Source organism: Mustela putorius, unplaced genomic scaffold (assembly GCF_011764305.1).
Source record: "Mustela putorius furo isolate JIRA1106 unplaced genomic scaffold, ASM1176430v1.1 tig00004035_pilon_pilon_pilon, whole genome shotgun sequence".
NCBI lineage: Eukaryota > Metazoa > Chordata > Mammalia > Carnivora > Mustelidae > Mustela > Mustela putorius.
Genome location: NW_025422171.1, coordinates 1,611,416 through 1,683,504, shown reverse-complemented (window position 1 = coordinate 1,683,504; position 72,089 = coordinate 1,611,416). Strand labels below are relative to the sequence as shown.

At 41.9% G+C, this 72,089-nt stretch overlaps 2 protein-coding genes across 3 annotated transcripts in view; both read left to right on the top strand.

The window, feature by feature from the left end:
- The window catches only part of GJB2 (gap junction protein beta 2), a 5,779-nt gene extending 2,131 nt beyond the window's left edge, over positions 1-3,648 (top strand). The window contains exon 2 of the mRNA XM_004778250.3: positions 1,524-3,648. Within this exon, the coding sequence (XP_004778307.1) occupies positions 1,546-2,226 (681 nt within the window). The 5' untranslated portion in view covers positions 1,524-1,545 and the 3' untranslated portion in view covers positions 2,227-3,648. The remainder of the gene's footprint in view (positions 1-1,523) is intronic.
- Positions 3,649-35,694: 32,046 nt separating this feature from the next.
- On the top strand, positions 35,695-56,301 carry GJA3 (gap junction protein alpha 3). 2 transcript variants are annotated; one of them, XM_004778248.3, is made up of 2 exons: positions 35,695-36,153; positions 52,942-56,301. In XM_004778248.3, the coding sequence occupies exon 2, from the start codon at positions 52,959-52,961 to the stop codon at positions 54,294-54,296; it is 1,338 nt and encodes a 445-aa protein (XP_004778305.1). In that variant the 5' UTR covers positions 35,695-36,153; positions 52,942-52,958; the 3' UTR covers positions 54,297-56,301. The 2 variants fall into 2 exon arrangements, with proteins under 2 accessions (XP_004778305.1, XP_044928339.1); XM_045072404.1 differs by lacking the exon at positions 35,695-36,153 and adding an exon at positions 36,474-36,689.
- Positions 56,302-72,089: the final 15,788 nt, after the last annotated feature.

Here is a 72,089-nt window from a genome sequence, read left to right as displayed (position 1 = left end):
GGTCACTTTGGACGGCTTCAGCCAGACCTTGATACCCCACTAGGAAACAGGACCTAACTTGCTCAAAATGAGGAGAGCATTTAACATAAGAGAAGAAGGAGGATTTACTATCAGCTTAGAAGGTGTGGAAAACAGATCACTCACCAGAATTGTAGAGCGGTGGAATCCTGTTTACAAAAGGGGTTGATTGAGACAGACAAGGTGTAACTATGAATAAACGAAGACACCTCCTATTCTGGGCTGAAGAGAAAGCCTCTGTCTCATGAAACATTGATCCACAGGCTTCTCCAAATCCCTTTTCAATGAGTAATACATTACCCCCCCCACCCCCCGCTGGCTTTGGTTCTACACTTCAATACAGTGACTCACCCTGTAGGGCCAGTGATGGGGGGGAATCACTGAGTTAAATATTCTGTCACTTTTCTTAATGTGCCTCTTTAGAAACACTTCTAAATTAAAACCAAAACCCACAAAAAATATATATATACGATTACAACAATTACCAAACAGATATCCCTCAGTACTGACCAAGCAATCAGTCCCAGCACAGCAGTGAGGACCACCAATCCATAAAAATGTTTGCCAAAATCCATGCAGAGTAACTTTGCTCCATAGATAGACTGATTCTAACCTGTTCCTTTCCATGTAGAAAAAGGAAGTGAAGCCTTTCGTGAAATTTTAACTTGGGAGTGCCTTAAATATAAACTTTACCATTGGTACCAGTCCTTTCACTACTGCACCCCAAGTCCATGAAAGTGAACTGAAATATTTTTAAGAAAAGTAGCACAAGGGCTCCTGGGTGGCTCAGTGGGTTAATCATCTGCCTTCGGCTCAGATCATGATCCCAGGGTCCTGGGATGGAGCTCCCTATCGAGCTCCCTGGAGAGCCTGCTTCCTTTTCTCCCTCTGCCTATTTGTGCTCTCTCTGTCAGATAAATAAATAAAATCTAAAACGAACAAAGAGAGAGAGGAAAGAAGAGAGAGTGGGAGGGAGGGAGAGAGGAAAGAACTCTGCAGGAAGACGTCCCACTGGCCTTTAAGGAAAGGCTGGCCTCAGCTAGTATCAGTCCCCATGGTACCATCCAAAACTTGGGACTAGCAGGCAGATGGAACAGCTAAGTACTGATGGAGTGCTGAGTAACTCAAGCAGAGTCTGCAGAGAGTTGGGTCAGCACTAATTAGTACCTTTAAGTTAGTGAATACTTTTGCTTGTGGTGCTTGCTCCTCCCCCAACCCCCAAATCTTTATTATGTGCTAAACATCTGGTGAATTATTCAGGTGAATAAGCTACTCTTTATTAGAGAACGCATACAAACATGTTTCAGGTGATTTGAGAACTACACATCTAATCCTACAGCAAACTAGGTTGGTTTTGTTTTGACCTTTTTTGGTGAGGTTGTGTAAGAGTTGGTGTTTGCTCAAGAAGAGATTTAAGACTGGTGCCTTACCTGGGACCCAGAGAAGTCTCCCAAATTCTGTCCTGACTAGTCACTCCTATATTGTGTTCACTTTGTCTTTTCCAGTGCAGACCACCCGGAGGAGAAGATGGATTGGAGCACACTACAGACTATTCTGGGGGGTGTCAATAAACACTCCACCAGTATTGGGAAGATCTGGCTCACAGTCCTCTTCATTTTTCGCATTATGATCTTGGTAGTAGCCGCAAAGGAAGTGTGGGGAGATGAGCAAGCCGATTTTATCTGCAACACTCTCCAACCTGGGTGCAAAAATGTGTGCTATGATCACTATTTCCCCATCTCTCACATCCGACTCTGGGCCCTTCAGCTGATCTTCGTGTCCACACCAGCTCTCTTGGTGGCCATGCACGTTGCCTACCGGAGACATGAGAAGAAAAGGAAGTTCATTAAGGGAGAGATAAAGAGTGAATTTAAAGACCTTGAAGAGATCAAAACCCAGAAGGTCCGCATCGAAGGGTCACTGTGGTGGACCTACACTAGCAGCATCTTCTTCCGGGTCATCTTTGAAGCAGTCTTCATGTATGTCTTCTATATTATGTATGACGGGTTCTCCATGCAGCGTTTGGTGAAATGCAACGCATGGCCTTGTCCCAATACAGTGGACTGCTTTGTTTCCAGGCCCACAGAAAAGACTGTCTTCACGGTTTTTATGATTGCAGTGTCTGGAATTTGCATACTGTTAAATGTCACTGAATTGTGTTATTTGCTAATTAGATATTGTTCCGGAAAGTCAAAAAAACCAGTTTAACACATTACCCAGCCAGTGGATAAAAGATAGGGAGAAAAGGATGAGGCACAGGTGCTTTGCTGTCCAGGCACGGTCACCAGCATTTCCCAAGATCAAGATTCTTATCTTAAACGCAACCATTTGAAACTGCTCTAGATCTCAGTGAAACTCCAGATGCCTCCAGCAGAGCTTTACTCTCCTGAAGCTTGAAAACAAAGGCATAATTCTATGCCTATACTGATTTGTACTACAATTAATTCTAGTAAAACCCCATGCTGGAAGGGGTTGTGGGTGTAGGTACTTTCAAATTTTAAATAAAGGACATCAGCATTTGTTTCTCTTTCTTTGAGGAAAGGAGAGAAACTCTGAGTTCTAAAGAGGAGGCTGAGAAGTTTGGGTTTCTTCCCTTAGGGCTCCCTTTGCCACATTCCCTGAATTAAAGGTGAACATAGAGATCCTTGATTCTTTTATTCGCTTGGAAAGTTTTAGTCTCTAACAATGGGCAGGGTTATCTAATGCTTCAAACTCTGTCATGCTTTTTTTTTTTTAAGTGAAAACTTTAAAATGGGTATGTTCTTTTGATCTGTCATTAGATGTTCCTCATATTTCAAAGGCTCAGATTATGATATGTGTGCAACTAGACACTATCACTGAATTTAAAATATGGCCTTTCGGTTTTGAAAAATTTGCAGTGCCTGAGAAGTTGTTTGCTCTTTTAATTGTGATATGTAGCACATGGAAGCATTTCAGCCTCTCACACGTGAAACCACCTAGAAGTACTTAGTGATGGCTTATAACAGCAAAAGGCCTCATTTCCAAAATTTAGGTGTAATTCTGCATGAGAAATGTGGACTGGAAGGACCACCAACCACCCTCAACTACAGTCTGGCACGAGACACCTTCTTTCCTTTACAGTGTTTGCCTTTTCCATTACTGTGGTAAATGGTAGGAACACTGATTTAAAGAGGTTGCTTGGGAATATTTTATTGCCACTGTACAATTTAATGGTGCAGAGCAAAATGGAGCTCCAGAGGAGTAGTTACTATATTTTAAAGAACAGATGAAAAGACTAGACTCTAAATTCTGATGACTAAAAATGAGTTTCGTCTACTTCAAAAGTTTGCTTCCCATTTCAGCATCCAGCTTTCTTAAGTGAAAATAGAACTGATAGACCTTTGTTTTTAAATAGAAACTAGAGTTTAGAAAAATATTTAGCAGTTCTATAGGACAAATTGAACCCTAAAATTATCATTGTGCTTGACATGGTTTCCAAAAAATGGTACTCGACATATTTTAATGAGGGTAAACATTTTTCTGTTGCCAAGAATAGCATAGTAAAAACATTTTGTAATAATAAATAGCTTTAATTACATGCTTGTAACTAAAATAATTTTGTAATATCTCAAATGTCACTTAAAATATTAAAATATAATTAATTCATAATAGCTATTTAAAATCAATTATAGTTTTTAATAGAAGAGCAAATTTTAGTGTTATCTATAGCCTGTTTTGTATGTTAATATTTTCTATTTTGTAACCCCAAATGGTTAAGTTACCAGGGTATCTGTCTACCGTTCTGGGATTCTTCTACCCACTTACAGAAAAGTCTCTGTTATAGAAAGCTTGACAGGGGAGGGAGAAGGAGAGATTATTTTTGCCCAACCACATGCTGCCCTCAAACAGGTTTCTGACAAACACATGCAGTTTGATGTGTGGACTGGCTTTCTAAACTGGAGAATGCCAAGATGGGTTTATGTGACCTGTTTTGCTCCTAGAAGAATCATGAAAGCTGATGCTTAAAAATGTGATTTATGGTAAAGTATGGCCGAGGCATGAGAAAAATTCTATAAGGTGTCTTTTCTAAGGGATTTGATTTCTGTATATTTATATGTAATCAAGCTGGTCTTGCGAAACTGCTTTTCCTTCCTTAGTGCCCTCTTCTATGGGAAATAGGCCCAACAGATCAGCCTGTCCCTGTGTGTGTGTGTGTGAGTGCCTGCTGAAAGGCCTGCCTGGCCCTCAAGTGTTCTCCCCTGTCAGCCAACAATGGTTCCATCCTTTCAGTAGAATGAAACTTCAGCCCAAGGACCTCAAAGTGTTTTACACATTAATACTTAAGAATATTTTTATGGAGAACCACACACACCATATACTTTTTTAATGGATTTAAGAGGACAAAAAAACAGGGGTGCCTAGGTGGCTCAGTCAGTTGGGCAGCCAACTCTTGATTTTGGCTCAGGTCACAGTCTTGGGTCATGGGATGGAGCCCCGCATCTGGCTCTGTGCTCAGCAGCGAGGTCTGATTGAGATTCTCTCCCTCTCCCTTTCCCCTATATGCTCCCCTCACCACTATCTCTCTTTCTCTCTCTTTAAAATAAATAAATCTTTAAAAAAAAAAAAAGGCAGACAAAAAACAGCCAACTTTCATCCTAGTAATAGAAAGGGGATAAAAAATGCCCCTGGCCATCTTCCACAGTGCTCAGCATGCAGCCTGTTAAAACAGCACATGATTTTTTAAATAGATATGTTCACTCTTGAAAGCTATGAAGATTATTACTCTCAAGGTTTTAAAAGACTGGGTCAAAGTAATTACAGATTACTGCTGACCACTTTTAAGAACTTATAGAGCAGTCTGGCCACATGCCTGAAAATTAGAGCTTGAACTCTGAACTTGAATTTAATCCTCAATATACATCTCAAATTCATCATTCGTGCTAGGTAAGAGAAAACTTTGCTTGTTGGTTGATTGGTTGGTTTTTAAAGATTCTGCCAAAGGATCTTGTGTCTGGTTAGCTACATCAAGGCCACAGCCTCACTGGCCTCCTACAAGCCAGCCTCCAGGAGGGCCCCGGCACCTGCAGAACATCAAGGTATGTGACCTTGGGAGCTTATGAAGCCCCAGGTGCAGTCCAGATGCTACTTCTACCTGCAGTAAACTGGCACTGGTGGTCTCAACTCTTCTGTAAATATACAACTGTCAAAGGTGAATTGCAATTAGTATGAGTGAATCAGGGCCAACTTCGGAGGACAAAGTTACTGTTCTCCAGGGCAGTCTGGCCTGAGCTGCCCAGCACTGCTACCACTGACCTCAGCGGTCAAATAGACAGCAACAGGCAACATGCTGAAAAGGGTTTATGGTGAGTAGGCTGGAGCTCACTTATTTTCTCTGGACCTCAGGTTTCTCATCTAAAAATGGGCTTACTGAATACTTCCCAAGTTGACTGGCAACCAAATACGATAATAGATTTAAAAGCTTGCTATGTCGTAAAATGCTAGGTAAAATACTGCCATCTCTTTTCCGTAAGATAGATCCCAAGCTGGGAAGATGATTGGTGGTATTTTAGATAGAAAGGACTCCAGCAAAGCTTGATAAACTGGCCACTGGAAAAAAATGCATATTTACACAAAGCCTGAACTAAGCACAATAGAGAGGGAGAAGAGAGAGGAGGGTCTGGGTGCGAATGTCATAGCACAAAAGGGGTGCTAACAGCAATGCTGCTCTACTGAGAGAAAAGTCCACAGGGCCATAAGGTTCCATTCATCTAGTTAGAGTCTCTATCACCAAATGTTTTATGCATATGATCTCATTTTGCCAGCTGCTCTGGCAAAAACAGTCTTTCATTCTTTTGAATGGACAGGGACAGCGCCCCTCTGGGAGGTAACATCCTACTCAAAGGCCAATAGCAGACAGTCCTATCACACAAAGGGTGTGGTGGGTTGAACTACTCGAATTCTCCCAATGCACTTAATTCCGGAAGCTAGTTGCTGAAACCATAGAGACTCCCCATCTTCCCCCCGTATTGATAGGGTTAAGAAGGAGTCCTGAAGTCTTGAGGCACTCCATTCCATTCCTGTGCATCTTGAATTATTCACTTACTCAGCCAATATTTACAGAGTACCAACTGAGTGCCAGGAACTACTGGGCACCGGGACGGCAAACAAAAGAAAATCTCTGCCTTCATGTTGAAGGAGGCAGTCTACAAACAAATCCCTGTTGATTATATATGCTGCAGATAAGTGCAACAGAGAAAAACAAAAGTGCATAACGGAAATAGGAAGGGCCAGAGACAATGAGAATCGCTATTCAGGACAGGGTGGTCAGGGAATGCCTCTCTGCTAAGAGCCTAGAATAAATGGAGAAGCAAGTCAAACTGGTATCTCAGGGAAGAGTCATCCAGGGAGAGAGAAAGGCCTGGACACCAGAGTCAGAGACAGAATGGGAAGAGATGAGGCCAAATAAGGCAGGGGCAGGGAGGGGGGGGGCGGGTTGCAGATAGTACAGACCGCCTGGGGCTGGAGGTCATCAGAAGAATTCCTCATTGTGCTCAAATCTGCCTGTTTAGAACACCAGCTCACCAGCATCTGTTCTGCCCTCTGGTGGACCCAAAGTAAGTCTATTTTCCACTTAATAACCTTAAATAGCTGAGAACAGATCCCAGTTCAATCCCAACTTTATTTTCCAGCTCCACATTTCCCTGTTGGTCATACATTCGTTCATCAGTATTAAGCAACTACTGTGTACCAACCTACTAGTTACCAGTAAATAAGAAAGAAAAAAACAGGGGCACCTGGGTAGTTCAGCTGGTAAAGCATCTGCCTTCAGCTCAGGTCATGATCTCAGAGTCTTAGGGTTGAACCCTGCATCGGGCTCCCTGCTCAATGGGAGTCGGCTTCTCCCTCTTCCTCTTCCTCTCCCCTCCACTCGTGCTCTGTCTCTCACTTTCTCTCTCTTAAATAAATAAAACATGTTCTCTGACCTCTGGCAGTCAAGCAGTGGTAACAGTACCAGGAGTTTGCAGGCTCCTCCTCAGGACAGGGGGCTTCAGTACACGAGTGTCTTCCAGAAGGGAGATGCAGCCCTCTAGCATGGCCCAGCACTGGGGTAACTCTTTTAGACACATTGACTCAAGGGAGCTTTTTGAACGCTCATCACCTTTCCTCACCTTCAGTTACAAGACCACCAAGGTGATTTATATAATTACAGAATATATAAATATATTTGCACTGAAAATTAAATAAAGAAGTAAATAAAGTCAAGTAAATAAAGTAAATAAAGTCACATGTGAAGGTCTCATTTCACAGCGCTGCTTAGAAGTCCTAACTTCTCCATGTAAAGGCATCCAGTCTTTTCTCTATGCAATTGCAGTTACTTCTATACATATACACACACACATACATAACCACTTTGCATTTCCTACATATTTTTTTCTGTGATAGCTTCTCACCTGGTAATATGCTTTGGAAATCTTTCCAGGTCACTATGTATAAATCTAACTTGTTCTTTTTAACAGATATGCAGTATTCTGTAGAATGACTGGGTCATAAATTGTTGAACCATAGCCTTGTTCATGAACAGTTGCACTGGTTCCGAGTTTTCAGACTTCTCCCTCTCCCCTTTCCTTCCACTGCCCTGCCCCCACCCCCTACCAAACTTTGTATACAAACATTTTTCCAACCTAAACGCAGGCCTCTACATTTTCCCTGTTGAATTTCATTTTGCTGACTTGGGCTCATCCCTCCAGTCCATCCGATCTTTTGAGCCCTGGATTCAGATTATTGGCAATTCCTTCCAGCTTTATGTCATCTGTCAGTTTAATTAGCCTGCTTTATCTATAGTTATTTAAGCCAATAACAATGTTGAGTATGGAACAACCACCCAATATTTCCTTCCAGCTCAATGTCAGTTCATCTTATCAGTATGACTTGAGTTTGGAGTTTTAAGGATAAATGTACTTAGCTGCATCTAATTCACAAGTTTTTATCTTAATAGTAAGGATATTATGACAAACTTGGAGTATCTTACATAAATATTTAAGAATATTTATCATTTCACTATCCATTTTAAAAACACATCTATTAGTTCCTCCTATGTGCAGAGCATTGTTCTAAGCCCCTGGCGAGTGCAAAGATCATTTTGAAGGCTCACAATGCAGAGGGAAGATGTGTATGACATGGTTACTTTACAAAACAGTATGGTGTGGAACTAGCACGATGTGACGGGCACACCAAAGCACCACAGAAAGAGTTCAGGGTGTGAAATAGTTTCTTTTGGGGACCCGCATAAACAAAAAGCTAAATCATGAAAGATGACAGACTTTTGCCATGAAAAGACCTGAGACTAGTTAGTTAGTTAGTAGTAGTTAGTTTGGCTGTTTCCATTTCTTTGAGAAGCTAAATAACTTACCAAAGACTTTTTCTACCACTCCATGTTTCTCAGAAGCCTAGAATAGAACCCCCCAGAGATGTGGAAAGCCTCTCTCTGCTGCCATCTGCCGTCAACCAGGGTAACTACAGGGCACCGCTTCCCTCTGCGGGGGCGGGGGCGGGGCGGTGGTGTGTCTTCTTTGGAGGAGTGTCTATTCATGTCTTCTGCCCATTTTTTGACATGATTATCTGTTTTTTGAGTGTTAAGTTTGAGGATTTCTTTATAGATCTTGGGTTCATCATCATTAGCCATCAGGGAGATTCAAATCAAAACCACACTGAGTTACCACCTTACACCAGTTAGTATGGCCAAAATTAGCAAGACGGGAAACAACATGTGTTGGAGAGGATGTGGAGAAAGGGGAATCCTCTTCCACTGTTGTGGGAATGCAAGTTGGTACAGCCACTCTGGAAAACAGGACGGAGGTTCCTTAAGAAATTAAAAATATTTTATTGTGTGGTGTAAGAGAATGGTCAAGTTTCAATCCTTTATACATAGCTGCCAATTTTCCCAGCACCGTTTATTGAAGAGAATGTCTTTTTTCCACTGTATATTTTTTCCTGCTTTGTCAAAGATTATTTGACCATAGAGTTGAGGGTCCATATCTGGGCTCTCTATTCTGTTCCACTGGTCTATGTGTCTGTTTTTGTGCCAGTACCATGCTGTCTTAGTGATCATAGCTTTGTAGTAAAGCTTGAAATCAGGCAAATGATGCCCCCCAGTTTTGTTTTTCTTTTTCAACATTTCCTTAGCAATTCAGGGTCTCTTCTGGTTCCATACAAATTTTAGGATTGTTTGTTCCAGCTCTTTAAAAAATGCCAGTGGAATTTTGATCGGGATGGCATTGAAAGTATAGATTTCTCTAGGCACTATAGACATTTTAATAATGTTTATGAATAAAAGACCTCAACGTGAGGCAGGAATCCATCAAAATGCTAGAGGAGAACATACGCAGTAACCTCTTCAACATCAGCTACAGCAACTTCTTTCAAGATATGTCCCCAGAGGCAAAGGAAACAAAAGTGATAATGAACTTTGGGGACTTCATCAAGATCAAAAGTTTTTGCACAGCAAAGGAAACAGTCAACAAAACTAAGAGGCAACCCACAGAATGGGAAAAGATATTCACAAATGACACTATAGGCAAAGGGCTGATATCCAAGATCTATAAAGAATTCCTCAAACTCAACACACACAAAACAGATAACCACATAAAAAAAATTAAATTAAAAAAATAAAATATAAAAACCCCTACACCTAAACAGCCACATTTACCCTTCATAAAAGCCTCATTGCTTCCATTGCTCTGAGTTTTTATTTCCAATTTGTATATATTCGGCTGTTGTTGTTTTGTTAGGGTAACCATAAAAAATTCATACATAAACATATACTATTTCCTCTCCTAGATACTATAATAAGCAATATTAGCAAACTTCTATAACCTCGTGGTTATAGTCAGTGGCTTTTCTCAAGTTTCTTATTTAGATTTTCCCTCAGGTTTCTCGAAGTATTTCGTCACTTGGATTTTGAAATCTTATTTTTTTTTTTAAGATTTTATTTATTTGTCAGAGAGAGAGAGCACGAGCAGGTAGAGGCAGAGAGAGAATTGCAGGCTCCCCACTGAGCAAGGAGCCCGATGTGGCACTTGATCCCAGGACCTGGGGATCATGACCTGAGCTAAAGGCAGCCTCTTAGCCGACTGAGCTACCCAGGTGTCCCTGGATTTTGAAATCTTACCATCTAGGAGCATAAATGCCATGGTGAGATTATTTCTTACTTAACACTCATCTATGTGAGTGTTATCTCTTATTTACATTTTTTTAATTCATCATCTAATATTAATGCAGCAAATCTTTAAAGATTCAGGGTTACTTGGTCTTCCTTCCTTATGTTGTAAGGAAGTATATACTCTAATTTTTCAGGTTTTAATTTTTTAGACTTTCGGGTTCCTTATTCATCATGATATCTACTTTTCAAAACCTGAAAAAAATGGATTTAAGGCAATTTTGAGTCCCAATAACGCGAAAAAGCATGACTGTTTCCCATTTGCCCTGCCTTTTCCAAAAGAAAGAGATCTCAATTTCAATAGATATTTGAATACCTATGTTCATAGGAGTATTACTCACAATAGTCAATAGGTGGGACCAACTCCAAGTGTCCATTAGCAGAGAGAAGAATAAACAAAAGGTGGCACATACATACAATGAGATATTATTTGACCTAAAAAGGAAGGAAATTCTGACACTGGCTACAACATAGATAAAACTTGAGGATGTTAAACTAAGTGAAATAAGCCACGAAAAAGCAAACTCTGGGGGCGCCTGGGTGGCTCAGTGGGTTAAGCCGCTGCCTTCGGCTCAGGTCATGATCTCAGGGTCCTGGGATCGAGTCCCGCATCGGGCTCTCTGCTCAGCAGGGAGCCTGTTTCCTCCTCTCTCTCTCTCTGCCTGCCTCTCTGCCTACTTGTGATCTCTCTCTGTCAAATAAATAAATAAAATCTTTAAAAAAAAAAAAAAAAAAAAAAAAAAAAAAAAAAAAAAAAAAAAAAAAAAAAAAGAAAAAGCAAACTCTGTATGATTCCACTTTTGTGAGATACCTAGAACAGTCAAATCCATAGAGACAAACAGGAAGGTGGTTTCCAGGGGTGGGGGCCAGAGGGGAACGGGGAGTAATTGTTCAATAGGTTCGGTCTGGGATGATGAAAAATTCTGGAGATGGGTGGTGGTGTTGATTTTTTTTTTAATATTTTATTTATTTATTTGACAGACAGAGATCACAAGTAGGCAGAGAGGCAGGCAGAGAGAGAAGTGGAAGCAGGCTCCCTGCTGAGCAGAGAGCCCGATGTGGGGCTCGATCCCAGGACCCTGGGATCATGACCAGAGCCGAAAGCAGAGGCTTTAACCCACTGAGCCACCCAGGCACCCCGGTGGTGTTGATTGAACAATAATGTGAATGTGCTTGAAAATGTGCACTTAAAAATGGTTAATATGGTAAATTTTTATATATTTTTATAATTTTATTATTTTATATATTTATTTATTTATATTATTTTATATATTTATTATTATATTTTATTATTTTTATATTTTACCATAACTTTTGAAAGTGAAAAAAGAAAGATCTCTTTCTCAACACAAGAGACAATGGATGGTAGCCATTGAAAAACACCAATTGTGATCACAGTGTGTTTAGAAGTATTTTGAACTCAGATACACATCAAACACTGCTCATGTCTTTATGCTATTTTATTAGTGCTATAATGCCCCAGAATAAATTCCTAAGCCTATATATATTAACCATAAACATTAATAGGACAAGTCTGAACACACAGCTGAGTCCTTCCCTGCCCTATGAAAAACAATTGTGTTCAAGTCTGATCAAGTCATTTAGGAAAGAAGTACCAGAAAATTACTCTGCCTCAAATTCAAGTGACATGTAGAAGTGAATTTTCCCAGTCTCAAAAATATGTAGAGTGCTCTCTGTAGATAATATTATGAATATTCTCTCTGTAGAGAATATTATGAATAAAAATTATTATCAGGAATAGTGATAAAAATGGTTGGGGTGAGGGGAACCTTCCATGGTCAGCTCTTAAAGACTCAACTTTCTCTAAGTTCCTCTGTTGTTGTTACTTCTCCTAGCAACATATTTCCTTAAGCTGGTATGAATTAGAACTCATTATATTAATCTGGTCTAGTTTTCATTTCTATCCCAAACAGAAGCAGAAATTTTAATAGTAAACATATCCTCTATATCCACAAGCATATGGGAAATTGGAAGAATTTGCTTCCAATAGCCAGCAAACTTCCAGCTGTATAAATGGTACAACAAATTTAATTTTTTTTCATAGGATTTTCATTCTTAAGAGTCTTTTCCCACCTCTGAGGGGCACCTGTTGGGTTAAGTGTCCAACCCTTGATTTCAGCTAATGTCATGATCTCATGGTTGTGAGATCGAGCCTGGAGTTAGGGCCTGCACTGGGCATAGAGCCTGCTTAAGATTCTCTCTCTACCTCTCTCTCTCTGCCCCTCCCCCAACTCCCTCTCTCCAAAAAAAAAAAAAAAAAAAAAAAAAAAAAAGGCTTTTACTACCTTTGGGTTTCCAAAAACATACTCCAGTGCTGTAGGAAGTAGCAAAGTCGACGTCTTTATAAAACACAGGGAATGAACACCTGTTGTTGTTGTCTGTTTGTTTTTAATGATTTCCTTTGGGCTCCTTCTGCTTTGTAATGAATGTTTTGTTTATTGGCCTGGAAGATCATCAAGGGTTTAGCTAAACTACTGCAGGGTACTGCTGCCTCGGCGTCTACTTGGTCTGGCCAAGTGGCCTGTGAGAGCCTTAAGCTGACCCTAGCCCCTCACGCAAGCCCATGCTCTCAACAGCAGCTGCAGAGTCACAGGTAAATCTAAGTTCCCGACATGACCTTCCCAGCCTTGTGATAAAGAGTCTCCCTCCTCCCAGGGCCTTCCCCTTTTGTGTGCCCTACATCGGAGGGCACATAGAGTTTACCAAAACCTGGCTCTTTTCGGTTTGAATTGACAAATCCGAACTTAGCCCAGGATTCCCAAAACACTCTACTCATGGAACCTAATAAAGGCATGTGCCCCGGGTCCTACCTCTCTCTCTGCCTGTACCTCGCCTCGACTTTCCCGCATTGCTCCTCAAGGTATGCTGTGTACAGGCCTCACAATCTGTGGGTAATAAGCTTCTCTCTCTCAATTTTTCTTGTGGTCTGTGGTTGAATTGCAGCTCACCCTCTGGCACAGTGTGCTCAATTTAACAAGTGTTAATTTAACAAAGTCAGAGCAGAGTTAAGATGTGGTACTGTCAAAAGAGGGGGAATGGACTAGAATTGGCAAATGGCCAGCACTTTTGATTTTATGAGTCACTTATGCATGTGCATAGTACAGGAAAGCTCCACAGGCTCATGAGAAAACCCAGTTCACTCCAAGGATGAACTAAATGAAAGAACACCAAATACTTCTAGATTCAAACTCAGTCACAGCAAGGTTCTGCAGGAGTTTTAAAAGACCTGTAAAACTCAGTCCTGGGCTGTGAGACCTTGCAGAGGACGATGAGAGCAAAAGAAGCGGAATAGTCACATTCCCTGTGAGGTGGGATGAGATGGAAATAGGGGGAACACATTTCACGTAGAGGAAGGACATGAGCAAATGTGCAAAGGGGAAAGAAAAAAGCTTGGGTGTGTAGTGGAGGGTGCTGGAGGAGGATTGGAAGGTGTCCGGGACTGCGGTGGAACCGGTAAACAAAGAAGTAAAGAGGGCGGAGTTTGTTCTACAGACAGTGGGAAACCCCTGAACGTTGCTGAGCTGAGGAAGCACGCAATCCAAGCAGGACTCCAGAAACATAACTGACTCCACGATGGTTGTAGAAGAAAGACCGAAGGGAGACAGGCACATTGTTTAGAAAGATACTGGAATAGTCAGATATAATAATATGTGGCCAAATTAATTTAGTGAAAGAACGGCAGAAATATATATTAAATAAGGAACACCTGGGTGGCTCAGTAGGTTAAGTATCTGCCTTCAGCTCAGGTCATGGGCCCCAAGGTGCTGGAATCGAGCCCCACATCAAGATCCTTGCTCAGCCGGAAGCCTGCTTCTCCCTCTCCCTCTATCCCTTCCCCTCGCTCATGCTCTCCTTCTCTCAAATAACAAAATCTTAAAAATAAAAAAGAAATATATATTAAATAGTCTATTAATAATCATGACTTGTCAACAGATGAATTTGGAGAGTGAGAGAGTAAGACCCAACATGACTAACTGTCATGCCTGAACAGCAGAAATTAGAAGTAAGAAAGTGGGCAGAGACTCTGATACCCTCTAGGTAGGAATGTACAATTTCTTGAGCTGACTTCATGTGATACAAATGATTCACTGTAGAACAAAGTACCAGAATGGCTACCTTAGTTTCTTTCATGACCATTAGGATTCTTAAGTTAAAAGATCTCAAAGCATGTGTCATTCTGAAAACAAAACACAAAAACCATGAAAAACTCTCCTGCTTATTTTCAGAGAAAAAGAGTTCCACCTCCAAAGTTTGGGATGGCAGCTCCAGGGGCTGACCAGCAGTGTTTGTTTGGGCTCTGAGCTCCTTTTAAAACTGATAAGTGTGATCTAATCAGAAGGTGTATTTAAAGTCTGGGTTAGATAAAAGGATACATAGCTATTCTGCCACACTGTCATTGACTACACCACCACCCAGATTGGAAAGATATACCCCTTTAGGAAGACTACCAAAGCCACTCGCAAGCAGCTTTTTAATGGTTTATCATCAACATCAATAATACTAGCTAATACATACAAGCTGCTTTATAAGTTTTAACTAACACCTTTACTTCTATAAATTCATTTGAGTCTTACACACCCTTTGAGTTTGGTGGTATTATTCTGGATTCATAGGTAAAGAAATTAAGTTCAGAGAGATTAACAGACTTCTCCCACAGTTATACAACTTATAATAATTACCAACATTTGCATTGACTTTTTAAATATTCAGACTAATTTTTTTTTTTAAATATCAGTATGAGAAAGCTCTTGGCAAGGTAGCTGGCACATAGTAGATCTCCATAGAGCTAGTTTCTCCTTCTCCATGCCTGCATTTTTCTTCTACGCTGCTATTAACTCAGGAGGAGCCCACATTACAGATGAGCAAACTATGCTTCAAAGTAAGAGCCAGCAAGGGGCCACATTGGGATGGGAAAGACTTTAGCCTTTTGTGACCTTCAAAGGTATAAAATTCACTTGGAATATATGCCCAGGAAAGCTTTTATGTAACAGATGAATTATTTTAAGCTTCCCTAGTATTTCAACAACTGACACTCAACGTTAAGTACATTACCTGTTTTTTAAAATGGAGTAACACCAATGACTAAAACAGGTTTGGGAGGGAAATAAGCTTTTCCAAAAACCCCACCTTTACAAGGTCAAGAGTATGTGTGTTTGAATTCTGAAATATTTATGCCCAGACAAATAGAAGGAAGCTGATCTTATATCAATGCATACACTCTCACTTCCTCCTGTCTGGAGGAAGCAGCCACACCGGCAGGAGGATGGCAGGAAGGGCCTGTGCTCTGGAGCCCCAATAAAGTGCAGACCAAGTTGTGCTTATTAACTAACTCGTTACACCTGGGGCGCACCCTAATTTCAGATCTCAGGCTGGAATGATTCAACATGGGGAAGGGAGGCCTTAATTAATGAAAATGCTGGGCTGCTATAGGAAGTGCTGGTGATTCAGCAAGTGTTTTTACTTCTGAGTCAGTCCCAATCATAGGCAAGACTGGGTTAGGATGGTTTTTTTTAAAAGGGTGTAAGGCTTCTTCTTCAACAACCAATGAAGAAGCAACAAAGTCCTCCATGAGGAAAGAATAATAATAGGTTGGTGCCTTTAACTAGGTGTAAAAGTGACAGGGGAAGCCGCAGTAATGGTGTCCAGGCCCACAAGCCCTACGCACCATCCAGATGACAAGCATGCATTAACAAATACTTGCCAGTGTGTGTTGTGGTAGACCAGCTAGCAGGCACTGAGCCTAGAGGGTCAATGAGACAACCAAGGTCCAGGCCACCGAGAACATGGTCAGCAATAGACCTGACAAGGAGGCCAGGGCGAATTCTCTGGGATATCAGCAAATGATGTCAACCATGCTACTGCTGTGCCCTAAGGATGCAGCAGAGCTCCTTAGGTGCTTCACCCCAAGCCCAAGCAACTGGAGAATATGAGATCCAGGAGTTCCCAACCTAAATTCTGGAAAGAGGTGTTCCTCTCTCCTTCCCAGTCCACTTACTCAAATGATACTTACAAAGAATTAACATGTGTTGATTCTCCTCTTAAATGCTGAAGTGCAAAGGTGAATAAGGCAGCCTGTACTGCTGGCAAGTCTTCCACTGAAATTGAAAAATAAAACCCAGAAAGACAACTATTACACTTGGAGCATGTGGGACTCCATCCCAGCACTCCTGTCTCCATGAGGGTGCTCCTGACTGAACAGCATCACAAGTGTTCTCTCCCTCTCTCGTCTATCATCCATGTCTCTCCACAAGAGGAAAGACTTAACTCAGTGCCCTCTGGCCACTCCAGTTTGGTCTCTGTAGGCCAAGGGGTGCATTCTGGCCTGCTCTGTGCTGTGGGGTAAGCTGGCCTCCAGACTGTGTCCCTGCTGAAGCATCCAGGTCCATGAGTCAGTAGCTAATTCTATCCATTTTGGAAAGAAGAAAGAAGTTTCAAAAGCCATCTTATCCTGCCTTTATAAAGCTGACATTTTTATTTCCTCTGTTTATTCTGTGCATTATTTCTCATCTGGTTCTGAACATGGGAGGGGTGCTCAAGGGGTTTCCCTCACCAAACCCTAACGTAGATCTAGGAGTAAGCAAAACTTCATGAAAACCAACCTCTCCCTTCCATTCAGCGTCAAGTATCTGTTGAATCTATATCCACAGGACAAAGAAAGAGGGCTTCTTTCTCCCTCGAATGCCTGGGGATGCTTGATAGTGGCATGCTTTGAAAAAAGCCTGGAAGAGAGATGGGTGAGGAAGAACAGTGTGCCCAGTAAATGCCAACCCCAGGACTTCCTTCAGAGACCCGCTCACTTCCTATACCATTGCCCAGAACCAGTGTCAGCATTCCATAACTGGAATCCACAGTCACCCTCCTCTGATACCCCTTATGGCCACTAAAAAACCCTCTCAATTTCTCCCATTGCCTTTTTTTCCCCAACTTCAAGTTCTGCCATTTCTGGAAGACTCGGAGACTTCCTGTCCATCACTTTAGGAAATTCTGGTGTAACTGAATGATGTGCCAACACCCTGATGTCACACAGAGTAGATGTCTACTCTAAAGATCTCCACCCACTTTTTTGGGTCATGGTCACATGACATGGAGCATCCTTCAATACCTCTGAGAGGTTCCTCTCTGCCCAGAACTTACTTTGTTTGGGGGAATTCCTGGCCAAAGAGATACAGAGACACACTTCTTTCTTCCAACCCTCAAAGTAAAAAATAAGTTAGTCATTGAGAAAAAACTCTTATTTCTAAGAGACAAAAAGAAGCAGAGAGCTTTTAAGTGAGTTCTTTATTTTCTAACTCAGAAGTCATAAAGAAACACTCACATGAGGAGCACCTGGCTGGCTCAGTCAATCAGTTAAGTGTTGGACTTCTGGTTTCAGCTCAGGTCATGATCTCAGGGTCGTGAGATGAGCCCCACATAGGCTCCACATTTGGCATGAAGTCTGCTTGAGATTCTCTCCCTCTTCCTCTGCCCCTCCCCCCACCCTACCATCTTTCAGTAAACAGATAACTAAAATCCTTAAAAAAAAGAGAGAGAGAGAGAGAGAGAGAGAAAGAAAGAAAGAGTCACGTGAGGCACCTAGAATAGCAAATTCACAGAGACAGAACTTGTAATTGTGGTTGTCACGGGTTGGAAAGGGAGAATGAGAAGATGATTCTCCTGGTTTTTCAGCTCTCTGATGGCCAGGTTTCAACCCTTGACTGTCAACAATGTCAAAGGGCTGAGGGGACTGTAGGACCCCCACAGCTTCCTCCTCAACCCACTAAGGAGGCCAAGTGCTATGGATACCATTCAGTCAGTGGTGTGTCCCCCTCCTCCAGCTCATCACTGAAAACGTTAACATTCAGTTACCATGTCCCACGTCTGTGGGCTTGAAGAGGTGAGCATTCTTTACCCTCTTAGCAAGATATTCCAAGTGTGAGATTTGCAACCTTTCTCAGCACAGGAGGTAAAGTATTAGCTGAAAGAACACTCCAACCTGTTCTGTTCCCTTGTTGTAACCGACACAGAGTATTCTCTGAGAATTGAATGGTCTAATCCATACCATTTCAGCCTTTCCTAATAGCATACCATGTTCAACATCCCATGGCAGATGCCCATAAAAGCCCAAGAGTTGGCACACTCAGCTTCCACAGCTGCCATTCCCTTAGATCTTTTCCTCAAGAGCCTCCCAGTCCTCCCTGCCTACCACCCTTCCCAGCTTTGTACCTCACCACACAGACCCTATCACTAAGACCACATCCCCTCGACTCACTGACCTGAAGACACACTCAGCATGGTGATCCCCAGCAATGAAGTGACTCACCAAGCATTCTCTCTGCAAACCTGTTCCAGCTGAGGAAAATTGCACAACTGCACTTGTTACCTTCAGACCAATCTGGCACTGCCAGTCTCTGTATGATCTGGTTTTGTATAGCTGTCCATTTACTCATCCCCAGCCGGTCTCACTCTTGTGAATGACCAGTCTCTTGGTCCTGGCTCTTTCTGGGAAGATATATTAATTCCATCTCTTCACCTCGGGATCCACACGCATGGGTGAGGAGTAGGGGAGGATCCTCCCAGGATTTCCGGATTTCCTGTTGCTTGAAAGATAAAGTCCTGCCTTACAGGTTTGTCATCCAAGGGCCTTTTGCATCTGATGCCAGTCTATGCTTCCAAACTCGTCTTTTCTTCCTTCCTTCATGAAGTCCTTCACGCCAGCCCAAATGATCTCTTCTTGGACCTGTGGACATGCTCCATTATCTTTTTTTATCAATTGTATTAAGATACACACAACATATGATTTACTATTTTTAAGTAAAAATTTAAGTATTTTTAAGCATATAGTTCAGTGACATTGAATACATTCATATTGCTGTGCAGCCATCAGCACCATTAATCTCCAGAACTCTTTTCATCTTACAAAACTGAAACGTCCCTAGTAAACAGCTTTCCATCTGCTTCCCTCAACCCCTGGCAACCACTATTCTGTTTTCTGTCTCTATGAATTTAATCATTTGAGGTACCTCATATAACTGAGATCATACAGTATTTGTCTTTTTGTGGTTGGCTTATTTCTTAATATAACTTACTATAACTCCCTCAGAGTTCATCCATGTTGTAGCATATTGCAGAATTTCCTTCCTTTTTAAGGTGAGTTCATTATAGTTCATTGTATGTATATACCACAGTTTGCCTAACCATTCGTCTGTCAGTGGATGCTCAGCTGCTTCCATGTGTCATCTATTGTGACTAATGCTGCTAGTACACGGGAGTACAAATATCTCTTTGAGACCCTTATTTTAATTCTTTTGGATATGTACCCAGAAGTGGAATTGTTGGATCATCTGATAATTCCATTTTTTTTTAATTTGATAGATAGACATATCACAAGCAGGCAGAGAGGCAGGCAGAGAGAGAGAGAGAGAGAAGCAGACTCCCTGCTGAGCAGAGAGCCCAATCCCAGGACTCCTAGATCATGACCTGAGCCACAGGCAGAGACTTAACCCACTGAGCCACCCAGGCGCCCCGGTAATTCCATTTTTAATTTATTTCCACGATGGCTATATCCTTTCACATTCCCACAATAGTGCACAAGGATTCCAATTTCTCCACATCTTTGCCAGCACTTTTTATTTCCTGGCGTTTCTGTTGTTGTTGTAGTTTTTATTAGTCATCCTAATGGGTGGGAGGTAGTATCTCATTTCTGCTTTTGAATTTCCCTGTTAGGTGATATTGAACATCTTTCTATGCTTGTTGACCATTTGTACGTCTTCATGGAGAAATATCTGTTCATTTCTCATGTCATGGTCAAATCCATTTTGCTTTTCATTTTGAGTTTTAAGAGTTCTCTCTATATTCTGGTTATTAATCCCTTATCAGATACATGACACACAAATCTTTTCTCCCATTTGTGGGTTTCCTTTTCACTCTGTTGGTCATGTCCTTTAATGAACAAAGTTTTTAATTATCATGAACTCCATTTGTCTTTTTTTTTTTCTTGTGTTTCCCGTGCCTTTGGTGTCATAGACAGGAAATCACTATCAAATCCAATGTCATGAAGCCCTATGTTTTGTTCTAAAAGTAACAGTTTTAGTGTCATATCTTTGATGCATTTTGAGTTAATTTTTGTATATGATATTAGGTAAGGATATTAACTTCATCCTTTTCATGTAGGTATCCAGTTTTCCAAGCACTATTTGTTAAAGAAACTGTCCTTTCCTTAATGAATTGTCTTGACACTCATCAAAAATGATTTGGCCATATTCGCAAGGATTTATTTCTGGGCTCTCTAATCTATTCCTTTGGTATATATATGCCAATATCATGTTGTTTTGACTACTTTAAGTTTCCTGTAAGTGTTGAAATCAGGAAATATGAGTCCTCCGACTTTGTCCTTCCCTTTCAAATTTGTTTTTTTTTTAGTTCCTTGAGATTCCATATGAATTTTAGGATGGATATTTTTACTTAATATCTTTTGCTCTTTGCCTTTGCTAATTTTGTGTCCTTTGTCTTGGCCTTCCTTTCCATCTGCCATTGAAATCATTCAAAATGCAGCTCAACTCCTACCCGACTATTCCCACTCAAATTGATTTGTCTCTCCTCTGCACTCCTACTTTACTCATTTCCTGTATCACCCATTCAAGACAGCATCTCAAACTTCTCACAATCCCTTATCCCTTGATTCTCAACTTAACTGTCATCCAATCTAAAATAGGCCTTTCTTAATAGAAACTCTATGTGGTTTTATTCCTTTTGAAAGCACTCATCATGATTAACAGTTAATTAATTTCTAAGTTAATTCCCATACACGCAGAGCCTAAGACTAATAGTTCTTTCAATTTTAGCATCTCTGAAATAGAGCTTTGTGTCTTGTAACAGATGACATCTTACCATTATAATCATAGCTTTTATTTTGGTAGAGGTAAGTAATGGTATGTTTTATAATCAATGGTACTTTCGATTTGATGAAACACAGGATATGTCTGCTTGTGTATTTACCTGTTTAATGATTATTTCATTAGACTGCAATAATTCCAAGAAAAAGTTACCTGGTGGTCCAGTCAGTTAAATGTCTAACTCTTGATTTCAGCTCAGGTCATGATCCTACATCGGGTTCTGGACTCAACAGGGAGTCTACTTGAGATTCTCTCTCTCCATCTCTCTCTACCCCTCCCAAATCTCTCTCTCTATCTATCTCTAAAATAAATAAATAAATAAATAAATCTTAAGAAAAGGAAAAAGTTCCAAGAAAGCAGTGGTCAGCTCCACTCACCACGGCACCCCTAGACCTTGCTCAGTCTCTTTGACCCAGCTGTTTGGTAAATTGACAAACTGTAAGTTCTTCGAGGCACCTAGTAAATACATTAGCTTCCCCAGAAGTCCCACAACAGCACTACCTGTACTCAGACAATTGCTAAGTGAACAATTTTCAAGCTAGAGAGCATCTGCTTTACTGGTCTGTGCTGTCTGACAGAAATAAAAGGATTAAACACACCTCATTCTTTTAGAGGAAAAAGCAAGGTAAGACCTGTCAACAGAACTCAATGGTTTATGCTTTCTTTTCCTTGGTTAACACCTGACCTGGCCTTGGTAAGCAGAATGCTGTGTCTGAAATTTCTGCACACACATAACCTTTCATTTTGCCTTTGTGGCAACACACTTTTCCTTGGGGACGTTACAAGTCAATCATTTAAAAGTAATATTTTTTTTTTCCTCAAGAGGGTTAATGATATTATCCATTAAGAAAATGAAACACACATCTATACTCTTGGTAGCTGTTAACTATTTATAAATACATTGTCCATTCATAGCAAATAAACAAAATCCTGAATAAGCAGGAATGCAGGAAATTACCTTTGTCCTCTTGTGAGGGGTCAGTGAATCCTGGTCTGGGTTCATCAAGTGTGAATACAGAGAGGCGGAGTTTGGGTCAGAGAAGCACAGACAAATCCTCCAACAACTGCCCTATTAACAAAAGGGAACTTAAAGAAGGGCAAAAGGAAGAGAGAAACAGAGATTCCTTTAACAGAAGCAAGGCTTTTTCATTTCCACCTGTTTATTCTCTGCCCAAAGTGAAATATGAGGATATGTTTTACAGCTGATTCTTTCCACACTTGAAGAATTCACTAATTATGTAAACACCTCTATTCAGAGTAAGCAGCTTTTGCAAAGAGGAAATAATGACATCTAAACAAGTGCTTCTCAAACTATCTGTAGTGAAAGGTTATTTTTTCCCTAATCTCTTGAAGACTGATAGTTTCATAGATTTTAATATAAATGTCACAGCAATGACAAATTGCTACAAAAGTTTCCAAGAAATAATAATGAATGTCATTTTTTGAGAACCATCTTCAAAACAATCCTATGTGGATAATCTCCAATTTGTACCAATTTGGGCATATGGAGCTTGCCCAGTGCTAGAGAGCTGATGAGGGGCAGACCAGTGATTTGAACTCAGACATTCTCTTAGTTATTCTGAAAAATATATTTGTGTGATAACTGCCATGATGGCAGGGAATTTGTCAGCAGGGATTAACTGGAAAAGTTTTCCCAGTACCATCTCTGCTCATTCCCGACACAGTTGGCAAGGGGTCAGGGACCAGGTCTCAAAGTGAAGGTAGGGGCAGAAGACTAATCAGTGATGAGCAACTAGGTGAGGAAACTAGGACTAGGTGAGGGAAAGAAGAAATTACACATTAGGCAAAAGGAAAATTAAAATGAGAGGATTGCAAAAGGGCAAGTGAGAAGAAAATGTAGCCAGTAGAGACCAAAAAGAAAAAGACTAGAAAAGGAATAAAAAAGGTAATCTGTGAACAAAACACATTTATGCTACACCATGAAGAGCAGCACCTCCAAACTTCAGTTCCAGAAGTTTTATGGTGCTATCATGCTCTGTCCTTCCTCTAAGAGCTAAGGTTACTTTAAGGAGATGGATCAGGAAGTTCAGGCGCACCCATTCCTCTTCCGTCTCAGTCTCACTCAGTGCCTGCTGGGCAGAGTCAAGTCTCAGGAACCTCAGGCCTCCCAGGGGATGACTCAAAGGCACACCCTTCTCCTCCTCCAGCACCTTACGCAAGAAGGTTCAGGCGTTCTTTTGACGAATTTCCAAAATCAACTGGGTCAGCAAATGGGTTTTATTTAATGCTTTGACACACTGTGCTAAGACAGTCTTTATTAGATCTGAATTCATCCCTTCCTTCCAGGAGGCTATCTTCCACCAGCCTTGCACAGATGCATTCCCTGACCAGGTTTTCAAAGGCATAGCCCCCACTCAAACACTCCAACTACCTCTACCACCTTACCCTGCTGGGTTTCCAGCAGCACGGACCATCACATCCTGAGGTCAGCCACTTCCTGGGAATGCCAGCAGGGCATCTGTAATGGATTGAAACAAAAGCCATTCTCCAGTAACTTGTCCTAGGTCATAGTTGTCCCTTTGGAGGGCACACAAAACAAGCCTAAACTTTCTGGGACACACACACACACACATACTACTGTTTAAGAGCAAAGGCTTGAGAGCCAGCAGACTCATATTAATATCTTTGCTTTGCCACTTATCTGTGTGACTTTGGGCAAGTTAATTAACCCTTCTGAGCCTCCATTTCTTCACTGGAAAGCTGGGGACCCTGTGAACCTCACTGGGTTCCTGTGAGGATTTCTTTTATTGGGGTATAATAGACATTACGTTATATTAGTTTCAGGTATACAATGTAATGATTCAATATTTGTATATCTTGCAAAATGATCACCACTATAAATCCAGTTAACATCCATTGCTCTACGTAGTTACAAAATTGTTTCTGTTGTCTTTCTCCGCTTGACTTATTTCGCTAAGCATGATCTCCCTGATATGAGGAAGTGGTGATGCAACATGGGGGCTTAAGGGGGTAGGAGAAGAATAAATGAAACAAGATGGGATTGGGAGGGAGACAAACCATAAGTGGCTCTTAATCTCACAAAACAAACTGAGGGTTGCTGGGGGGAGGGGGGTTGGGAGAAGGGGGGTGGGGTTATGGACATTGGGGAGGGTATGTGCTTTGGTGAGTGCTGTGAAGTGTGTAAACCGGGCGATTCACAGACCTGTACCCCTGGGGATAAAAATATATTATATGTTTCTAAAAAATAAAAAATTAAAGAATTTAAAATTAAAAAAAAATTGTTTCTGTTGTGATAAGCACTTTCAAGATCCATTCTTCTAGCTACTTTCAAATATGCTATACAGTACTATTAACTATAGTCACCGTGCTGTACATTATCTTCCCATGGCTTAATTCATTCTATAGCTAGAAATTTGCATCTTTGGACCTCCTTCACGCATTTTGCCCACCCTTTACCCTCTACCTCAGCATTAACTGTGTTGGTGGGGGTGGGGAAGGTTTTACGTGTCTTTTCTCTTTTTAGATTCCACACATAAATGAGATCATGTAGAATTTATCTTTTTCTGTCTGATTTATTTCACTTAGCACAATGCCTCAAGGTTCATCCATATTGTCATAAATGGCAAGATAATTTATTCCTTTTATGGCTTAATAATATTCCTCTGCGTGTGTATGCACGTGCCATATTTTCTTTTTCATTCATCCATTCCATGGACATACTGTGAGGATTAAATAAGCTAATATAAGGGGCATCGGGTGGCTCAGTCTATTAACCTTTGATTCTTGATTTCAGTTCAGGTCATGATCTCAGGGTCATGAGTTCAAGCCCCATGTTGGGCTAAGCATAGAGCCTGCTTAAGACTCTCTCTCTCTCCCTCTCCCTCTGTCTCCCATCCCCCTGCTTGTGCATGTGCTCTCTCTCTCTTAAGAAAATGAGCTCATATATGTAAACTTCTTAGCCCTGTCCCTGGCACATAGCAAGTACTCATCAAATGCACTAAGAATCTCCTCTGAGTCCTTTCTCTTAGCAAAATACCCTCGTCCCTTCAACCATTCCTCATACTTTGTGGTTTTCAGTCCCTGGTGCATCTTTTTAAATGAGTCAGCCACTTTTTAAATGGACAATGTCCCATTTAAACAACACTTCGATTGGACTGTGTCCAAAACTAACTACACTCCTTGAAATATGGTCCCAATAGCAGAGGGTAGAAAGACCACACCTCCTTGTTCTGGATACTGGTTTTTAGTAAGGCTACCTCTGTTGGCACAAGATGTTTTCCAGCAATACCATCCTATTAACACAATGGACTGGTGCTGCTATTTGCCTTGATTCATTATCTATGAAAAAAATTTTTATAACATAAAAGAGGAACTTACACTTATACCTCCTAAAGGCATCTTTCTTTGTGCTTCAATGACCATCCTAAATGGAAGGAAATCTGAGCCACCTCAGAGGACATCAGGAATTGGGATAGAGTGAAAGATTTCAGACAAGTAACCAGGCAGGAACGTTGATGTGGGCTCCAACACTTGAGACCCATGGGTGTGGGAAAAGGAGTGGCTGCCCCTTCTTAACTCAGCTGCAACCTATGCCCCAGGAGACTGGGTTTCATAGAGGCAAGTAGCTAGGAAGGCCTTATGTACAGTGGGTTACAGAACACTCAGGAAGGGGCTTGTTACAGGTGTGGTCAGTGGGGGAAGGGGAAATGCTAGCAGGGAGGTAGTGTAGCTCTATGTGCAGGTGAAAATGAATGATCCTTGGGCTTTTCCAAAAGGGTCTCAGCTACAAAGCTGTAGCCTCAACTGTGAAAATTCCATTTTCAAGGTGTCCAAGGGAGAAGTGACTGGCTGGCACGAAATGCCTTTTGATGATACCCGCAGTGGTTCCCAGTAGTTTGGAGGGGACAGACCACTTTCCAATTATAACTTTGAAAACCCCTCATGCTAAACTCAGTCCTGAGGGAGCTAGGCTAAGAAGGCTTGACTAGGGCAGCCCATTTGCCAGAAACTATCCAGGTTCACGTGTAATGAAGCTATTTTGGCATACCAAATGCAGCAATGCCTGAGCAAACTACATGAAATACCCCCACATGCTATAACCAGAAAGGGCAGAGGAACCAAAGCAAAAAATAACTCCATAACAATAAATCTCTTCTGAGGCAAATTCCAAGGTTTTCACCTTCATTGTACAGATTGCTGTCCTATTTCTTCTGTCTTTAAGACTTCGATCTGAGACATATAACCCATTTTCCACTGAAGAATTTTGTCCTTTTGAAAAGTCATTTATCCTTTCTCTGTCTTGGATTCCCTAATTTTCAAACAGGCAAAAATCATCCTAGAACCACAATCTGGCAACTTAACAGTGCTAATAGTTCTAAATGTTACCAAGACTCTTCCTAATTTATAAATGACTAAATTCATTCTTAGCCAATCTCAGAAGTCTCACAAATGTTAAATACTAGATTTAGGATCCAAAGATGTGGGCTCATAAACTACTTACCAGCAGTGGAAAATGTTTGCAAGCCATTTCAGCTCCAAAGCTCCATTTCTTCCTCTGTAAAATGGGAAATGATCTCTATGCTTCTTTCCTCACACTTCTCTTGCGAAGCTCAAGGAAGATTAAGCACCTTGAGAACAAAGCAACAAGGAGATGTAAATGGCTATATTTTTATGTCCAGAAATAAGCCCATTCTCAACCAAGAGCAACTTTATTTCTGAAGGGCATCAAGCACCAATGCTTCCTGATTAACCCAGCAGGCAAGACCTCCTACACACTTGCCTGTCTACAGTTTATCAACCTTTTTCCCACTTGCTTTAGAAATCATGCTCTCTTCAACCTGAAAAGATGAAACTCAGTCCCTGTCCAAGCTCCCTGTCATAAATGCTCCCCCCGCCCAGTAACCATTCCATTCACAGTTTTGGGGGTCATATATAAAGTGTGGGGGTCTTTTTCACTTTTTAAAAATACGCAACACATAAAATGTACTGTTGTGAAACCATTTCCAGGTATACAGTTCAGGGTCATTAAGCACATTCACACCGTTGTGCAATCATCACCATTATTGACCCACAGAATTCTTCTCATCTTGCAAAACTGAAACTCTGTTCCCATTAAACACTAACTTCCGATTCTCCCCTGGCCACCCCCTTCCACTTTCTGTGTCTATGAGTTTGATATTCTAGGTACTTCATATAAGTGGGATCATACAGTATTTGCCCTTCTGACTGGTTTATTTCCCTTAGCATTAATCCCTCAGAGTTCATCCATGTTGTAGCATATTGCAGAATTTCCTTCCTTTTTAAGGTGAGTTCACTGTAGTTCATTGTATGTATATACCACAGTTTGCCTAACCATTCGTCTGTCAATGAACTTTGGGTTGCTTCCATGTGTCAGCTATCGTGACTAAAGCTGCTATGAACATGGGTACGAATATGTCTTTGAGACCCTGTTTTCGATTCTTTGGGGTATGTACCCATAAGTGGAATTGCGGGATCAGATGGTGGCTGTACCCTTTCACGTTCCTACCAATAGTGTAGAAAGTGTCCAGTTTCTCTATATGCTTGTCAACACTTTCATACCCTATCTTTTTGTTAGTAGTCATCATAATGGGTGTGAGGTGGTTTCTCATTGTAGTTTTGATTTGCATTTCCCTGATGATTAGTGATGTTGAACATCTTTTCATGTGTTTATTGGCCATTTGCATGTCTTCATTGGAGAAATGTCTATTCAAGTCCTTTGCCTATTTTTGAATCAGGTTATTTTTTAATTACTTATTTTTAAGACTTCTCTACTTACTCTAGATATTAATCCCCTATTAGTTATATAATTTGCGAATATTTTCTTCCATTCTATAGACTGTCTTTTTACTCTGTGGATGGGGTCTTTTGATGCATAAAATTTTTTAATTTTCATAACGTCTAATTTGTCTATTTTTCTTTTATCCCTTTGCCTTTAGTGTCATATCCAGGAAACCATTGCCAGATCCAATCTCTTGTACTTTTTGTCCTATGTTTTCTCTTAAGAGTTTTATTGTTTTAGCTCTTACATTCAGGTCTTTCATGAACTTTGAGTTAATTTTTCATACAATGTTAGGTAAGGGTATAGCTTCATTCTTTTGCATGTGGATCTCCAGTTTTCTCAGCACCATTTGTTGAAGACTGTCCTTTCCCCATTGAATGGCTGTGGCACTCTTGTCAAAAATCATTTGACCATATGTGTGAGGGTTTATTTCTGAGCTCTGTATCCCATTCCATTGCTCTATGAGTCTGTCTTTATGCCACTACCACTGTGGCTTTGTAGTAAGTGTTGAAATCAGAAAGCGTTTGTCCAGTCTTATTCTTTTTCAAGGTTTTTTTGTTTTGTTTTTTGTTCTTTGGGTTTTTTTGGGGGGGTTCTTCAGATTTCCTTGAGATTCCATATAAATTTTAGACTGTGTTTTTCTATTTTTGAAAAAAAAATTGGGTTTTTGATAGGGATTGCAGTGAAACTACAGATTACTTTGGGTAGCATGGACATTTTAATAATACTAAGTCTTCCAACCCCTGAAAAATAGGATGTGTTCACATATTTTTTGTCTTCTTTAATATCTTCTGCAGTGTTTTCTAGTGTTCATTGTACAAGTCTTTCACCTCCTTGGTTAATTCCTAAGTATTTTATTTTATTTTTTTGATGCTACTGTAAATTAAATGGTTTTTGTAATTTTCTTCTCAGATTGTTCATTGTGTATAGAAAAGCAACCATTGGGGCACCTGGGTGGCTTAGTGGGCTAAAGCCTCTGCTTTCAGCTCGGGTCATGGTCCCAGGGTCCTGGGATGGAGCCCCACATCGGACTCTTTGCTCAGCGGGAAGCCTGCTTCCCTCTCTCTCTGCCTGCGTCTCTGCCTACGTGTAATCTCTGTCAAATAAATAAAATCTTTAAAAAAAAAGAAAGAAAAGCAACCATTTTGTGTGTGTTGAGTTTGTGTCCTGCTATTTTGCTGAATTCATTTATTAGTTCAAACAGTTCGTGTGAGTATATGGAATTCCTAGGATTTTCTCATATAAGACCACACAGATAACTTCTTCCTTTACAATTTGAATACTTTTTCTTTTTCTTTTTCTTTTTCTTTCCTAAATGCTCTGGCTGAAGTTTCAGTACTATATTGAACAAAATGGTGAAAGTATGCTGGCCTTGCTCCTGACCTTAGAGGAAATGCTTTCAGTCTTTCAACATTGAGTCTGATGTTTGCTGTGGGTTTTTCATATATGACTTTTAGTATGTTGAGGTAGTTTGTATTCCCAATTTGTTGAATGTTTTTTATCATGAAAGGGTGTTGGATTTATCAAATGATTTTTCTGTGTCAGTTAGATGATTTTTTTCCTTCGTTCTTTGATGTGGTGCATTGCACTGATTGACTTGCACATGTTGAAACATTCTTGCACTTCTGGAATTAATTCCACTGGGTCAGTGCTGTATAATCCTTTTAATATGTTGCTGAATTCTCTTTGCTAGTACTTTGTTGAGGATTTTCACATCAAAGTTCATAAGACACATTCATCCATGGTTTTACTTTCTTGTAGCATCTTTGTCTAGCTTTGGTATCAGAGGAATGTTGGCCTTATATAATGAGTTAAGAAGTGTTTCCTCCTCTTCAATTTTTTGGAAAAATTTGAGAAAGATTGGTACTAATTCTTCTTTAGATGTTTGGCAGAATTCACCAGTGAAACCATTGGGTACAGGGCTTTCTTAAATTAAATTTTTGATTACTGTTTCAATCTCCTTAATATATAGGTTTATTCAGATTTTCTTTCTTCATGATTTAATCTTAGTAGCTATCCAATATATTGGCATACATTTTTCATAGTATTCTCTCAAAATCCTTTTTATTTCTGTTGATTTGGTATTAATGACCCACTTTCATTCTTATTTTAGTAATTTTAGTCTTTTTTTTTTCCTTAGTCAAGGTAGCCAAAGGCGTGTCATTTTATTGATCTTTTCAAACACTCAACTTTTGGTTTCATTGATTTTTCTCTATTGTTTTTCTATTTTCTATTTCACTCATCTGTCCTCTAATCTTTATTTCCTTCTTTGTGCTGGCTTTGAGTTCAGTTCTTCTTTTTTCTAGTTCCTCCTCCATGCACATTTGTGCACAGCTCCCACAAAGCCCACTGTTCCTCCACCGCATGTTGTTCCTTTTGCCTTTTCTGGGCATTATACCAGCATGGTTTTCCCAGTCCTACCTCATCCTGACTAGGCAAGCTAGCAATTATAGAAATTTAGAAAATAAACAACAGAAGAAATGAAAGAATGGCTACAAATGAACTTCCCAGCAGATTAATCTAAAATTTCTGCATCATGTGCACACCACACAAACTTCACCAAAGAGGATTCAGTTAATACACTTTACATCCTTCTACTAGTTGGATATAATCATTTGTGTAAGAATAATGTAATTCTTAAAGTATTCATGAAACTGTATGCTTCAGTAATAAGATTAGTAGTCAAGTCCAATTCATTTGCTTTATCGTCACTATGATTACAAAGCAAACTCCCACAGGAGATGGAATCTCAAATTATTTAGATTTAACTCTCTGCAGGAAACAAAAAAAGATTCTTTAAAATGTGTGTTATGCTGGGGTGCCTGGGTGGCTCAGTTGATTAAGCCTTTGGCTCAGGTCATGATCCCAGAGTCCAGCCCTGTGTTGGGCTCCCTGCTCAGCAGGCAACCTGCTTCTCCTTTTCCCTCTGCCCCTCCCCCTGCTTGTGCTCTCTTTTAAATGAATAAATAAAATCTCTTAAAAAAAGAAATTATTTCATAGATTCTCATACTCTTGCAAGAATTGAAAGAGAAAACAGATGCTTAGGAAATTGAAGAACGATCTCCCAGTGAAACAGGAGCCTGAGGTTATTGGATCATTAAGCTGGGCCATCGGGCTTGATGGGGAATCATGAGGACTGACACTTCATGGCCCAAGACAAGTTTAGTGCTAAATTCAGAAGCAGAAACTCCCTTTCTCCAGTGTAACCTGTGCTAGGAATACTCACCAGGTATGGGAACTATAGATTTCTAAACCTTTATCAGGAAAGCAAGTTCTAGTCCCTCCCCTACCCCACACTCAACTTCAGTCATGCAGCGAGAAATTAATGAGCCAGACCAGCCGAGCTGCGGTCTACAGAACAGAAAGGTGGGGGATATGGAGGCCAAAGGCAGAAAAAGATCAACACTATGATTTCACACTAGTTTGAAAAACCTTAAGATGAGAGTTTATTCAAGACATTCATCCCATATATTATGAAGTGCTAAGATTTTGGCTGTCTTAGGAAATCCTCAAGAGGGATGGGGCCCCTGGGTGGCTCAGTGGGTTAAAGCCTCTCCCTTCGGCTCAGGTCATGATCCCAGGGTCCTGGGATGGAGTCCCACATCAGGCTCTCTGCTCAGCAGGGAGCCTGCTTCCTCCTCTCTCTCTGCCTGCCTCTCTGTCTACCTGTGATCTCTGTCAAATAAATAAATAAAAATCTTTAAAAAAAAAAAAAAAAAAGAAAGAAATCCTCAAGAGGGATGGGGCCCCTGGGTGGCTCAGTAGGTTAAAGCCTCTGCCTTCGGCTCAGTCGTGGTCCCAGGGTCCTGGGATTGAGCCCCTCATCGGGCTTTCTGCTCAGCAGGGAGCCTGCTGCCTTCCACCGCCCCCACCCCCCGCCTGCCTCTCTGCCTACTTGTGATCTCTGCCTGTCAAATAAATAAATAAATAAATAAATGAATAAATAAAAGAGGGTGCCTGGGGTGGCTCAGTGGGTTGAGCCTCTGCCTTTGGCTCAGGTCATGGTCTCTGGGTCCTGGAATTGATTCCTGCATTGGGATCTCTGCTCAGTATGCCTCTCTGCCTACTTGTGATTTCTCTCTCTGTCAAATAAGTAAATAAATAAATCTTTAAAAGAAAGAAAGGAAGAAACCCTCAAGAAATATTAAAATACCAGCAATAATGCTATGTATTGAATACAGACATTGTAACTTCCCAAGTAGCCTCGTAGTGTTTGGAAAGCAGTGGAGAGGGCTCCAAGATGATTGATAGTAACATTTCTGCAGGCAATGAGCTCCTAAACATGCCCTCAGGGAAATACTGGTCTGGGGGAGAATTTAAGTAAGTGACACTGGCTGTAAACTTTTGATTTAATCAACGTAGGGCAGTTTTCAAAAATGGAAGTGCCCTAAAATCAAGGAATGAAACTGTTGTTGAAAAATTTAGCAGAGAGGTGTCTGGGTGGCTCAGTCAGTTAGGCATCTGCCTTCTGCTCCGGTCATGATCCCAGGGTTCTGGAATCAAGCCCCACAACAGGCTCTCTGCTCAGCAGGGAGCCTGCTTCTCCCTTTCCCTCTGCCTGCCACTCCCCCTGTTTGTGCTTGCTCTCTCTCTGTCAAATACATAAATAAAATCTTTTTTAAAAAAGAGAAAGAGGGGCTCCTGGGTGGCTCAGTGGATTAAAGCCTCTGCCTTTGGCTCAGGTCATGATCCCAGGGTCCTGGGGTTGGGCCCCACATCGGGCTCTCTGCTTGGCCAGGAGCCTGCTTCCCCCTCCTCACTCTGCCTGACTCTCTGCCTACTTGTGATCTCTCTCTGTCAAATAAATAAATAAAATCTTAAAAAAAGAAAGAAAGAAAGAAAGAAAGAGAGAAAGAAAGAAAGAAAGAAATTCAGCAGACTCACACTGAAGAGTCCTGCTCCTAATTGCCCAAAGGACACTTAACTTGCCTCCACCACATATGTGTCTGATTACATCTCTTAAGAAATGTGCACAGAACACTTAGAATTGTGCCAGAAGCTATTTAAATTATTATGCTTTTTTATTCACTACTATTCACTATTATTGCCTTCATATGAAGTAAATATGTTTCAAGTGTTTATTTGTGAATCAATACTTTGTAATTCAGAACATATTATAAATTCCTCCAGGGGACAGACTGGCACAGAGACAGTGAATTCTTTGGGTGGAGAAAGTTTTCATCTCCCTCCAGCCTGAGGTCTCATATGAACTGAAGTTTAATAAATAGTAGTTGAATTAATTTACAAAAATACTATAAAACATGCATATTTACAAAGTACATAAAATACTGTGCATTGCCAAGTGGTATGAGTAGGTAATGAATAATACCATCTATACTAGTAATTTTAAACTAAAAGAAAAAAGTCAAATTACAGGGTTTTTTTTAACTTAGGTTTAAGATGGACTAATTAAATTCTGCTCTCACATGATCGCATACAAGATAACTGTGTTACTCTGGGCTGCCACTTTTAGGGAGGCTTAAATATTCAACAAATATTTGTTGAACTTTCTTTAACATGTACAAAGCACAAAGATTTATGCAGATTAGTCAGACACGGAAAAGTAATTCCAGCCACCACTACCAGGGGGCACCCTAGGCAAGTGCATCTGAGTGGCTGGTAGAAGGGAAAAGAGGGCCCGGTGCTCTCTCTCCAACACCCCTGCGTGAAAGGTTCCTAACTCAAAGAGCAACAATGCAGTCAAGTCTCTCTCCACTGTATACCTTTTTTGCTAGAAATGTTACTAGAATATGGAAATGGGACCTGTCAAACGAGAATTCAGCTTTAATCAGTTTGCCATATATGCGTATGTACATATACATGGACACTTTACCCTGAAATTATTCTAAACACAACCTTTCTTGAAACTAAGTAAGAAGTAAACAATCTTTAAAATAAAAAGCATATCAGGGTGCCTGGGTGGCTCAGTTGGTTAATTGTCTGCCTTTGGCTCAGGTCATGATCCCAGGGTCCTGGGATAGAGCCCTGCATCGAGCTCTCTGCTCGGCAGGGAGCCTGCTCCCCCACCACCACCCTGCCTGAGCCTGTCTCTCTGCCTACTAGTGATCTCTGTCAAATAAATAAAAAGCATATCATATGATTAAGATCTTAGTTGTCTACCTAGAAAATATACAATGTGACAGGTGTAGTAAAGAAATCACTGTTTTCTTAATTCTGCTTGTCTTTACACACTATCATTTTTAATATTTTTATTGTAGTAAAAACACATAATATTCAAGATTTTAACCGTTTAATTGTACAGTTCTATGGTATTAAGTACATTTACAATGCTCTACAACCACCATCACCATCTGTCTGCACTTTTTCATTTCCCAAACTGAGACTCTGTTCCCACAAAACACAAAATCCCCATTCTCTCTTCCCCCAGCCCCTAACAACCACCATTTCTTTGTCTCTATGATTTTGACTACTCTAGGTACCTGACATAGTGGAATAATACAATACTTGTCTTTTTTGTGATTGGCTTATTTCACTTACAAACTTCCAGTTACAAAATAAACCAGTCACATGGATGAAAAGTACTGCATAATGTATTATAGCCAATAATACTGTAATACTTTGTATGGTGACAGATAATTACATGTATTGCTATGACCATTTCATAATGTATATAATTGTCAAATAATTATGTTATATACATGAAACTAATATTAATATTTTATAGCAACTACAGTTCAATTAAAAATAAAAATAAAGGGATGCTTGGGTGTCTCAATCCTTAGGCTTCTGACTCAACTTTGGCTCAGGTCATGGTCTCTGGTGGTGGGATCCAGCCCTGCATAGGGTTCCCTACTCACCCAGGAGTCTGCTTGAGATTCTCTCCCTCTCCCTTTGCCTCACACACTTTCTCCCCTTCTCTCTAAAAATGAACAAATAAATCTTTAATAATGAATAAATAAAGAAAAATATTTGAAGGCCTTATAGAACAGTATTTCTCAATTTAAAAAAAAGAAAAACTAAGTCTACATGACCACCACCTACTACATACATACACCTTCAAGTTTTTCAAGGAAGTAGGTACTTTAGATTTGCCTTTAGAAGCTTACTTTTCTTTCATCCCTGGGATAACCTTCAGTTCAGATCAGAACTGAATAAGTAAATTCCCTAGGACAAGCACATTGCTAATCAGAACAGATCTAAATTCTAATGAGGGTAATCAATGGAAGCTGTTCCATGGAAATTTGAAAACAATCAAAGATTCTAATCTCGCCACATTCTTGCAATAAATCCACCACTCATAAAGGTAATTCTACAATCATTTTCAGCTTCTAGAATGGCCAGCAAAATTCAGCCAACTAATATTTATTAACTATCTTGTCCAGGCCAAGCCCCACGCTTAAACCTTGAGTATGCAAAAGCAAACCCGGAGGCGCAGAGGGAATTCAAGAGTCCACCGAAACTGAGCGGAGACAGTAACAGGCAGGGACTGGATTCCTTCCTTGCAAGGTGGCCTTTTGGCGTTGGCTTTCCTTTGAAGTGTGTGCAGTACCAGCTCTGGGGAGGAAAGATGTTAAAACCTTCACCCCAGTCTGGGCAAGCAGGCTAACCTTTGCTCTAGCATCTGGTCACTACTACCAATAAGAAGGAGTGACTTGCAGGAACACCTTCCCTGTCACCTTGGGCAGGGCCAAGTCTCAAGTGCATCGGAGCAAGGTCTTTAAAAACACACACACGCACACACACAAAAGAATCCCTATGACCGCCGGCTAAATTAAGTGTGTTTGACGGGAACCAGGCTCACGGCCACTATTTATAGCTCCTCGGCTCCTTTCCCGGGACGCGCTCCAGCCTTTGCTCTGGCACGGCCCTCGACAGCATCCACGTTGCGGCCCTGGCTCTTCTTTGGTCGATTCGGCCAGGTTACGTGGGAACCCCCTTTTCAGTGGCCCCAGCCCAGCGCTGGCTGTCTAGAATCGCGTCCCCCGGCTGCGAAACTCGGGGAAGGGGAGACGGCAAGACGCCCCAACGCCCACGCGGGAACTACCCACCCGGTTCAGAAGAGCCCCCAGCGCTGCGGCTCAGCCCTTAGAGGACAAGCGGGAGCTGGATGGCCCGGCCGACGCACGTGCGCGCGAAGGGCACCCCTGGGGCCCGCAGGGCCTGAACCAGTGCGCCCTTCGCTCGCCCTCGCCCTCCTCCCTTGCCGGCCTCGTGCTTTCAGTGGAGACAGACACGAGGCCCGCGGGAGCCCAGCGTCAGGAAAGAGCCCCAGGCTCCACATCCAGAGCAGGAGGGCGCCCCCGTGGATGGGGCGCAGGATGCAGGTGCGGGTGGGAAAGCCGGACGGTTGCAGGGTGACGGGTGCAAGTTCAAGTGGGAATGAGTTTATGGTTGCGAAATGAGGGGTGCAGGCGTGGTGCGACTGTATGTGTAGTGTGGGGCAGGTGCAGGCTGGCGGGAGATAATGGGTATCTGCGGGTGCGAGGTGGGAAGCGGCTGCAGGTGGGTGTGCAGGATGGGGGACGAGCGGCGGTATGCGGGTGCGGGATGAGAATGAGGGGCGCAGTGGGGCGGCGGGGCGGGGGCCCTGCGCTGCGCCCTGGCACCGCCCCTGCTGGGCCCCCAGGCTGAGGTGGAGGCGGCGGGGGCGTGGCACGGCGGCCCCGGCTGCTGCTTGGGGGCGCGAGCGCTGGGCGCACTGGGGCCACGGGGATGGCCGCCGGGGCGGGGAGGCCCGGCCCTTGCGCGGGGCGCACGCGTTAAGTTGCACCGCACGTGTAAGAGAAATTCTCCTTTTCAGAGCGGCCGGGAGCCCTGCTCGAGAAGGAGAGCACCCGGGTCGCCGCCGCGGCAGAGCGGGGTAAGCGCAGAACCGGGCGCCCCAGAGGTCCAGGCGCTGAGGGCCGGGGGACAGCCCCGGGGCGGAAGGACTGGCGGGCCGCCGGCGCCTCCGACCTCCCCAGATGGGCTCGCGCGGGCCGGGGCGGAGCGAGCGGGAGCCGGAGCCCCGCTGCCTGTTTGCGGCTGCCGGCCTCTTCGAATTCTTTCGGGAATCTTTGGGAAAGTGGTGGGAGCGGCAGGGCTAGAGAGCGGGGCTCAGGAAACTTTCTGGAGAACTTTGGGAATAACCGATGTTTCTTTGCTCCTGGAGATCTCTGGGAGCGCCAGTTCTCTGCTGCGTAATGGCTTTCCTTGGTGGATGGCGGAGGGCTGGGGTTGAAAATGTTTTCTTGATGGTGCTTTCCCCCTTGAGTGGGGAAGCTGGAGTGGCTCTAGAACTTCATATCTAATGGGATCTTAAGGACTGCTTAAATACTTGGACACTCTGAACAGATACCACAGCCGCGAGACACGGAGTTCAGCTGCTAGCGTTTAGCATCGCCACGCTTTCTACAGAGTCGTGTTGGTGTCTTTTAGGAGATGTTGGCTCGCCTACTTCTTTAAGGAAACTTATTGAAAGTTTCTCTTTTCTTTTCTCTTTTCTTTTCTTTTAAGAAACGCTTTAGTTGTAAGTACCATGATCCAATTCCTTGACCTATATGCTTGTTATGGTGTGTTTAAGTATAAAGAATTTACAGAAGAGTGGAAAAACACTTATCTGCATTCTACAGTCATCCCTTCTTTTAGGGGCTGTCTGACAGTAAATTGCAGCGATGCGGGTGTATTTGCCTTGCAGTCTCCTCTACACTCTAGTGAGCAGAATTCATCCCAGTTTACAGAGCTCTAAGTTCATGAATATCTGTGACTGGGTCTTTAGGGACAAGTGGAGTTCCCCAGTTTTTACTTTACCGAGATACCGCCAAAACATGTCAGTTAAAAATGGTTGTATAGAAACAGCTGAGACGTGAATTGTGCTTGGGTTTATATTACTCAAGAATTCAAATTGATGATTTATGATATGTACATCACTTCATTGACAGCCCATCAATGTCCTGTGAGATATATTGCAAAACAAATATTAAAAGATTAAAGCGGGAAAGGGGAGACTTATTTTCCAAGGGTCAGTGTGTTCAAAGTAAACAGCAGCTAATTTGGCACATATTCCAGTGGCTCAGCAGTTTGATTCATGTTGAGATAAGCATCTCACAAGGGCAATGCACGTGTTCCTGTAGTGTAGAGTAATTCACAAAAACTTTACTACTATAACAAACTAAACAAAGTTATTTAGGTTAACCAGTTGATGTTAACAGGCTTAAAGCCATCTTAAGATAATCAAATTGTAACAAAATTTCACTGTTTGCAAATAAGAAAAACAATAGTGACAGTTTCCTTGAATGTTACTTACATTTTAAGTTGCGTTCGTTTTCTTAACAAAAATAACTTTTACTACACGTTTGAGCCTTAAAAGTAATTGTGTATGTATCACAGCCATTTTATAAAGTCTCATGTATGTAAAGAATTTAAACTATAATTAACCTTCAGATGTTACCATTACTTGAACATGCACCTAACACTGAATAAGTAGAATATATGTATTTTTAGGATTTTACCCCAGTATCGTTCATAAATACATGAGTAAACACATTATTTTTGTACTGTACCAAATTACCAGAACATTTTAGACAGCAGAAAGGCCTTTGAGAAATATTTCACCCTGTACAGACAGCATGGTTCTCTGTATTAAGAAACAGCCAAACTCATGATTAACATACAGTGGCCTTCTCTTTTCTGCTCCACTGTGTTGTGGCCATCACCAAGACTATATAACGCTTGTCTTACTATATTTTGATTCATTTTGTTACAAGTCTGTCTCGCCCATAGATTGTGAATGAAACTCCTGAGCGTAAGGACCATCTCTTAATTAGTAGCACCGTGCCCCACACATGATAGGTGTTTGATAAGTTCTTACCAAGTTGACATTTAGTAAAAACGTCTAATACATGTGATCATTAACAGCATACCTGTGTCTCTAAGAACAGTATGTTTTTGCCATTTCAATATAATGCATAAAGGGAATAAAATCGTGATAAAGTTTAATTATAATTTTCATTCTGACAGTGGTGGAAAATTCTTCATCATGATAATTAGGTTAGTACTCTACTGCTTTTTTAAAATCTTTGGTCTTCAGAAGTATGACTTCAGGATAGTTGATGTAAACAGTTTCTGCACTCTGATCTTTTCTTTAATTTGAAGAATTAGTGGTTTGCTTTAAATTTCCTGTTGACAAACTAATGATACTAAACATAAAAATCATGTTTTTTTCATTCACACCACCTGATTATCTCTATGAATTAACACTCATTCCACTCACGAAATTCCATTTCATATTAACCTTATAATGAATCTTTTAATCTAGAACATAGAAGAGATTTCTCTGTTGTATACTAATAGAAGTGGGTTTGAACAAGAAAAGTGAAATTATATTTATACTATAGAAATTATTATTGCAAAAATAGAAAACATTTTGACAGATGTAATTTGTGTCAGTAATACAAATGGAAAAATAAAATATCATAATTATAAGGCTGCGAGATTTTGTTCACTAAAACAAGAGTAAAGATAATAGCTGAATTTGCTTTAAAATGATATTGCTAATTTATATGATGGAGTAACAGGACTGTTCTTAGCATGTCAATAATATTTAACAATTTTAGCCACTTTGGAAAGGAAGAAAAAGAGCAAAAGCTTAAAATGGACTCTAACCCATTTTTCTAAACATACATTTTAATGTGTGGTAGAGCAATATAACTAAAAAGTCAGCTGTTGTCATCTCAACGTTTGGCCTGGTGCATAATCCCGTGAAGTCACGCGGAAGGGGAAGGTACACTGGACCAAGAGTAAAAAGTCAGGAGTTTTCATGCTGGCTTCAGCACTGTGGGCTTCGCCTTCGGCAAATCACACTACCCTCTCGGTGCCTCCATATTCCCATATCCCCATCTGTAAAATGAAGAGGATAAACCAGACCACTTCTGAGATTCTTTGAGCTCTAAAATGCTGTGATTCTATATTTCCTCCACGGATGAGCAAGATTCTTGAAGGATGTAATTTGGATTTATAAGGGGAAATTACCTTTTAACTGACCAGACTATATGAAGTCAGCGCTTGGTAATATGATTCCCACAGCCTGGTCTGTTTTAGTCAAGATCCTGTTCAGAGCACTAATATGTGGAAGTACCCCTATAATTTTCTTTATTGTTATTTACCCTTACACCAAGCCACCTTTCAGGAAATATTGGTAAATTGAATTTTACTTCAAGGGTAGTGACGGTTTTTTTCATTATTCAGTTACTAAAATTTTGAGGACTAATGTTGAAACACATTAAAATCATTGCTAAATTACACCAAAATGTGTAAGTAAAATGTTTAAATAAGTGAAAACTTCATGTGGTATTCTTAGGTCTTTCACAGAAGTTATTTTTAAAACTTTTAATGCCATTTAATAATTGGCAGGAGAAACTGGAGGACTCCACAGGGTAATGGAACAGGGAACACATTTGGAGGGTTTTAAAAGGAAGCCCAGTATAGCATGAATAGTATTGGAAGTCAGTCATGTTTCTAATTATACTTGACTATTTACATTTTTCTGTCAATTGAAGTGAAGCTCAACCAGCTGTTAATTTTCTAGCTTAATATTAGAACTCTAATTGTAGAAATGGTGACTTAATACTAATTTCTGGTAGGATTATTTATTTTATTCAAGTATTTCAAGAAGAAATACTGTGGATTAGAAGTTAAGGATATTTTTAATTTTGTAATTCTTAAATATAAAAATTGAAAAAAATTGAAGACATTTGTTTTAAACTAATATAGTTGTTTAAGTTGCTTCCAACTCAAAATTAGCTCTTACTTTGCTTTTCAGTTACAGAATGTCAAAAACAAAAGAAAAACTGAGTTTTTCACTTTGACTAAAGATGAGAAGTGTTAACGATACTTACTTTAGCCAAGTAAAGATTTAAAGAGCACGTGACTTTTTGTAAATAATTTAAAATCCAATCCCCCCAAAGAAAAAGTTCCCACATGAGGGACGCCTAGGTGGCTCAGTGGTTTAAATCCTCTGCCTTCGGCTCGGGTCATGGTCTCAGGGTCCTGGGATCGAGCCCCGCATCGGGCTCTCTGTTCAGCAAGAAGCCTGCTTCTCTTTCTCCCTCTGCCTGCCTCTCTGTCTACTTGTGATCTCTGTCTGTCAAATAAATAAATAAATTCTAAAAAAAAAAAAAAAAAATCCCACATGAAAGAGAAAATAGAGGGATAATAATAACACATGGATGGCAAGTAATGTCTATCCATTCTTATTTAGTAAATAAAATAAGTAGAATAAAAGTATAACTTAAGGTACACCTGGCTGGCTCAGTCAGTGGAGTATGCAACTCTTGATCTTGGTGTTATAAGTTTGGGGCCCATGTTGGGTGTAGAGATAACTTGAAAAATAAAATCTAAAAAGATAAAGTATAATTTAAAACAATTTAATGTTTCTGGAGATTTGTTCTCTGACAATAAATATATATGATTCTAACAGTGCTTTAAAATTGTTGATAAAAAAGTTAGAAAATTAGTGTTTTATAATTTCATTAAATCGGTTCGTCTCTCTGAGAGACATCATCTGTATGAGAGTTATGTCTCCTGCCAGAGCATGAGATTACTGAAAAGTTAAGTAATAGAAACCCTGTGCTTTTCCATTTAAAATAAGGGATCCAGGATGCCTGGGTGGTTCAGTGGGTTAAGCCTCTGTCTTTGGCTCAGGTCATGATCTCAGGGACCTGGGACCTAGCCCCGTGTTGGGTGGTCTGCTTAGTGGGGAGCCTGCTTCCCCCTCTCTCTCTGCCTGCCTCTCTGCCTACTGTGATCTCTCTCTCTCTCTGTCAAATAAATAAATAAAATCTTTTAAAAACTAAAAAATAATAATAATAAAATAAGGAATCCCTTGAATCTGTACAGTAATAAACAATTTTACACTAAGATAAAGAATACCCTTAAATTATATATGCATATTTTAGAATAATACTAGCAAATACTAAAATCACATTATCTATTTAAAAGACCCATGGAGGGGGAACCTGGGTGGCTCAGTTGGTTAAGCGTCTGCCTTTGGCTTCGGTTATGACCCCAGGGTCTGGGTTCAAGCCCCATGTTGGGCTCCTAGCTCAGTAGGGAGCCTGCTTCTCCCTTTCCCTCTGCCCCTTCCCCTTGCTTATGCCCACTCTCACTATATGTCTCAAATAAATAAATAAAATCCTCAAAAAAAAATTTTTTTTAAATTAAAGATCCGTAGGGACTTTCTGTAGATTTATTCTGTATACTACAAATATAGCATTGTGATAAGACATTGGAAAAAATAACAAAATAAACTTTCATTCTTTTTCAAGCATGTCAAAACTGGTTGTTTAGCTAAAGAAAACTAAAACTAATATTTTAAAAGCCTTAAATAAGATTTGGAACCAAACAAAAGATCTGCTGTTGCTTTTTCTTTTAAGATTTTATTTATTTATTTGACACAGACATAGATCACAAGTAGGCAGAGAGGCAGGCGGAGAGCAGGGAGAAGCAGGCTCCCCACCAAGCAGAGAGCCTGATGCAGGGCTCAGGGGCCCAGGACCCTGAGATCATGAGCTGAAGGCAGAGGCCCAACCCACTGAGCCACCCAGTGCCCCCCAAATAAAGGATTCTAAGTACAAATACCATACAAAATCATAAGAAAATACCATGATTGATTTTCTGCCAGTAAATTTGAAACTTAGAAATGGAAAATTTTCTAAAATACATGAACTGGGCTCCTGGGTGGCTCAGTGGGTTAAGCCTCTGCCTTCAGCTCAGGTCATGATCCCAGGGTCCTGGGATGGAACTCCGCATCGGGCTCTCTGCTCAGCAGGGAGTCTGCTTTCCTCCCTCTCTCTCTCTGCCTACCTCTCTGCCTACTCCTGATCTCTGTCTGTCAAATGAATAAATAAAATCTTTTAAAAAAATAAAATAAAATACATGAACTATCAAAATTCACTTAAATAGCAACCCAAATTATGCAAATAACAGTTAATGAAATTGAATTTATAATCTAGGCTGGCTTCCTCAAAAAGACATCAATCCCAAACTCTTATAGCAAAATCTTACACAAGCTTATTCAGAGAATTTTTAATTTTTCAGGCTAAAATAGGTTTTTTACCAAAAGCCAATGGCAATGGTAGTACAAAAAATTGAGACCAATCTTGGGTATGAACAAGCACTCCAAAATAAAGTAGTGGCAAATTGAATGTGATAGAATATTAAAAATAAAATCAGGACCAATAGGTTACTTCACCATCTCAAAATCACAATAGCAGGAAAAAAGTAATTTACTAAATCCAATACTCACTCATGACTTAGAAAACAACAACAAACAAACCATTAACAAAGATTGGAAGAAAACTTCCTTGACCTAATAAAATTTGCAACATCATGCTTAATGATAAAGTTTCAGAAGCATTCATGTTAAAGAAAAAAATGAGAGAAGATATCACCAACTCTACATTGTGCTAGGAGTCCTGGCCAGTATAAGAAGACAAGAAAAAGAAATAACAGGAATTAGAACAAGGGGAGGAAGAAACAAATCTGTCCTTAACAGCAGATGATATGATTATGTGTTACTTGGAAAATCCAAAGGAATCTCCTATTTGAACTAGTAAGTCTTTCTAACAGATTGCTGGATACAAAGATCAATATATTAAAACAATGTTCCTAAGTACCAATAATAATCAAAAGTTATAATGAAAAAAACTATTTGGAACCAAAAAAAAAAAAAACTAGAATAAGAATAAATTAGGAATCTATCTAACAAAAAATATGTGTAAATCTTTTAGGAACATTATCCTAAAGCACTACTGAAAGGCATGAAGAAGGTCAACATCAGTGGATCAGTTGTGTTTATTGGTGGGGAAACTAGATTGTAAAGAGCTAAGTTTGATTTATCTGTAAGTATCATGCAATTCCCATTAAAACCAAGTCTCAGATTTTTGTGGAACTTGACAAGCTCTACCTAAATTTCGTATGGATAAAATGAAAGGCCAGAAATTGTCTAGAAAATATGAAGAACAGAGTTGGGGGACTTGTTGTACCAGATACCAAGTATATCTAGAACTGTTGCCATTAGGTGTCCTGCTGGTTGGTGTGATCAGTTGTTGTCTTCTGGAGATGGAAAACAATGTTGCGTGTTGTTTAATCTGAAACTTCAGAGGTTCGATTTTTTCCCTCTTTCATGCTTGTCTATGTGGTTGAACTTTTCCCAATGCTGTGCCTCTGTGTTGTTAAGTGACATTGGGCCAGGTTTTAAAAGTCTAGTTCCCTTCTTGCTCTTTAGTCTTAGAAGCTCAGACAAAGCTAAACATTGGAATTGATGTTGCAGAGTAAAAGAAGAAAGGGTCTTTGGTTATTTTGGTGATTTTTTTCTGATTTCTGGTTTCTTTTTAAAGAGTCAAACCAGAATTATGGAAAAAGTGTGGTAAGTACATAGCACCATGGGCTAGGTCCTGTGGCATCTGGAACTTACGGTCTTAAATGGGAGCACTTCAAAGAGGCAGGTAGATGTAAAAGAAGCTAATGGAAAACAGCTTTCCACCTGCGAAGAAGATAACTAGATAAGCCCTTTTTCATTGTATCATATTGTGACTAGCTCAGCCTACCATGTTCTTTTAATATTTGTGCCAAGTCAGGAATGGCAAAAAGAAAATTAGCATTTGAGCTATGCTGCCTCATCCCAAACCCCAGCAGACGTTACTAATGGAACATAGAACTCTTTCTGGCTGAGCCTATACGTGACTCAAAATCCTACTCCACAATGTTCGAAGCAATCACAAACAGGCAGAAAATTAGTTTGCCTAGCCATACTCCATGTTGTATTACCTCTAATTTACTGACCAAGTAACAATGCTTTTTTGTTGTTGTTGTTGTTGTTGTTTAGATTTTATTTATTTGACAGAGAGAGAAATCACAAGTAGGCAGAGAAGCAAGCAGAGAGAGGGGAGGAAGCAGGCTCCCTGCAGAGCAGCGAGCCCCGATGCGGGGCTCCATCCCAGGACCCTGGGATTATGACCTGAGCTGAAGGCAGAGGCCTTAACTCACTGAGCCACCCAGGTGCCCCAAGTAACAATGTTTTCAGTGTCAAAATATTGGTACAAAAGAGAATCAAGCAGAATACAAATGATACATTTTGGGTGTTATTCCAAACTAAGAGTTACATTTCCTAATAAGCAGATCTTTTGCAAGTTTGTCCTTCTGTATTCAACCTGAAGATGCTGGAGTGCCCCAGGGCATGGTCTTCAGCCTCCTTGTCCTTCTCCCCTGCCCTTAGATAATCTCAGTCCAGTCTCAGGGTTTGATGATGACTCCCAAATGTTTATCTCCAGCTTTAACAGTTACACGTCTAATAGGTATCTCAAACTTAACATTTTCAGAATAGAACTTGTGATTCCCATGCCTTTCTCAAACCTATAACTCCTCTGGTTTCCCCGTCTTGGTAAATGGCAGTTCCCTTCCTGTTCAGGGCAGAAACCTTGGCGTCTCCCGAGCGCTACCCCAACCCTTGACCTGTCAGCACATCGTGCTGGACCTACCTTCAGAATCTGTGCAGACTCAACTATTTGTCATCACTGTCACTTTTCTGGATTATAGTACAGTGTCCTCACCAGACCCTCTGCTTTTCCCTTGCCCACAGCCCCCTTTACCCCATGCCTGTTCCCAACACAACAACCAGAGGGAATCTGTGAGGATGTAAGTCAGATTGTGTCACTCTTCTGTTCCAGTCCTCCAGTACATTCTTATCTCACGTGGAGTATAAGCCAAAGTCTGTCCACCTCCCCACTTCCTCTTTGACCTGCTTGTCTGCCTGTCTGCTCCTGGTTGGCTTTGCTTCCCCCATACTGTCCTCGCCTTCCGCAGCACACCAGGTTTGCTCTCGGCTGGAAGCCTTGCTCTGCCTGGAATGTTTGTCCCTCCTTTCTGAGGCCCAGCTCTTCACTCAGATGTCACCCTCTCAGGGAGGCCCCCAGTCCTCCGCAGCCCCTGTACTTCCCTCTGTGCTGCCCCGCAGCACTCTGTCTGCCCACAGCAGTGTCTGACATCTCTTACTTCTCTTCTGTCCACTGTCTTTCCCAGACCAGACAGCACTCCTCTGCTTTGCTCACAGCAGTGTCTGACATCTCTTACTTCTCTTCTGTCCACTGTCTTTCCCAGACCAGACAGCACTCCTCTGCTTTGCTCAGCGCTGAATGCCTCCCACGTAGTAGCTTTCACTCAGTCCTCACTGCATGGCCACAACTTGTACATAGATAGGTCTGGCTGGGCAAGGAATTCGGGGAGCCCAGTTCCTTTCTCATCCTCTCTGTTCCCTAGTTATCAAACCGTTTTTCTTCTTAGGAGCTCAAGTCCTGCCCTGGCCTGAGAAGACGACCTCTGGCTTGACCTCACTGAGAAGAGTCTTGTCATCACTTTGGAGAGCACTCGCCCTACATCTGCCTTCTCAGCCCCTCTCCCGCCCTTTTGCCCCTTCCTGGTGCTGAGCAGGCTGACTGTCCCTCCACCCTCCTGTACCCATGACTCCACCACTTTGATGCCAAACATCCACAGCCCTCCCTATCTCAGAAATGCCTCCTCGGAGCCTTATTCCCCCACTTTTTATCCATTTTGCATCTCTCCTTCCTTTAAGTTCTAGACTTATTGAACAAATGCTCTCCATACCATGTCTCCATTTCTCTCCCACATTCTACCTCTTTAACCACGGGCCTGAACTTTTGTTTCTGCCCCAGAGCTCCCACTGGACTGAGCATTTAAAGACCATCAGTGGCTTCCCTGGGAGATCCAAGGGCCTTTTCTTTATGTCCATCCATCTGAACACGCCAAAGAATGTTGACACTGTTAGTCACCTCCTTCTTCAAAGCCCTCCTTTGGCTTCCGCACTTCTGTGTTGCCCTAGTTCTCCAGTCTTGTTGGCCGCTCTCAGAGAATATGCCTTCTGATGTGAACAGTATTCCCAGCAGGTGAGGGGGATTCTGGTGCTTCTTGGGCAAAGTAAAATGCAAACATTCAATCTTAGTAGCTCAGGTAAAGCTAATGTTGGGGTCAATTCCATAAGGAAGAAAGGGTCTTCTCTTTTGATGTTATTTGATATTATTTTGATAACAAAATAAATACAGCCCAAGCAATATGAACCTGTCTGCCCCCCTCCCCCGAGGAATGCCCCTTCCCTCCACACTATCTGGGGGTTGCTGCTGTCTGTCATTGCTTAGTCTTGGGCTCTTACTCACTTGGTCAGTCCTGCCATCCTTCACCAAAGCACTGGCTGCACACACTGTGTGCAGTGAGTATTTTCCCACACTGCTCCTCCTCTGTTTCGCTGGATTTTCCATGAATTCTGTCCTTGGTGCTTTCTTTGCTCTACCTTCTTCACTCAGGAGAGGTGGAGGCACACTGTGGACCCTCTGCCCAGTCTTCTCTACTTCCATGCCTCCAGCTTCCTCCTGGACAGTTTCACTCATATCTCCCACCACTACTTTTGATTCATACAGTCACAAAACCAGAGTATTCATCCTTTCTTCCAATCCCATATTAACACGCCTCCCAAATGTTTTTCTCTTCAAATGGCCCCCTGGTTTTCCCACTTGGGCTCAGAAATAGGAGGCTTGTCTTTTTTCCATGCCTCTCTCTCTTTCAGTCTCTGACTAGGCAGACTCTACATTCTGCTTTATTTTTGTCTGCAGACTGTGTCTCCTTTCTGTCCTTACTTTTTCCATTCACCCCCGCTGTAATCTAGCTGGGGCCTTCAGCACTCACTCAGAGATTACCACTCTTCCTGAGTCCTTGTTAGAGGGACGCTTTCTTTTCTGAACAGCGCTTTCAGCATATCTCTCTGCTCTCGATGTCTTTTCATTCATCCCACCAGTGTTTATTGAGCGGCTGTTATGTTCAGAGTGCAGCCCGTCTAGCTCTTTTGAGCAGAAGCAGCCATCTAAACTCACTGCTCTAGTACAAGGCCCCTGTTTCAGCCATGCCAGATCACACTGCCATGGGAACGCCATTCTGGCCTTGAAATTCACTCCTATGAATCACAAACAGGCAAAAGCATCCCTCTTCTCCTATCCAAACTCCCTCTCCCAAACCCAGCTCAAATATCACCCTTCCCTGGCTGGCTTTCCCTGGCTATGTGTTCTGGTATTAAAATCTCTTTTCTCTAGAATCCCTCTGCACCCACATAGCTCCCCCATTTTCCTGAAGTTTCCCATCTCCACAGATAGATTTCAAGATAGAGACCATGTTTTTACCTCCACGCTATTCAACAGAATGTGCAGCCCAGAGTTGAGCACAAGATTGTAACTAGACAAATAGCCATTGATGGATCTGAAGGGACACTCAGCGTATCCTGAAGGCCAAGGGGAAACTGTGTAACTTTGAGAGGGAAAATATAACTCTCAGAAGAACATGGAAGCAGCCACATAAGCTATACAATGTAAGATCTTGTTTTGCAGTAATGTCAGAATCTAAGTTTTCATTGAAATCAAAGTAAAAACAAGTTAAATGTCATCTCATGGAGATTCATATCGCATCCAAGTAATATAGAATCCCACTACCACTGAGGTAGACCAGTTCTCTCAAAAGTGCTCAGTATTGTAGCTGTGGTGCTCTATAAGTAGTTCACAAGCACTCCCAGTGTGAGCTTTCAGGAATTGCTCTAGTTTTGTCTTGAATTGACCCTGTACACTGACAATAAGAATAAACCCATTTTTCTCTTTCAAGCAGAAAGATATTTCATTCAGTCACCGTGTTTGTCTCACTTGATGTCAGCCCAAAGTGGATCACTTTGTTGTCTGTTGTTTGTACGTAGCCAGCAGAGCTCTGCTGTTCTGGGTGTGCTTCACTCCTCCCCTGTCGTTTTCTCACGGAATTGGTCTTAGGGATATGATTAAAAAGTGAGATTGACAAAACATCTTAAGAACATCTGTGTGGTGTCTGGAGCAGACTTGGATGGCTCTGAAGAGAGGTGGATGTCGCTTCTGCTTTGGAGGCTCTGATTTTGATCTGATCTCGACCCATACTGCTAGTCTTCCCATAGATGGTTCGGTCCTCTTGTTAGTTTTTTTCTTCATTCATTCATACATTTCCAAAACAAAATCCAAACTGTGGGGTGCCTGGCTGGCTCTGTCAGTTAAGCTGGATCATGATCCCAGGGTCCTGGGATGGAGCTGTATCCAGCTCCTTGCTCAGGGGGAGCTGCTTCTCCCTCTACCTCTGCCTGCTACTCCCCCTCCTTGTGTACTCTCTCTCCTTCTCTCTTTCTCTCTATCAAATAAATAAAGAAAATCTTTTTTAAAAAAAAATAATAAACCCAAAGTGTGAAGTGTAGTAGTAATAAGACTCAGCAGTCAGTGATGGGATACAAACAGCCTGGTCCTTACTTTGGAAGAAATTGGCAGACTGCCATGGCAGGAGAATCCAATTTATGCTCTGTGCCATCAGTGATAACCATTGTCAGGGTTCATGTTGCATCTCAGAGATCCCAGGACCATTCTCCTCTAACATTGGGCCAATAATGTTACTGTATTTGTCTTTTGTGTGCTTATCAAGAGGTCTATGGAGTAGAAACCATAATTAAAGAATAATAAGAGGAATCAGACTTTTGCAAAAACTAGAACTTTGAAACATGAAAGTCATGGTCATTAATCCTTTATGATGATAAACATGATGAAAATGCAAAGGAATAGGAAAATAAATGAAAATCAACCAGTTCTAGAAATACTATGGTTAACATTTCGGTATCATTCTTGCTCTTCCTTTTGCATAGATGAATGTGTAAAATGTGTGGTATCAGACTAGAGTTTTGTATTAAGCTTTTGTTATTTAACATTACAGCATGAATATCTCTTCATGTCATTAACGATCTTAAAAATTATATCTAGTGAATACCTTGTATTTCAGTAGTTATGAGTGTTATTTTGGTAGTTATGAATGAACCATAGCTTTTCATTTATGCCTGTCTTTATTGTATAAAGAATTAAAAGGAGAGTATCAGTTGGGAATTCTTTTGTCTATAGGCCATAGAAAACCTAACTTGATCAAATAGAGATTTTTCCTTCACATAAATCTGGAGATTGCTGTTGGGTGTGATCCAGCAGGTCCATAATGTCACAATAGGTGCCTTGGACTTTCTTGACCATTCCCTCACACTTTATTGACACATGCTTGCAAGGGGACTGCCCAGCTCCAGGCTCCACATCTGTACTCACTATGGGAAGAAGGGGGAAGGGACAGCAAAGGTAGCATCTGCCCTTTTATTAGAAAACCAAAATCTTTCCCAGAAGCTCCCCAAGCCAACTTCTTACACCTTATTGGATATAACAGAAAGAAGTAGGAAAGCAAGCATTTCCCTTCCCAGTCAGGCAGGCAAGGGAGAGGAAGACTGGGAGTAGGATCTGGGTTAAGCCAGATTCTGGCGTCAGCCTTGGGCACTATTATGTATTTAACTTGTCGTCCTTTAGTGGACACTTCTGTTTCCAATTATTCCTTCTTATAAGTAATTCCTAGTAAATATCCATGTTTATCCATTCATCAAAATCTCTGATTATTTCTTTGGTATGATGTTACAGGAGTAGAACTACAGGTTAGAGGTATCATGGCTTTTATATCTCTTCATACACATTACTAAGCTCCTTTCCAAGAAAAGTCTTCCGGTGCATGCTACCACACAGAGCATGAGCCATGGGCATCCCCATTTCGGACACACTCTTAGTCACCCCATCTTTAGGACTTACTGAGTCTCAGCAACTACCAGAGTACCCGCTAAGTATGTGCATGGTGACACATCGTGTTTCTCTAGGTTACAATCAGAGGTCATGATGGAAACTGAAGGCTATCTATCTGAAAGTGTTTTGCAGCACCCAGACCTAAAGAACCTAAAGAACTCTGGAGAGGCTGAGCCAGTAAAGAAGAGTAGCAAGATGCCACAAGCACCTGCCCTATCCTCCTCATCTGATTTACTAGTTGCATAAATATTTACCTAGCCCCATGTTTCTCAACAGGTGCAGAATGGGCATTTGGGGAGGGCTGGGTCTTTACTGTGAAAAATTTGCTTTTTTGCCTCCCTGGCCCTGCAGGGAAATGGCAGCGACACTTTCAGCCTCTGTGAGAAGCGAACCCTCCTCATGGTGTTATGGGCTACCAGGCTTATGGGGAGAACCTATCAGGCATGTTGCTTTGACTCCTTTTCAGCACGTTGTGTTGTGCTCAACAAGACTGGGAAGGTAGCAGGAAGAAGTATTAAGTATTTAAGTATTAAGTATTTACCCCACGCCGATCTTTTCTTAGAGATTTCCAGAAATGCACTACAGACATCAAGGAGGAAAGGTTACGCATGCAAACCCCAAGCTCAAAACTAGAGTAAAGGAGAAAGTTCACAAGAAGTGAAGGTGGTTAAAGGTGGTTTCCTATAGAAACTCAGAAGGCTGTGGCTGTCTGGGGACAGCAAGGAGAGAGGATGTTAGAAGGTGTGGGAGGATGGAAAGAACCTCCTGGAATGTAAAGAGAGCAAGAGCCATTAAGCCAGGGCCATGATAAGGGGGAAGAGAAAACACAGGGCCCCTGTGTTAGCCTGAGTTGGCCACTCTTGAAGGGAGAGAGGAGGTAAGTGACAGGTCAATAGGCCAGTCCCTGGATTGGGGCCAAGTTTCAGGTTGAAGAGCTAGCACGTGCAAAGGCCTAACCGCAGAGTCCCAGGGACCACAGGAAGTTTGGTATCACCAGTGTTTGTTCAGGGACTGAAGGATGGTCCACACTATGCAAGCCTTTTGTCTTATGCCCCAGAGGAGAATCTCCAGCAGATTGAAGGGAGGGGCCGGGGCTAGGGGCAGAGATGCCAGTTAGGGACCCCATGACTGTCTAAGGAGGAGCTGGGTTGAGGAGAAGCAGGATGTAACCTAGTATGTAACACCTGACATTCCTTCATGGAAGAGTGCGTTGTTTCACGTTCAGTAATTAAGTTTCTAAATTAAAATATTTTACCTGCCAAGAACATGCCAAATAGAACAGATACCAGTCACAATATAGGACAAGGAGGCTGGTGCGATATGTGAATGGTAATATTTTTCTAAAGACCTCAAATGACCAAAACAAAGGCTTGAAAGTTTATTCTAGGAGAGGGTTAACAGTTAGTTGTCTTTTCTTTAGATCATGGTGAATAAAATATGTTTTGTTTATCTGCCTCTGAACCAATTCATAAAAGTCAATATTTTTAAACATTTTAAAATTCAAGAAGAGAAGAGTGTTTTTAAGGCTGCCGGAATTTGTACATACACTTGGAGCTTGGGCCGCTTTCCTTAGCGAAGAATGAGAGAACAGAGCTCTTTTGGCTTTAGCTGGAAGCATTTGGCCTGTTTGAACAGTAGCGACAGGGAGGACACCTTGCAATCTTGGTCCCCTGTGTCTGCGGAACACCGCTACCTTCCCAGAGGCCGCCTGCGGGCCCTCCGTCCACCTAGGGTGCAGCTCACCGCACCCAAAACAATGAGCGTCGCCCCATGTTACAGACGGAGACACAGGCTCCTGCCTGGGGACGCGCAGTGAGTTAACCATGCATGGAACATTTGCAAAGTGAAAAAGAAAGGAAATAATAGGTAGTAGGTTAATGTGTGGTAGAAGTTATGATTTCATCAGGGGGAGAGTTGCTGTAATCTCACAGGAACAGAAAGGGTGAGGTTAGTAAAGGACCCAAGCTGTGTACCCCACAGCACCAGAGCTGCCTTGGAGACTGGGCCCTGGAAGAGAGCAGGATGGGGAGTTAGAAGCCAGGGGAGAGTTATTTTCTCCTCAGGCAAGTTATCTCCCTTTGGAGCTCTAGTTTCCTCATCGCTGAAGGAAGGGCTTAAGTCGCTCTTGGGCATCTCCTTGGTGTCACCGTTGTGTCCTGTAACAGTAGTTCCGTGTTATGCGGACACTGAGGGCGTTTCTGTAACCCTGCTCAGCGCGACGGTGGACGCACACGCACACGCACACTCACACTCATGCTGTAGAAAGCTCTGCAGCGCCTCCCTGGTTTGGAAGTGGGACTACAGCTCCCCCAGCAGCGATATTCCAGCGCCATCTGCCGAGGCCTGCCCCTAGGGATGTTTGGACCCTACAGGTTGCCAACCTTAGGCTTCCTATTAACCAGCGATGTTCCCTTGCAGGTTAGCACTCTGAAGCAATGGGCGACTGGAGCTTTCTGGGGAGACTATTAGAGAACGCACAGGAGCACTCCACGGTCATTGGCAAGGTTTGGCTGACGGTCCTGTTCATCTTCAGGATCCTGGTACTGGGCGCCGCAGCCGAGGAGGTGTGGGGAGACGAGCAGTCGGACTTCATGTGCAACACGCAGCAGCCCGGCTGCGAGAACGTCTGCTACGACAAAGCCTTCCCCATCTCCCACATCCGCTTCTGGGTGCTGCAGATCATCTTTGTGTCCACGCCCACCCTCATCTACCTGGGCCATGTGCTGCACATCGTGCGCATGGAAGAGAAGAAGAAAGAGCGGGAGGAAGAGCTGCTGAAGAGCGACGGGCCGGCTGCACGCTGTGGGTCGGGCAGCCACAGCCAGAAGGACAAACCACCGGTGAGGGATGACCGTGGCAAGATCCGAATCGCCGGGGCCCTGCTCCGGACCTACGTCTTCAACATCATCTTTAAGACACTGTTCGAAGTGGGCTTCATCGCTGGGCAGTACTTTCTGTACGGCTTTGAGCTGAAGCCACTGTACCGCTGTGACCGGTGGCCCTGCCCCAACACGGTGGACTGCTTCATCTCCAGGCCCACGGAGAAGACCATATTCATCATCTTCATGCTGGCAGTGGCCTGCGTGTCCCTCTTACTCAACATGCTGGAGATCTACCACCTGGGCTGGAAGAAGCTTAAACAAGGGATGACCAACTATCGCTCAGACACCCCTGAATCCAGGGTAGGGGCCACGAAACCTGGGGGTGTAAGCCCACTCCTTCTTCCCTCCCACTCGGCCCCGCCCACGGTTACCATCGGATTCCCACCTTACTATGCTCACTCTGCCTCTTCTCTGGGACAGGCCACAGGGGCGGGCTACCCCGGGGCCCCTCCACCAGCAACAGACTTTGACATGGCAGCCCTGTCCGAGGCCCCTGGGAAGGACCACCCTGCCAAGTTCTACAACGGCAACCACCACCTGCTAATGACAGAGCAGAACTGGGCCAACCAGGAGGCTGAGCAGCAGACTTCTGCTAGGAGGGCCTCCCTTCCAGCTTCGGGTTCTGCATCCCTGAGCCCTACAGGCAGCACCAAGGAGCTCCCTCAGGAGGGTGGTGTGGGAAGCAGTGCACCTGGCCTGTTGGAGAATGGCAACGGCAGCAGCTTGGGAGAGAGCAAATTGGAAGTGACTCCCGATGATGGGGAGGAGCAGCCAGTGACCACCGCAGTGGAGATGCACGTGCCTCCCTTGCTCCCAGCAGACCCCGGACGATCAAGCAAGGCTAGTAAGTCCAGTGGCGGTCGGGCCAGACCCAATGACTTGGCCATCTAGTGGTGGTCTCTCCAGACAGCGTTATAATAACCTCTTTTCTAGCAACCAAAAACAAAAGAGCAGTTCCAGTCTGCAGGTAGAGAAAGCCTGGAGTGAGAGAGCACTGGAGTGGAGGAAGGGAAGATCAACCGGAAGAGAGCAGGTTTCTGTGTGTCCATGCTTGCTGTTCTTAACACTGTGAGGTAGAGTGGGGAGAACGTCCACGTTTGCTGAGATGGGGAGGTAGGGGCAAAGTGGGTGCAGGGGCTGTTGACCTTTAAAGATATTCCCAACAACCCAAGAGTCCAGCAACCTGGGCCACCTTTGCAGGTGCTGCTGCCCAGCCTTGGGCTCCTGCTGTCTCTGTGGGTAACTGTTCTGCTGTGGTAAAGCAACAGGTGTCTGCAGTCACTTCAGCTCGGGGCAATTAGGTTTTCCATTCCTATTCTCTCCAGAGCCTCTGGGCTGCCCAGAAAGTTGTAGACACATTTAGCACTATCTCTGTTTGATACCTTGAACTTCATTTGGGATATTTGCCAAACTGCACTAAAAAAAGATTTAGAGCAAGTCCATATAGTGTCATTTGAGTTTCTGAAATTGCCTGTGAAGCCCAGGATATCAAACTGTATGCTTCGTGACAAGTGACAATGAGCAGCTACCCTCCAGAGGCAGAGTCAGTGCAGGCGAGAGCCACAGAGGTTGCTGGTAAGAAAGCAGGGAAAAATGCAGCAACACTTGAGATAATTTTTAAACAGCTGAGGAAATTGAAATGAAAGTGTGGCATGTATGCCTTAGGTATTTATTTTTAAATTGGTACTTTGTGCTTTGATCTGAATTGTACAGGAATGCCTATCTTCCCCCACTTTCTTTCAGAAGAAATGAAAGAAAAATAATACTATTAAAATGAATACTGACTAAGGGACTGCTAATTTGTCCCATTACGTACTAGTAAAACTTTGAACTTTTTTAAAAAGAAATTTTGACCTTATGAGTCAGCTAATTGCTATGCGAATGTACCATTTAAAAAAAAATAAAGGCAGGGTAAATTTAAGTGCATTTCAAGTACTTCAAGTTGTGAAGTTTTTGAATGGAAGGTTAAAAGTTAACTACTCTTGCCAGAAAAAATTATTTATACAGATGAATCAATGACCTACATTTTTTTTAACAGTACAAAATAAAACTCTTTGAGTTTTCTAACCATTCTTTGTGGGCAGCCTGTTTGCTTTCTAAAGTGTAAATAAAAGTATCTGGGTTTTACTTCCTGTGTAAGTGCATGTGCTGATTTCGGACGTGTGCCCCATTTGTCACCCACGCGGATTGCTGCACTGACAGCGAAGGCTCTTTCTCTACATGGGTGTGGCTGGAACATGGCAGAATTTTCTGTACTGCACACCCTGCTGTTGTGTCTGAGTCGCTGTTTGTTTGAAAACCAATGAACAGTGGTAATGCTGAGCCCGGTCCTTCTCACACTCCAACTTCCACTGAGTGCTGTCAGCCCTTATTCAGCAAAACACCAAACACTTGCCAATTTGATTCATTCCTTTGTGTAAATCAACACCAATTTCCCGATGACTTATGGGGGGTTACACTCCAAAACGTAATTTGTGTTTTATATGGTAAAGAGTGACCCACTAGCAACCTGATGAGAAGACTGCAATTCCCATTCTCAGATAAATGTGTGCAACTAGTTCATTAGAGCCTTATGCTTGCTGCAGAATGAACTTAGATAATCTCCTCAGCTTGAAAGATGCCAGCTTCCCATAAATATCCTTTAGGCTTTTCTCAAACAGATTTGAGAATTACAGAAAATTGAGTGGCTATTTTCTCCATTCTCCCCAGGCTAGGACACAACTCATCACTGTAGATTGCAGAGGAGAGAAGATTGATCATCACCTACAGTGGATGCCTTAGGCTTCATGCAGTAGGACCTAGTTCTCTGGGGTGAGAAGGGCCACCAACAAATCTTAGTTTGAAAAGCATTCTTGGGCGCCTGGGTGGCTCAGTGGGTTAAGCTGCTGCCTTCGGCTCAGGTCATGATCTCAGGGTCCTGGGATCGAGTCCTGCATCGGGCTCTCTGCTCAGCAGGGAGCCTGCTTCCCTCTCTCTCTCTCTGCCTGCCTCTCCGACTACTTGTGATTTCTCTCTGTCAAATAAATAAATAAAATCTTTAAAAAAAAAAAAAACAGCATTCTGATTTAAAAAAAAAATAGCTTTGGTCACAATTCAGTTTACAGACAGCCAAAGTGGATGTGAACACTGGTCCTTTAGGTTCTCCCATAATAAATGTTAATAGAAAGCTTCTGATTTACCCACAATTTGATTTTGGCTGGGGTTGGAGATGAGTGTGAGAGCTATAATTGTATTTAGTTTTTACATTTTAAAATTGGATTTTATCCACCACATGTTGATGAAGATGCCAATATTGTGAATTGACCATAGTCTAGCTGGCCCGTGTCGTGCATGAGTAGGAGTGTGAAATTTGATTCACCTCCTTGAAAATCACTCATTTATAAAGAAGTAATATTCTGTGATAAAACAGTGCCCATAGTATTTTTTCAGAGCAGTGTTCTGATTTCAATTCATGTAAAAAATGAAAGCAGGTGTCCCACTGTGTTGCTATTTGAGACTCTGAAGTCTAGAGTCCTTCTCCCTCACGGGGATGTGGGAGTGTGAGAGGATGTTCTCTATTTAGCCAGTCACTGAAAGCATTAGGATGTGCGACAAAAGTAGACATCATCTCTCCCTATGGTCAGGATTCTAGATATGTTTTTTCTGTAGTCTGTTAATTATTTTAAAATCTCACTGAAATTATTGTTATCTTGATTTAATGGAAAAAATTTTAACTCCATAAGTTTCTTTTAATACTCAGATGCTCTAATTTATTTATTCATATTATGTTTTAATCTGCAGCAGGCAAGACAATTACTCTCTTGCATCTGTATTTGCAGAAGCTCAATTACCCTGTTGGTACTACATAATCCATGATAATGATAAAATGTCAAGCATTACTAATCCATCTTCAAATTCATTTATTAAAATTTCAAGACATTTCTTAATCATTCACTTTCTCCTTTTTAAACTTTATTTTAAAGAATTATTTTTCCCATGAAATTAACAAAAAAGATACCTTAAGTTTCAAAAGAAAATAGAAAGGGGAAAAGAACCAGCCAGAATATTTCTGACCCATCCTGACTTTCCATTTTTGTTAAATGGCTAGATCATAGTTTTCCTATACAAGAACACCTGGAATTAGGACTATAAATAGAATTCAAACATTCTTTAAAAAGATTAAATTCATGAGATTTAAGTCTCTTTTCAATATAGGTTTTTTTTTCCCCTACTAACACTTTCTTTAGGATTTTTGAAAAAAAGTATGTTTGCGGGCACCTGGATGGCTCAGTAGGTTGAGCTGCTGCCTTCGGCTCCCGTCATGATCTTGGGGTCCTGAGATGGAGTCCCGCATCGGGCTCTCTGCTCAGCGGGGAGCTTGCTTCCCTCTCTCTCTCTGCCTGCCTGTCTACTTGTGATCTCTCTCTGTCAAATAAATAAATAAAATCTTTAAAAAAAAAAAAGTCTTAAAAAAAAAGTCCGTTTGCTGAATATTTTTCTTTTGAACCTTTCTTTTGGTATTTGTAACATTGATTTGTGGCTCTCCACCAAATAAATTCTTTTACAAAGTATTGCATGATTTAAAAAGATAAATGTTTTTGTAAAGATCAGTAGATTCCTGCCACTGCTCCACCCCCCACCTCCATGGAGTTCAGAATATTCTCTAAATAACTTTTAAATACCCTTTAACAGGAAGGCATTGTACATTAAAGTCTGAAAATGTATTTCTCATTGTAATTGTATATCATTACACTGCAGAGCTGAAGTTTATGCATTCTAAGTTTTCTTATTGCCCAAGATATTTTTTTTCTCTTTGCCTTATAGAAGGTCCTAGCAAAACTTTTTATGGTCAGCTAGAAATTCAAATAACACTAAGAGGAGTGAACTGTTTCTAGTATTATATTTGAAGACGTTTGGTATGTAAGTGTAACTTAGATCATAAAATTTACAAGACTCTTACTAAAACTTTATTTTTTGTGTTATAATAGAATCTTTCAACTAAATTGTAACTGAAAATAAGCATTTTATAAGCTAAGTAATAAAAAGTGGCCTTAAATGTAAATCACCAGCTCTGCAGTTGGTTGTTTTTATCGATAGAATCCTTGAGCAGGCTTTCAAAGTAAAACTTTTCATCTAGATAGAATAAGGAGCAAAAACTTTCCTACAGGGGCGCCTGGGTGGCTCAGTGGGTTAAGCCTTTGCATTCAGCTGAGGTCCTGGTCCCAGGGTCCTGGGATCCAGCCCCTCATGAGGCTCTCTGCTTGGCAGGGAGCCTGCTTCCTCCTCTCTCTCTGCCTACCTCTCTGCCTACTTGTGCTCTCTGTCAAATAAATAAATAAAATATATTTTTTAAAAACCTTTCCTACAAAAGAAGTTTGAGAAATTTCTGCAGCGGCTGTTCTGTCTTTTCACAGATACTTAGAATCTTCAAGTAGCCTCTTCTAAGGGTTCCCGGTAGCATTGCTACTACCTCTTGCTGTATGTTCTCCAGAGGAAATAATGTGCACGTTAACCTTGTCTTGTCCCCTTAACTCCTCCTTCGTGCACGATCCTGCTAAGCGGTACCGGGCTTCCAAGAACTGAGAGATCCCTTTGTCTCTGGAGGCTGGAGTTTATCGTTCTCAGCGACGACTTTTCTGTATATAATTGCAAATGATTGTGTAGTTGTCATCTTTGCTTTTACGTCACTTGGCAATACCTGTAACGTATCCGACTCCTTAATAGAAACGCAATCCGCACTTTCGCTGTTACTGCTTTCGCAAATCCGCACATCAATTTGCCGGATGATTTCCAGGGACGCGGTGTAACAAAAAGAGACCCGCCTGGCTGTTTCGAAGGCTCTAAGGTAACGCAGCATGCAAAATTCAACCCCACCAAACACGAAATGGTGAAAATTCCTCCCATTTCCGACCATAAGGGCCAAAGCCTATTCTGACGGAGGTTTTGGCAAGAGGCTGCGCCCTCGGGTGCAGGACCACCGCGTGGCGGCCCCCGGGATGGTGGCCCGAACCCACAGCCCCCGACCAGACGGCAGCGCCCTCGAGGAGAAGGGAGGGGAGGCGGCGACGGTACCCCGGAGACCCCCGGGAGGGCGACGACGGGGCGGGGCGAGCAGAGGGGGTTGGGGCGGTCGCTGTCCCCAGGCCATTGTCGGGCGGGCTTCTGCAGACGTGCAGCGCGTAGTGGCAGCCGCTGCACAGCCAGTCCCGCGCCCTGCTGCGGAGGCCACGGAGACCGGAACACGACTCTGCGGGCCCAGCACGGCCAGCACCGGAGCGCACACCCGAGGGCTTCATTCCCCACTATGGAAGCCAGGCTGGCAGATCGTCCGTCAGTGCTCTTGGAACGTTTGGACTTCCGTGATGCTTTATAAGGGACATGCCCCTTAGCAAGCGTCCTCTCACTGGGGACACATAAACTTCCTGTTTATGGTCCTGTAGGGTACACTGTCCCATACTCCAGGCCCAGCCGCCTCCAAGGTCACAGACAAGGGTCAGAACTCTGCACTGCTCCTTTGCAACCATGGGATCTCCGGGAAGTTATTTAACCTCTGACTTTGTGGATGGGTTTTCGCATCTGAAAAATGAAAATAAGTTTGTGAGGAACAAGTGGGAATGGATAGAACATACTGTGCATAGTGCCTGACCTATAGTAGCACTCCGTGAAGCCTCAGCGAAAATGCATGAAAGTAACCCTGAGCAAAATTTCCTGAGGCCTACACAGTTGTACTTATAAAATTTATTTTAAACCAAGGCAGTTCTATACATACAATGGAATATTATTCAACCCTAAAAAGAAAGGAAATCCTGTCACAGGCTACAACATGGATGAAACTTGAGGACGTTATGCTAAGTGAATATGCCAGTCACAGAAGGACAAATACTTGATGATTCCACTTATTTCCTCTACCTAGAATAGATAACATCATGGAGACAGCATGTTAGGGAGAGAAAAGGGGGAGTTGTGCAGTTGGAGAAGGTGACAAAGTTCTGGAGATGGATGGTAGCTACAGGACACAGCAATTTGAATGTATTTAATAGGATTGACTGAAAAATGGTTAAGATGATAAATGTTATGTTATGTGTATTTTGCCATAATTAGAATTCGAATTTATATATTTTTTTTCCAAAAACTAAAATATGTTTTAAGTTGAACTAAGATATACACATACAGGACACAACACCCGAGTATATAATACAACCCATGCATTTAAACACACTTAGGGAACACACCCAGAGCAGGAAACAGATCATTTCTTCATTCCAGAAGTCTCTTTTTTCTTTTCTACATCATCTCTGCCCACCCTTTTTCCGTCGTCATTATTCACTCTAAAATTATTCCTTATGGAAATGAGGGAGACCATGGGAGGAAGAAGGAAGGAAAACCGCAGAAGGAAGCAGGTCCCTAAGGTGACTAATGCAGCTGGCCATATCCTGTCACAATTGGCTCAAAGCCTTCTTGTGGAGTTGCGGGTAGTAAAAAGAAGTCAGCTGGGTAAGCTCTGAACCTGCCCAGAACCCTACTATGGTCCCTGATTTGGAATCTTTGAGCCACTTAATGAGTTTTCATTAACTTTTCGGTGAGAAAAACAAAAGAGTTTGTAGTTTTTTAAATGACTTAGAGTTTTAATTAAGTTGTCCATAAATATGTGCTAAATATTGAATGGATGAATAAGAATGCCTCCGTTGCTGCACACCATGGGAGCCAAACACATCCAAGCTATTGGATCAAAACTTGCAACTTCTGCAAGACAGTCTTTTGGGTTCTAATAGGTCTAAACAGTCCCTCAATGAAGGTTATAGACACCACTTTCCCGGGAAAAGTGACTCTTACCCGTCTGTGTGCAGCATTAATGTGTGTCTGATGCAGTCAAACATAAACCTAGACGTTATGTTTCCCCATGGAACTGCAGGGCGTGTCGTCCATAATGTGGGCAAGGGAGCCCTCGTTGCCCTCCCCAGTTATGTAGCCTCCAAGAGCTTCCACTGGACACAAGTTTCCAAATATAGAAACCAGATACTTTTTTGTAGAATATGAGCTGTTCTTCATTCTGATTTTCCCTGAAAGTGTAAAACAAACCAAATGAGAAAAAATCATCCTCAAAAGGCAGTCCTGTCTTGAAAGAGCTCAGAAGAAGTATATACATTTTTATAATAAACCTTTAGGAAACTCTTCCTCCCTACCACATCCCACATGGACAGGAGGAGGCAGGCAGCTAGGACAAGGGTGGACAGGAAACAAATGCCACCGAAGAGGGCAGAATGAGAGCACAGCCCCCTGAATCCCAGGGCTCCAACCTTGCAACTCATCATCCCTAGCTTACCGTGTCTGCGGCGGGACAAATGGGATAATGATTATCAAAACACGTGCAGCAGGGTCCCCTGCACAGAAGAAAGAATGGTCTTAAAAACATCCCTGAGTTAAGAATTGTATTTCCAAGATCCTCAAAAGACATTCAGAGAGCACATTATCCCCCATCTGCATTTTAGCATTTATCTAAATGTGTGTGCGCATGTGTGCCTCAGTGTGTGAGAGTGTTTGACTCGGAGGCCGCAGAGACAAGACTCTGCCTGAACCAAGTGTGGACTCTGTTCTCCCTCCTTGCACTTTCACATTTGTTCTTACAATATTTAGGACCTGAGCCAGACAGAGTGAGAGGCAGATACAAAACCAAATCTCTTTGCACACCATTTGCAGAGATGGGAGCTATGGCAAGGATGGGGCCATAGGAAACAGGTTGAACTTCTGTTTCTCTTGCTCAAAGGTGCTGTGAAAACCCTTACCTCCCCTAGGGCATCCATCAGCTGGTAGGGGAATTAGTGTACCATGCCACGAACCAGGAACAGAACGTTCTGAGAGAAAGCAATGGGGTCTGGAAAGGAAGAATTTTTTTTCTTCTCTTTAAGGAAAATCCAGCACCACATCACCTGGGTGGCTCAGTCGGTTAGGTGGCTGCCTTTGGCTGAGGTCATGACCTCAGGATCCTGGGATGGAGTCCCACTCAGCCCCTCTGCTCAGCAGGGAATCTGCTTCTCCCTCTCCCTCTACTCCTCCCCCTTCTCTCTTCCTCTCTCTCAAACAAATAAATAAATAAATATTTTTTTTTAAATCCAGTACTAATATCAGAGATCTAAACACAAGTATGAAGGTTTCCCTTCCAATGTTCACTCAAAGTTTAACTTTGAGACCCACCTGTTATCACACTAATGATGTCATCAGGAGGCAAGCTCCTTCACCCCCAAACCCCCGTCCCCACTTCCACGGTCTGCAGGAGCTACTGCTCTGTGAAAGAAACCCGAAGGCGTATAATCAAGGATTCATGATCCAGTGTGTGAGGGTGTCCAGCACTGTACAAACTAGAGGAGGAAGACTGAGTGTGTGTGTGTTTGGGTTTGTTTGTGTGTGTTGTCATGAGCAAGGGAGACTTTAATGCACAGAAAGGACTTTACAACTACTTAAATTCCAAATTGATATTTCATTATTAAAGTTCAAGTTAAAAAAATAAAGTTCAAATTCAAAACCTTGTTTTCCTTTAGCCTTGATGTTCATTGTACAAATCTTGTTATACTATGTATAAATCTGGTAAACTTTAAATAAAATAAGAATAATCACCTTAGGTGAACCAATTAATTAGTTAAACCAATTAAACTCTTACAATCATTTAACTCTTCTCAACATTTTGAACTGCATTTATAAATTTAATATACTTGTTTCATTCTTAACTCTTTCAAATGCCTGAATGGCTCGACCTATACCTTGAACTCACAAAACTTTACAACCTCAAGTAACTCTTCAAAAATTGAATAAATGAAAGTAATAAATATAGGAACTTCAAAATTCTTGTGTATATTCCAATATCATTCACACAGTCAAATGCTCTTTAACTTTTTAACTTAAAAATGAGTCTAGGGGCACCTGGTGGCGCAGTCGGTTAAGCTTCCACCTTGGGCTCAGGTCATGATCGCAGGGTCCTGGGAATGAGCCCCACATCAGGCTCCCTGCTCAGCAGGGAAGTCAGCCCCTTCCCCTCCCTCTGCCTCTCCCCCACTACTTGTGCTCTCTCTCTAGCTCTCCCTCTCTCAGATAAATAAATAAAATCTTAAAACAATTATGAGTCTATAATTATTATGTGTTTCACATAGAAATCACAAGCCAAATACATTCACTGAGAATGAGTGCTAATACTTATTTCTAAGCTTCCTGGAAGCCAAGACAAAAGAGATCTCCAAAAATATAATTTAATACTCGTTATTTGTGTTTACTTTTACTGTTTCTCCCCATGTCAGGCTGAAACTATTATAAAAATGTTAATGATCACCTCTAGTCTTAGTTATTATCTCCAGAAGCAAGGTTTTATTTTGATTTACAACCACAGTGAGTTCTTCTAACTTTTACATACTATGTCATGTTTGTTTGAATAATTCTTTGGACCTGGTTTTAGATTGCATGTAGTGATATTAAAAAACCAATATGTGGTTAAAAAAAAAAGAAAGAAAGAAAGAAAAGAAATCACAAGCCAATTTTGTCAGATTCCCTAATATGCCAGCTTGTCCTAAAGATTACAAACATATTAAATACCCAATATACCAGTATATTGTGCTGACAGAAGTAGATCAGTAATTGTCTAAGATCAGGGTTTAGAAAGGCCTGACTGCAAGAGATGTATGGAAACTTTCTGGCGGAATGAAATGTTCTCCATTTTAACTGTGGTGGTGGTTACACAAATATATTTTTCAAAATTCATTAAACTACACCCTTAAAACAGGCTCATTTTACTGTATATTACTTATATGCCAACAAAGTTGATCTAAGAGAAAATATGTGTATGTATATATTCATACATATGTATATATACTCAATGAATACAAACCCTAAGATTGACACCAAAGTACTTAATCTTAAGTTTGATTTATTTATCATCTCTAAATTTAATTCTAAATAATTTCTAATCATGAAGATTAGAGGTCTGAGAGACCAGGGACAAGGGAAAACCAAGTGATGGAAGCAGCCACAGCCATCTGTGGTTCTTCATCAAGTGTGAAAAGGCAGAAGCAAGAAGTAAGACTGCCCTTGAATTTCAGCCAGTTTGGGACCAGCTGCCGCAAGACATGCTGGTGGACTAGTCAAAGACCAGGACCACACACACCTGCATGCCTGGGGGACTGTCACTGAGTAGCCAAAGTGAGTGTATTCGCCTCCTGGGACTGCTGTGACATATTACCACAAATTTAGTGGCTTAAAACAACACAGATTTCTCTTCACTCTGTTCTGGAGGCCAGAGGTCTAAGACCAAATTCATTGAGGTGAAGTCAAGCTGTTGATAAGGTTGGTTCCTTCCAGTGGCTCCAGCGGAGAATCCACCACTTGTCTTTTCCACTTCATTCATTCATTCATTTCATTTCATTTCACATAGAGAGAGAAAGAGAGAGAGCACAAGCAAGGGGAGTGTCAGGCAGAGGGAGATGGAGAAGCAGCCTCCCCACAGAGCAGGGAGCCTGCCGCAGGGCTTGATCCCAGGACTCTGGGACCATGACCTGAGCCAAAAGCAGACACTTAACTGACTGAGCCACCCAGGCGCTCCTCGTCTCTTCCACTTCTAAAGGCTGTGGGATTCCCTGGCTCCTGGCTGCCTCACTGCAACCTGTGTCTGCTTCCATGAACACGCCACCTTCATGCACCTCTGCAGCTATCAAATTTCTCTCTGTTGCCACCCTCTTACAAAGACACTGATAATTCCACTTAGGAACACTCTGATAATCCATGACTATCTCCCTATCTCAAGACCCTTAATTTAGTCACTTCTGCAAGGTCCCTTTTTCCTTTTAAGGTAATATTCTCAAATTCTGGGGATTGGAGAACCATTAGTCAGCCCATCAAAGGAGTCAGTGTTTGGGAGTAGATAGATACTTTAAAAAAAAAAAACTTTATTTCATTATTTTTATTTATTTTTTGTTTATTGTTTAAACTTTTATTTATCTATTTATTTTACAGACAGAGAGAGACAACACAAGTAGGCAGAGCAGCAGGCAGAAGGAGAGGGAGGATCAGGCTCTCCACAGAGCAGGGAGCCCGATGTGGGGCTCGATACCACGACCCCAGGATCATGACCCGAACTAAAGGCAGACGCTCAACCAACTGAGTCACCCAGGTGTCCCGAGAGACACTTTTCATACCCTGCCTGAAGTGTAGTATGCCCAGCCCCATCCTTCTTCAACATTTGTACCATGAAATGGATGAAGATACAAAAAGTGTGTTCACTAAACAGATAAGTACAAAGGTAATAGGACAGAAGGAACTTGCTGAATGGGATACACAGAGTCCCCCAATATCTTGTCATCCCAGACTGCTGGGCTATATCCAACTCAGTGAATCTACATAGAGATCAAGGTAAGAACCTGTATTTAGGTCCAAAATCCAGCTCCACAAGTGAGAGATACCCCTGGCAGGAGCACATGTGAGAAACTATGAGCCAACTCCAGTGAGCCAGCAGTGTGACATGCACGGGAAGATGGGAAACAGCCCCCAGCCCGGTCAGGAACGCAGGTCCTCCCACTTCTCTTCTAGATAGCAGTGAGGCTGAGGGGCGACATTTTGTCAGTGTTGAAAACGCCAGAACTACTCTAGAGAGATCTGGAATACCAGATAGGAAATTGATGAAGGAGCTGAGTTGTTTGACTGAAGAGGAAAAATCATCGCTATCCTATGTACGGTCACATTTGCAGGACTGGCGTGTAAGATTACACTCAGCTATTTGACACCAAATGGGGGAAAACGTCAGGGAGTCAGAATGGTCTGTGTAACAGTGACAGCTGTCCAAAGAGAAAACTTGCCTGCTGGAAAGTTGTCTGTTCCCTGCTCAGCTGGGGCTGCTCTGTTGGCCTGCTGTGCATGCTCCACTCACACAGGTGCCTTCACCGCTGATGCCACCCCACTCAACCCCCAAATTGGCCCCAGTGGCAGGTCAGCAGACGCCACTGCCTGGTCAGGGACATATCTGAGGGCAACAGCCCCACTCAGCATGTGGGACCCTGACTTAGCCTCCAGCCACGTCTAGTCAGCCGTTTCACACAGACCCTGCAAATGGATTCCTGACACTTGAAACCAAACGCAGGGCTGCTTTACGGAGTCTGAAGCCCTGATCTCCTTATCTAGTTCTTTACATTCTCACACCCTTTGGGTGTCCGTAACTTAAAGGTGACTTCTTCATATTTGCCTCTGTTTGGTTTTTTTTTTTTAAGATTTTTTATTTATTTACTTGACAGACAGAGATCACAAGTAGGCAGAGAGTCAGGCAGAGAGAGAGAAGCAGGCTCCCCGCTGAGCAGAGAGGCCAAAGTGGGGCTCAATCCCAGGACCCTGGGATCATGACCTGAGCTGAAGGCAGAGGCTGTAACCCACTGAACACCAATATGCCAAGTTATAATACCAGCCCAACCTCCAACTTACTATTCACCTCTAGAATGAGCCATTTAGGAGGTTAGGAACTTTGGGTATTATGGCCTAGAAGTGGATAGAGGACCCAGTAAGGATTGCTCCTCATTGTCCCTCTCTGCTTTAGATGGGCTGGGACCATATCTCCATGGACCATGGTTTGGCACATAGTAGGCCCTTATCAGTGACCCAATGAGTGAATGACTAAAAGGATGAAAACTTGGATTCTGCTTCACTGTCTAAACTTCATCTGACAGACTAGAGCATCAAAGAATATCATATCAGAAAAGCTTATTCTCTTGCCAGGGATGAATAATTCTTTCTAGAAATTCAACTTTAGGACACCTGGGTGGCTCAGTTGGTTAAGCGACTGCCTTTGGCTCAGATCATGATCCCAGGGTTCCGGGATCAAGTCCTGTGTCAGGCTCCCAGCTCCATGGTCAGTCTGCTTTTCCCTTTTACCTTCTCCCCTCTCATGCTCTCTTCTCACTCTCTCTCAAATAAATAAATAAATAAATACTTTAAAAAAAAAGAAATTCAACTTTATTGAGATGCAATTTGTGTCTGCCACATGTATAAGCCAAATATGTATCACCATACTCAAAAACATTTCCATCACCCAAAAAGGTTCTCCTTGTGCTCTTTCTAGTCAATTCTTCCTGACCACCAACTTCAGGCAATCACAGACCTGCTTTTTGACATCATAGAATAGTCTTTTCTAGAATTTCACATAAATGGAATTATATGGTATGAACTCCCTGTAATCTGTCTCTGTCTTTTTTTATACAACATAATTTTTCCAAGATTCATCTCTGTTGTTGTAGATTTCAATAGTTTGTTCCTTTTATTCCTGAGAACTCCATTATTTGTTCATTCATCTGTTAGTGAACTTTTGGGTGGTATGTTAGGGCTCCCCAGGGGGGAGGGGGAATATACATATATAAATATAAATACAAATATATATATATGTGTGTATATACACACACATATATATATATATACTTATATGTCTATAAAATAAGGAATTGCCTCACATGATTATAGAGGCTGACAAGTCCCAATCTGCAGTTGGTAAGCTGAAGACCCCAGAGGGCCAAAGGTGTAAATTCTAGTCCCAAGGCCAGTAGACTTCAAGATCCAGGAAGAGCCAATGTTTTTGGTTCAAGTCTAAAGGCAGAAAAAAATAGCAATGTGCCAGTGAAAGGCTATCAGATAGGAAAATTCTATCTTACTCACAGGAGGGTAAGCTTTTTTGTTCTATTTAAGGCTTCAACTGGTTGAATAAAGATCACCCACATTGGGAAGGGCAATCTGCTTCACTCAGTCTACCAATTTAAATGTTAATCTCATCCAAAAAGACTCTCACAGAGACATCCAGAATAATGTTTGACCAGATATCTGGGCACACTGTGACCGAGTCAAGTTGACATATAAAATTAACCATCATGAATGGCTGATTTTTAACCGTTTGAACCAAGTTTGGGACTATTATGAACATTTGTATACAAGTCTTTATGGAGACATATTTTTTTCTTTGTAATTTTTTTTATATTTTAACGTATTTTTATAATAAACATATAACATATTTTTATCCCCAGGGGTACAGGTCTGTGAATCGCCAGGTTTATACATTTCACAGCACTCATCATAGCACATACCCTCCCCAATGTCCATATCCCCACCACCCACTCCCGTCGCCCCTCCCCAGCAACCCTCAGTCTGTTTTTTGAGATTGAGTCTTTTATGGTTTGTGGAGACATCGTTTTTAGTTCTAAAAGTGCAATGGCTGGGCTGTATGGTGAGTGTACATTTAACTCTTTAAAGAAACTGTAGGGGCGCCTGGGTGGCTCAGTGGGTTAAGCCGCTGCCTTCGGCTCAGGTCATGATCTCAGGGTCCTGGGATCGAGTCCCGCATCGGGCTCTCTGCTCAGCAGGGAGCCTGCTTCCTTCTCTCTCTCTCTGCCTGCCTCTCAGTGTACTTGTAATTTCTCTCTGTCAAATAAATAAATAAAATCTTTAAAAAAAAAAAAAAGAAACTGTAAAGTGTTTGCCAAAGTGGTTGTACAATTTTATATCTCCACCCACAGGGAAGGAGGGTTTCAAGTAGAGCTGCCTAATTCTTGGCAAATTAACATGGAAGATAAATATTTTTATTGAAAATAGAGGAATCATGAAATATATACAAATAGATCTCATATTTTTCATATGCTTTTTAAATATCATTACTCCATGGAATACATCTTTGGCAGTTATTTCAGTGGAAAAGGGAAATCCAGAATTACCTTTTAGGAACCTGGGTGTGTCAGTTATTTATTTCCACAATAATGCTGCTTAACTAACAGCAATATACAACCATAAACAACTGTTTCGTTTATAAGACTGCAGGGTTCACTCTCTCTGGGCTGGACTTTTGCTGTCAGCCAGGACTATGATCACCTGCAGGTTAGCCAGGAAGCCAGGCATCTTTTTTTTTTTTAATAATTTTTTTTTCAGTGTAACAGTTTTCATTGTTTTTGCACCACACTCAGTGCTCCATGCAATCCATGCCCTCTCTAATACCTGCCACCTGGTTCCCCCAACCTCCCACCCCCTGCCCCTTCAAACCCCTCAGACTGTTTTTCAGAGTCCATAGGCTCTCATGGTTCACCTCCCCTTCCAATTTCCCCCAACTCCCCTCTCCTCTCTAACTCCCCTTGTCCTCCATGCTATTTGTTATGCTCCACAAATAAGTGAACCATATGATAATTGACTCTCTCTGATTGACTTATTTCATTCAGCATAATCTCTTCCAGTCCCGTCCATGTTGCTACAAAAGTTAAGTATTCATCCTTTCTGATGGAGGCATAATACTCTATATGGATCACATCTTCCTTATCCATTCATCCGTTGAAGGGCATCTTGGTTCTTTCCACAGTTTGGCGACCATGGCCATTGTTGCTATAAACATTGGGGTACAGATGGCCCTTCTTTTCCCTACATCTGTATCTTTGGGGTAAATACCTAGTAGTGCAATTGCAGGGTCATAGGGAAGCTCTATTTTTAATTTCTTGAGGAATCTCCACACTGTTCTCCAAAGTGGCTGCACCAACTTGCATTCACACCAACAGTGTAAGAGGGTTCCCCTTTCTCCACATTCCCTCCAACACATGTTGTTTCCTATCTTGCTAATTTTGGCCATTCTAACTGGCATAAAGTGGTATCTCAGTGTGGTTTTAATTTGAATCTCCCTGATGGCTAGTGATGATGAACATTTTTTCATGTGTCTGATAGCCATTTGTATGTCTTCATTGGAGAAGTGTCTGTTCATATCTTCTGCCCATTTTTTTATATGATTGTCTGTTTTGTGTGTGTTGAGTTTGAGGAGTTCTTTATAGATCCTGGATATCAACCGTTTGTCTCTACTGGCATTTGCAAATATCTTCTCCCATTCCATGGGTTGCCTCTTTGTTTTGTTGACTGTTTCCTTTGCCGTGCAGAAGCTTTTGATCTTGATGAAGTCCCAAAAGTTCATCTTCGCTTTTGTTTCCTTTGCCTTTGGAGATATATATTGAAAGAAGTTGCTGTGGCTGATATCGAAGAGATTACTACCTATGTTCTCCTCTAGGATTCTGATGGATTCCTGTCTCATGTTGAGTTCTTTTATCCATTTTGATACCAAAAGACTGAGATTATTCCCTGCATATTCTCAGATCACAATGCTTTGAAACTGGAGCTCAAACACAAGGAAAAGTTCCGAAGGAACTCAAACACCTGGAAGCTAAAGACCACCTTGCTTAAGAATGCTTGGATCAACCAGGAGATCAAAGAAGAACTGAAACAATTCATAGAAACCAATGAGAATGAAGACACTTCGGTCCAAAACCTATGGGATACAGCAAAGGCGGTCCTAAAGGGGAAATACATAGCCATCCAAGCCTCCCTCAAAAAAATTGAAAAATCCAGAACACAGCAGCTGTCTCTACACCTTAAAGAACTGGAGAATCAACAACAAATCAAACCAACTCCACACATAAGAAGGGAAATAATCAAGATTAGAACTGAGATCAATGAGGTAGAAACCAGAGATACAGTAGAACGTATCAATGAAGCTAGAAGCTGATTTTTTGAAAGAATCGATATGATCGATAAACCATTGGCCACACTAATCCAAAAGAAAAGTGAGAAAGCCCAAATTAATAAAATTATGAATGAAAAGGGAAAGATAACAACGAACACCAAGGAAGTAGAAACAATCATCAGAAGTTATTATCAACAGTTATATGCCAATAAGCTAAGCAACCTAGATGAAATGAATGCATTCCTGGAAAACTATAAACTCCCAAAATTGAACCAGGAAGGAATTGACAACCTGAATAGACCGATATCTAGTAACAAGATTGAAGCAGTGATCAAAAACCTCCCAAAAAACAAGAGCCCAGGACCTGATGGATTCCCCAGGACCAGGGGAATTCTACCAAACTCTCAAAGAAGAAATAACACCTATTCTCCTGAAGCTGTTTCAAAAAATTGAAGCAGAAGGAAAATTTCCAGACTCTTTCTATGAAGCCAGCATTACCCTCATCCCCAAACCAGGCAAAGACCCTGCCAGGCAGCTTTTTGATCTCAGCTGGAGCCACTCAGAAGGTTGACAGTTGCTGGCTGTCGGCTAACATAGGACACATTCATTGGCAGAAACTTGGGTGGCACCTGGGTGGCTCAGTGGGTTAAAGCCTCTGCCTTCAGCTCAGGTCATGATCCCAGGGTCCTGGGATCGAGCCCCACATCGGGGACTTCTGCTCAGCAGGGAGTCTGCTTCCCCCTCTCTCTCTGCTTGCCTCTCTCCTACTTGTAATCTCCATCTGTCAAATAAATAAGTAAAATCCTTAAAAAAAAAAAATTTCTAAGAACTGATTTCTCTTCCCAGTGCAGTTTCAGGCAGTTTAAAAAAAAAAAAAAAGCCACTTTATTTGTGCTATACAAAATTTTTAAGAAAACTTCTTACCTCATGTCTCCAAGAATCCCCTTGAAACCCACTCTGAGGAAACTGTGCACTTTGGCAGGTAAGCACCAGACCATTCTTTAGTGTTTATATAGAGAAGTTATGGAAATTTTCCCATTACGTGTATCTAAGTGGGATGTGAATGCCACTTGAAGCGAATTATAATTACAAGCACAAGGTCATTCTCTGTATTTGTAAGGAGGCTTTTAAGAACACCTCTCACTGCATATATTTTTTTTTTTAAAAAGAGAGACTTTTCTCTTTTCTTTGGTGTTCAGCATTTTTATTATAATGAA

Excerpts from the sequence above, each read along its gene's own strand:
- GJA3 (XM_004778248.3), top strand. The coding sequence starts at position 52,959 with ATGGGCGACTGGAGCTTTCTGGGGAGACTATTAGAGAACGCACAGGAG.